General features: G+C 44.4%; 4 protein-coding genes and 4 non-coding genes across 18 annotated transcripts in view; 7 read left to right on the top strand and 1 right to left on the bottom strand.

Moving 5' to 3' along the window:
• The window catches only part of LOC132432682 (butyrophilin subfamily 3 member A1-like), a 12654-nt gene extending 7955 nt beyond the window's left edge, over positions 1–4699 (top strand). For 3 of the 5 annotated variants that reach the window (XM_060023403.1, XM_060023401.2, XM_060023402.1), the window contains exons 5-10: positions 813–1013; positions 1197–1217; positions 1305–1331; positions 1734–1760; positions 2209–2235; positions 3737–4699. In XM_060023403.1, coding sequence (XP_059879386.1) covers positions 813–1013; positions 1197–1217; positions 1305–1331; positions 1734–1760; positions 2209–2235; positions 3737–4440 — 1007 coding nt within the window. In that variant the 3' untranslated portion in view covers positions 4441–4699. The remainder of the gene's footprint in view (positions 1–812; positions 1014–1196; positions 1218–1304; positions 1332–1733; positions 1761–2208; positions 2236–3736) is intronic. The other 2 variants (XM_069541090.1, XM_069541089.1) reach the window with 2 other exon arrangements.
• Positions 4700–7481: 2782 nt separating this feature from the next.
• Positions 7482–20811, top strand: LOC132432687 (butyrophilin subfamily 2 member A2-like). Of its 5 annotated transcripts, none has more exons than XM_060023409.2 (8): positions 7482–7674; positions 8173–8287; positions 9039–9386; positions 14073–14354; positions 15772–15993; positions 16403–16423; positions 16518–16544; positions 18031–20811. In XM_060023409.2, exons 2-8 carry the CDS (start codon positions 8203–8205, stop codon positions 18651–18653), a joined length of 1608 nt encoding a protein of 535 aa, XP_059879392.1. In that variant the 5' UTR covers positions 7482–7674; positions 8173–8202; the 3' UTR covers positions 18654–20811. The 5 variants fall into 5 exon arrangements, with proteins under 5 accessions (XP_059879392.1, XP_059879395.1, XP_059879394.1 ...); XM_060023412.2 differs by having other exon boundaries at positions 15772–15939; XM_060023411.1 differs by lacking the exon at positions 7482–7674 and adding an exon at positions 7865–8026.
• A 10895-nt stretch (positions 20812–31706) lies between these two features.
• Positions 31707–37320, top strand: BTN1A1 (butyrophilin subfamily 1 member A1). The gene is made up of 7 exons (XM_060023416.1): positions 31707–31908; positions 32181–32528; positions 34327–34608; positions 35436–35585; positions 36077–36097; positions 36196–36222; positions 36647–37320. The coding sequence occupies exons 1-7, from the start codon at positions 31830–31832 to the stop codon at positions 37318–37320; spliced, it is 1581 nt and encodes a 526-aa protein (XP_059879399.1). The 5' UTR covers positions 31707–31829.
• A 3834-nt stretch (positions 37321–41154) lies between these two features.
• Positions 41155–41237, top strand: TRNAL-CAG (transfer RNA leucine (anticodon CAG)). The gene has a single exon. It is a non-coding gene; the product is annotated as a tRNA-Leu (tRNA).
• A 5112-nt stretch (positions 41238–46349) lies between these two features.
• Positions 46350–46423, bottom strand: TRNAT-AGU (transfer RNA threonine (anticodon AGU)). The gene has a single exon. It is a non-coding gene; the product is annotated as a tRNA-Thr (tRNA).
• A 4606-nt stretch (positions 46424–51029) lies between these two features.
• TRNAR-ACG (transfer RNA arginine (anticodon ACG)) lies at positions 51030–51102 on the top strand. The gene has a single exon. It is a non-coding gene; the product is annotated as a tRNA-Arg (tRNA).
• A 621-nt stretch (positions 51103–51723) lies between these two features.
• TRNAV-CAC (transfer RNA valine (anticodon CAC)) lies at positions 51724–51796 on the top strand. The gene has a single exon. It is a non-coding gene; the product is annotated as a tRNA-Val (tRNA).
• A 134-nt stretch (positions 51797–51930) lies between these two features.
• HMGN4 (high mobility group nucleosomal binding domain 4) lies at positions 51931–60635 on the top strand. 3 transcript variants are annotated; one of them, XM_060023510.2, is made up of 3 exons: positions 51932–52195; positions 58178–58270; positions 58805–60635. In XM_060023510.2, exon 3 carries the CDS (start codon positions 58883–58885, stop codon positions 59153–59155), a length of 273 nt encoding a protein of 90 aa, XP_059879493.1. In that variant the 5' UTR covers positions 51932–52195; positions 58178–58270; positions 58805–58882; the 3' UTR covers positions 59156–60635. The 3 variants fall into 3 exon arrangements, with proteins under 3 accessions (XP_059879495.1, XP_059879493.1, XP_059879494.1); XM_060023511.2 differs by lacking the exon at positions 51932–52195 and adding an exon at positions 56075–56236; XM_060023512.2 differs by lacking the exon at positions 58178–58270 and having other exon boundaries at positions 51931–52195.
• The last annotated feature ends 3204 nt before the right edge of the window (positions 60636–63839 follow it).

The raw sequence follows: 63839 nt of genomic DNA on the forward strand, positions 1-63839 counted from the left end.
TTAATGGGGAATTTTTATGCAATGGAATATTGCCCAGCTCTGAGAGGAAACACAGGCATTCTGCCTGTACTAATATGGAAAGATTTGCAAGATACAATGTGAACAGAACAAGCAAGACACAGAGCAGTTTATACAGAATGTTATCTTTGGAGTAAACAAGAAAAAATAAGAATACGTTTATATCTTTAAATTTAATATACTCTTGCATAGCACTCACTATGTGTTTATAATGCTTTATAAACATTAATTTAATGCTTTAACCTTATGAGTTAGGTTTTATTATTCTATTATTATTATTAATTTTATTATCACCCCCGTTTTACAGATGAGGACACCTGGAATAGAATGGTTAACTAATTAGTCCAAGGTCACACTGCTAGTCAGGTGGAGGAATCAGAATTTGAACCCAGGCCCCCCCAGCTCCCAAGTGCACATTCTTAGTCACCATACTAGGCTGATTAAATGAGTCTAATTAAAGGAGGCGGGCAGAGGAAGTGAAAAGGAGACTTGGGTGATGTTTTATGTTTTTTTAATTTGATATTTGAACCAAGTGAATATAACCTATTGTAAATTTTAATTAGAAAAAACTTGATTGCGATACTCAAGTATCACATTTACATGTGAGAGGCAGACCTTTCGAGACAAGTAATGGTATTTGCTATTGCTATAACTACAAACCCTTAGTAGGGTTTACTGCAGTCTTCCCTAAAGTTCTCTGAGAACTTAGGAAGAGGAAGATCATTTGACGGCAGGAGATAAACTCCATGAACCCTGTCCTGAGGGTGAGAGGCTAAGACTGGATCCCATTGCAGATCCCTTCTTCAAAAGGGCCCAGCTCTGGATCGCTGTCTTCGCGGGGACGCTGCCTGTCTGTCTGCTGCTCCTCGCAGGGGCTGGTTACTTCCTGTGGCTACAGAGGAAAGAAAAGGCGGCTCTATTCATGGAGAAAGAGAGAGCAGAAGAGGAAAAAGAAACAGCACGGGCAGAAAAAGAGCAGGAACAAAGAATAAAAGGTAACTGACCCCGAGAGGGAATCTAAGGCCTGTGCCTACAGGAGGGAGCCGGACTACCTCTCTGCATCCCCATCCTGTGCACCCAACCCGGCACTAGGTCATTTTTAAGGTTTATATTCTAGAGATCCTCCTCCTTCCATCCCCATAACAGTACTTCTTTTTTTTTTTCTGCTTCTTTTCCAGAGACACTCGAGTATGAACTCAGTAAGTTCTGATGCCCCCAGGGACCCAAGCTCATCTTCCTATCCCCCGCTGGGCCTCTTAATAACTCATCACCTTCTTCCATTGCAGAGTGGAGAAAGATCCAGTACATGGCTCGTGAGTGGCTCTGACATTTTCTCCAAATTCTCATCCAAGACTGTCTCTGCCTGAGTATTTTCCAGCCAGTTTCCTCAGCCACTAACTCTGCCCTGGGCTGAAGGAATGTTCCGGATCCTTTTTCCCAAGAAAAGAAATATGGGAGGCTGATTGGGGGGAAATGGTTGTTGGGGAGAAAGGAGGAGAGAATCATGAGTGTTTTGTTTGGTTTTTTAATGGAGAAAGGGGCCTTCATTCCCCCTCCCTCCCGCCCCCATTAGGAAGAGAGGGGAGGAGAGAGTTGAACGGCAGAGGGAGGAAGTAGGAAGGGTAGGTGGTCAGAAAGAAGGAGAGATGGGTGCAAAAGGAGGAGAAAGGAAATGACAGAGTTCAGTTGACGTGTCTGCCTTTCTTCCCTTGTAGGTGGGAAGAAGTCTCAGGCCTATCCTGGTGAGTGACCTGGATGTCCTCTGAGTTTCCTGGCTCATGTGTATAAGCATTCAAACCTTTTCCCTGCTGTGTGACGCATTGGCATTCCCAGTAGGAATACTCGGATCTAACCAAGAGGCTCATTTTCTGTGAGGAATACCACCCCTGCTTTTCTGCAGCCTCAGAGAGGCCCTTCAGATACAGCATCTGGGCACTTTCAGCCACTCCCCACCCAGCTGGCACACAAGCACGCAGCCTACTATAGCCTGGCCATGTCACCTGCAGCCCCAGCGTGATGAGGAAGTCCACCATCTTTGAGACCTTTTATGCCTAACCTGTCAGAGCTGTAGAGGAAGGAAGCTGGCTACTGGAAGAGACTGAAGGGACACAGAAAAGGCTTATTGAGGAGAATGGGTAAGGGAAAGATCAGAATTAATGACCTTTCCTTATTGTGTCTCCTTTCTTTCAGAGTGGAAGAAGGCCCTCTTCCAAGCTGGTGAGTGAATCACTATGTCCCCTAGGACAACAACCCGAGGGACCATATTCCCTTTTTCTTCTCCAAGTCTTGAGATTCTGGGACAAGTCCCCATGACTGGGAGAGTTCCGGGCAGATGACTTGAGGTCTCGATCTCAAGGCCGTGCCCATCTCCCATGCCCTGCCACTGAGAGCCCAGAGAACCAGGGAGAATTGCTCTCCTGGGCTTCTGTAGACCTTTATGGGAAGGAAGAGGCATCAGAGGTGGAGCTGAGGGGAAGGACAGGCAGAGCAAACTAATACTACAGGGAGAGCGAGGATGCAACGTGACCAAGGAGAGAGAGCAATGCTCAGAGATCTTGTCCTTTCCCAAGCTCCGTATGCCACCTCCTGTCGCTGTGTGTCCTCAGGTCACTTGATGTTTTGAGCTTCACTCTCCTCAATTTTAGACGATGATTGTAATTCCTATTTATGTGAGATGAGGTAAAGACTAAATGAGCTCATGAATGTGTATTTTGTCAAAAAAACAGCAAGAAAGAGATGGTATATTCAAAATGGGTGGTTGAAGAGGGTTTAAAGAAGGAACTATTTACAAAGGCAAAAAAGAGAGTAAAGGGAAACCGACAAAGGAACATTCTGTCCCCCAGGACTCACAACAGTGGGGAGCTGTCACCACCCCTGGGCCTGAAGAGATAGGGAGAGGGTGCAGCCCAGAGGAAGCTATAGCTCAAGGAGAGGGCTGCCTGAGAAGAGTCATCCTTTTGTTAGAGCATCACCATCTGAAGCTGGCAGGGAAGAAAGGGGGAAGAGTAAATGCTGTGCCTCTCTTCTTTCTCCTTCCAGTCTTCAGCTAGTACCTCCCCTTGGCCAAATCCAGCAGGTGACCAGAGGCAAGAGAACCCAGTGACACTGTCCATAGAGGACAGATTCCCGGGGCCCAGAAGAGGGTGGAGCAAGATGGAGAGTGGGTCTGGGAGCACATAAAGCCCCCAACATGGCCCTTAGCACAGAAAAGGCCTGGCAGCTTTTATAAGATCAGGCCACTTCCTCCATGCCCAGCCCTGAGCCAAATACACAACATGTATTTTTATCCCCATTTTTCAGTTAAGAAAGTTGAGGCTTAAAGATATTATATAGCTTAAGTCTATGGGAAAAGAGAAAAGGAAAAGACATTCAGTTCATGAGCAGTAGTGCAAGGATTGAAATTTAAACCTATGTGCCTATGAAGCACAGGTGGGCAGAGTCATTTCGGGGAGGGAAACAGGAAAAAGGTAGAAGGAAAGAGCCAGCTCCAGGTGTCAGTTAAGAAGACCCTGACCCTCATCACCCTCCTCTTTCCCACTGAACTTAAGACCCCTGATGGCTTTCTTTTGGTATTGCTAAGGGGGTCACATTCAGGGCAGGTTGGGGACACCCAGCTCTGGACTTGGGCTTCTTCAACCAGACCCAGGCCTTGAGGGCTGAGGCTCTGAGATCTAGGGACAATGACTGACCCATGACCCCATCCCCAAACTTTCTGCAGCAGATGTGATATTGGATCCGAACACAGCAAACCCCATCCTGCTTGTTTCTGATGACCAGAGGAGCTTGCAGCGAGCAGACAAACGACAGAATCTGCCAGACAACCCCAAGAGATTTGATTGGCATTACTGTGTGCTTGGCTGCAAGAGCTTCACGTCAGGGAGACACTACTGGGAGGTAGAGGTTGGGGACAGGAAAGAGTGGCACATCGGGGTGTGCAGGGAGAACGTGGAGAGAAAATGTTGGATTAAAATGACACCCGAGAATGGCTTCTGGACTATGGGGCTGTCTGATGGGAATTACTATCGGGCTCTCACTGACCCCTGGACCAAACTGAAAATTGCCAACCCTCCTCAAAAAGTGGGGATTTTCCTGGACTACGAGACTGGTGAGGTCTCCTTCTACAACGCCGCAGATGGATCTCATGTGTACACCTTCCCGCACACCTCCTTCTCTGGGCCTCTGTGGCCCGTTTTCAGGATTTTGACCTTGGAGCCCACTGCCTTGACCATTTGCCCAGCATTGACAGGAGTGGGGCGTTCCAGTGTTCCTGACCTAGAGCCTGACCTTTCTCTGGAGACCCCCGTGGCCCTGGACTCAGCTGATGAGAATGGGGAGCCTCAGGCTGAAGTAACGTCCTTGCTTCTCCCTGCCCAGCCTGAAGCCGAGGGCCTCTTCCCTACCAGCAACAAATCACAACCGTAAAATACCAAAGACACACACTGTGTGAAGCACTTCACTAGTATTCATACAATTATTTATTCCATATGGACAGTTGAGTTTGATACTGCTTTATTGTCTCCTTTATATGGAGAAAGAAACCAGGGTGCAGAAAAGTGAATTCACTTCCCAAAGGTCACTCAGCTAGTAAATGACAGCTGTGATTTGAATATAAAACGTTTACGGATGACGTAAGTGTACTGGGGGTTGTGTCAAAGCTTTAAATAAATGTTCTCCTTTAATCCTCACAGCAACCCTGTGATAGAGCCTCATTGCGCAAGTGTGGAAACTGAGGTAGGGCCGAGTTAAGCGACTTATATAATTCATCAGTTTGTGCTGCCGGGGGATGTTTGGCCCCTGCCCCCCACCTCCACCCACCCTCTACCCGCTGGCCTGTTTTCCAGCCCGACTGCCCCTCTGGGGAAGGGACCATGAGCAGCCCTGAGTGTCCCTTCCCAGGGCCCCCCAGGGTAAGGATCACTGTAGGTGTCTATGGAGGCCACACCCCACTGGGTTCCTTCAAGGTCAACAGTCAGAGCCATAGGTCCAGCGCTTCCGTGGATTGGCTCTGCCGGGTGAGTTGGTCCAGAGAATGAATTCACAGTGACTGCATCACACAGGACTGCAAAGGGACTAAAGGCCAAAATCTTAACTACTAAAGGGCATGAGTACCACCACCGCCCCACCCCCTCTCCACCTCCCCACCCCCCCACCCCCACACCCCGGCCAATGTGGTAAGTAATCCTGGAGCAGAAGCAGTCCTCCTAAGTTTAAGGTCTCTAGAAAGCCTAACTTAATACCTAAAGACTGCCTGTGGAACAAGAATTTGGGAGGAATGAAGCTAGATGAACTTTAGCAGTATTTTGATCACACTGTAGAGTCCATCTCCAGGAAAGGGATATTTCCACGCCTGATCAGTTACTGATGTTAACGAATGTTCCTTGCAGCTGACGGGTACCCGGCAGAAGTTACTCTTCATTATCATCACTATTTTGTTCACCAGTGTATCCCCTCTACCGGGCAGTTGAGGTCTTGCACACACCTGCGAACTTCCCTCGGGGAGGAATCAGAACCAAGACAGAACACCCATATCCAGTGCAAATCAAAAGTAGATTAGTGATAGACGTTTATTAAGCACAAAAGCACAAACCGATCGGGGCTTCACCCAAAGAAGGGTGAGACCCCGAGTCTTGTACAGGTGTGGTTTTTAAATCCCAGGGTAACAGGATGTTCGTTCTAATTTTGAACTATTGGGTCGGCCATCTGGAACCCAGTGTCTTCCTGTTCACATTATGCTGGGAAGCAAAGCTCAATTTCACAGCAGCCGAGTCAAGCGGTTAGCAATAAAAGCCGTTACAGTACAAACAGTTTTAAACCAAAACATTTCATCATTAATTCCAAGTATTACAATCGAAACTGTACGTTCTGGGACAGCGTGTCCCGTCACAGGGCGTGTGGTTGTCAAGTTACCTTTGTTAAATAAATGTGTTAATAATCTTCACTCTTCAACTGAGCATTTTCTAGATTTTAAGCCCCTACAGTTTACTCACCACAGTTTCACAATTTACCTCACTGCAACATTTTCACAAAGTCCTTATTGTATTAGTTTTCTATTGCTGCCATAATAAATTACCATAAATTTTGTGACCTAAAACAAAATAAATGTACTATCTCACAGCTTTGTAGGTCAGGAGTCCAACATGGGTCTCAGCGGACTAAAATCAAGGTGTCTGCAGGCTGCATTCCTTTCTGGAGGCTCTCGGGAAGAATCTGTTTCCTTGCTCATTCAGACTGTTGGCAGAATTTAGTTTCTTGCAGTTGTAGGACTGAGGCTGTCATTTCCTGCTGGCTGTCAGCTGAGGGCTATTGCCGGTTTCTGGAGGCTGCCACGTTCCTCAGCTCGTGGTCCTCTTCCTCCAGCTTCAAAGCAGTAATGGCAGATTGAATCCCTCTCAGCCTTTGAATCACCCTGTTTCTTCTTCCACTGAATCTCTTTGACTCTCCTGCCTTTTTCCACTTTTAAGAATTTATGTAATTAGATATGTCCAACCAGATAATCCAGGATAATCTTCCTATGAATCCAGGATAATCTCTCTACATTAAGATCCATAACCTTAAGGTCTCTTTTGCCATGTAATGTGTCATAATCACAGGTTGTAAAGACTCTGGTGTGAACTCTTCAGGCTAGCACACGTAGTCACAGCCTCACTCACTCTGGAGGAGGCCTCTGTCCTGTATACACTAAGGGCCTCCACGATTGGAGATTCCCGTGAATCTCAATGAGTGACTCTTTGGAAATTTTATCTGTAGCCCTTCGTTCACTTACTAAACCCAGGTATACATGTCAGAGTGTCCTTTTGCAGAAAAGATAATTCTCACTGTTGATGATGTCTGGTGAACTTTCTACTGAATCCATCTCTTAGTTTGGGTTCCCCAAAAGCTGACTCTGAGTCAAGGACTCAGAGTCACGTTGTCTACTTGAGAACTGATCCCAGAAAACTCAAGTTCGAAAATAAATAAAAAGAGAAAAGCCAACTGAGAGAAAAATTACATAAAGGGTACATTAATCAGTTGGTTATCATGTGGGCAACTGGGCTCCATCCCACCCAAGACTAAGAAACATGTGAAGCTGTGAGATATGCTTATGCTTACGTCATCACACCCCCAACCCCAAACACTACACACACACACACACACACACACACACACACACACACACACACACACACACACAGACTTCTACACACGGCAGGCCTCTCCTGGTGATTAGCAGCAACGCCAAAATCCTCGGGGAATCTCAAGGATTTTCAATAAAAAAATGAAAAGTATCTCGCTTCTGAAGAAAGAAAAAGGAAAGTTTTTTAAAGGCTCCGTGCAGCTGTGCGTTTTTAAGTCCTAAGCTGTTTCTGTGTATTCTACCCAGTAACTGGTGAGAAAGCAGGTTCAGGGATGCCATTGGCTGGCTGACCCACGGCCTGCTCTAAATCATTCATTGGAGATCTTGTGACTTTGTGGTCCCCGAGTGGACCGGGTCCCAGGGACCGCAGCCCCCAGGCCGCGACTAACAGGAGGTGAAGAAAAGTTCCTTCTCCGCTTTCGGGAAGGTTTGGTCTGGTTGTGCCTGTGCCCATGGGCGGGTTTAGGGGGAAGACGGACAACCGGAAAATCATCATTTGAGCGTCAGAGGAGAAAAGAAAACGCAGAAGTTAATTCTAGAAGGTAAGAAAGGGAGGGGACGCGCTACCGCTCGGGGGTGGGGCGGGGCGTGGGGGGCGGTAGGCGGGAGGAACAGAACCTGATAAGGGGAAAGTCGGGGTCCCGGGTAGGGGATGCTTCCGGGGGCGGGGGTGAGGGGAGGGAGGCTCTCCACCCCTGGCTTGACTTGGTGCCGAGCCAGATTCGCGGCGAGGAGGAAGGGACGGGAGGGAGGATGGGTTTGGAAGAATATCAAGTGACGTCTGAAGAAACTCAACTCTGGCCGGAGAAGTGAGCCGAGGAGGGCGGAAAACTGTAGTCCCGATCGTTGTATTGTTGGCTTATTCCCTGGAATGTTTAATGAAGCCATCTATCGGTAAATACCTGAACCGGGAGAGGAAGGGGGCTGCCCAAGACAGCAGTTGGGGCGCTGATGATAACCAACACGGGTTACAGGAAAGTTTGACCTAGATCAGAACCGTAGTGCCGAGTCTCCCTGGCTGATTCTCCACGTCTCTCTAGGCTTCCCGTCCCTGCCTCTCGTGGGTGCTTATGGAGCGAGCTGCTTCTCTGCATTTCTCCCTGCCAGGCTCCCTTCTCTTCTTCCACCTCCTCAGCTTGTTTGCAGCGGTCTCAGGTAGGGATGCATGCCACTAACTCCTATCAACTTCTCAGAAAGGAAAATCAGCACTTCAGTCTGCAAAGAGGAAGGGTAAAGAAGGGCTGCAGTTGTGTTCGCTCACCTTTTCGTTCTGCACACGGTCTTCGAACGGATCCCAGCGCCCTCCATTTAGCAATCCAGTGAGAGCCACAAAAGGCGAGCTGCATATATAACTTAAAATTCTTAGTAGCTACGTTTAAAAAAGTAAAAAGAAACAGATCAAACAACCTTTCATAATCTATTTTAACTCCACATAACCAAAATATTATTATTTAAACTTTTAATTAATGTAAAATATGAACAGTGAGATACTTAACATTTTTTTCTAAATTTTCAAAATTGTGTGTATTGTACATTTACAGCACACTCCAATTGGGACTAGCTAGTGGCTATCATATTGAACAGCTCAAGGTTATAGTATACTCCAGGCACTGTGCTGGTTTGGGAAATAGAAAAAGATCTGTGTAAGCTCAGGGTCCATGGGGGGTATCAGGGTATGCTTCTCCATGTGTTGTTCAAGAAGCATTAGCATCCTCAATAGACACCCCTCCTACCCCTGCTAGGTGTCTGTTACTATCGACCAGCCACATCTCTTGGCCCCCAGAATCCTGAGCCCAGGAAGCTCCTTAGAAAGAACATGTCTGTGCCCTGGCATATCCACTTCTTTTCCCACCTTAGAGAGTTGATGACTGGTGCCCTTGTCTGACTCTACCGCTTTGTTGAACAGTCCAATTTACTGTCCTGGGACCAGCTGATCCAATTCAGGCCATGGTGGGAGAAGACACCAAGTTACACTGCCACCTGTCACCTGAGAAAAACGCTGAGGGCATGGAGGTGCGGTGGTTCCGGACGCAGTTCTCCCCTGCAGTGTTCGTGTACAAGGGCCATCGAGAGAGGACGGAGGAGCAGATGGAGGAGTACAGGGGAAGAACAACCTTTGTGAGCGAAGCTATCAGCAAAGGGAGCGTGGGGCTGATCATACACAACGTCACAGCCCACGATAACGGCATCTATCGCTGTTATTTCCAAGAAGGCAGATCCTACGACGAGGCCATCATGTACCTGATAGTGGCAGGTACGACCTTCCATTTTGCTCCATTGCTTTTTCACAGCCTGACTCTTAGGGAAAGTTTTTCTCCTCACCTCAGGCCCCCTGCAGACCAGCAGATTTTTGCCTAGAATCCCCTTTAAACAGGGAGGGTGGCTTTCCCCTGCTCAAGGACCCAGTGAGTGGGTTTGCTCTGCTAAACGGTGGGCATCAACTCTTGAGACGCACACACGGAACTCAGCTGTCACCTTGAGTAGGGGCGAATGCTTAATCCCTACAAATTATTCTTATGCCTACTTGTGAGAGATCTCTAAGCATCTTCCTCAGTAACATGTTTTAGAATTAGACATCTTTATTGTGAAGTATTATACAGAAAAACTCATAGAACATTAATGTACAGATTACTGAATTATTATGAGCTATAACCCATGTAACCACTACTCATGTCAAGAACTAGAACACTGCCTTCTACTGACCGAGTTAGTTTGCTAGGGCTGCCATAACAAAAGGACCACAGACTGGGTGGCTTAAACAACAGAAATGTATTTTCTCACAGTTCTGGAGGCTGGAAGTCCAAGATCAAGCTGTCAGCAGGTTTGGTTTCTTCTGAGGCCTCTCTCCCTGGCCTGCAGATGGCCACCTTCTCACTGGGTCCTCATGTGGTCTTCTCTCTGTGTCTTCATGTGGCCTTTCCTCTGTGGGTCCACGTTCCTGGTGTCTTTCCCTGTGTGTCCTAATCTCCTCTTCTTATAAGGACACCAGTCAGATTGGATTAGGGCCCACCCTAACAGCCTCATTTTAACTTAATTACCTCTTCAAAGGCCCTCTCTCCAAATACATGCACGTTCTAAGGGCCCAGAGGTTAGGGCTTCAACATACGAATTTTGCGGGGGCACAGTTCAGTCCACCACATGCCACTTCTCAAAATCCCCAACTTAAACAGGTTCCTAGGAAGAGACATGCTGTGTAATGAGAAATATACATCCTTAATAGGCACTACACATTAGTTTTCCAAAGTGTTTGTACCAATATACACTCTCGCCAGTCATATATGATGCTCCATACCATTTTCATTAAGTCCAAAGAGAAGTTTTTCACATGTGATTTCAATCTATTTTTTTCTTTTTCATAAGTTATTTTCCATGCGTGTGAGGATCAAACACCATCCTTGACCCTTTTTACCCTCCTTCCCTACTGTCTTCCTCAGCACCTCTCACCTTCTTACGTATATGCATTTTACGTATTTATCCAGATTATTATGGCTCTTCCACTAGAATGTAGATTTCATAAGGGATTGTTTTCTATTTTTCTCCTGCTATATCCACACCTTTAGAACAGACCCTGGAGCATAACAGGTGCTCAACAAATATTATTGAAGGATTAAATGAATCTGCTCCATAAAGCTGTAAGTGGTCATCACATCGTGCCTGAGCTATCTCTGTTCTAAGCCTGAGATCTGCTTTTTTTTAACCTTTTTCCATGAGCCTCTTACCAGTCCATGCTTTTAATCATCTTTGAAGTATGCATTAGTCAGGATTGTCAAGGTTATGCTCTGGTCACAAGCAGCCCTCAAATCTCAGTACGTTAAATCAACAAGGGTCTGTTTCTAACACATGAAATATATCCTTCCTGAGTCTGGTGGGGCTCTACTTCATACAGATCTGCCTGGAGCTTTGTGGTTCACCTGAGCAGAGGGAAAGAGAGCCCGGCAAATTACTCACTGGTTTGTAAAGCTTCTGCCTGAGAGGTGCTACATGTTATTTATACTCACATTTCATTGACCAAAGCAAGTCACACGGTTATGCCTAACTATACAGGAGAGGGAAGTAAAAGCCTAACCATGGGCCCAGGTGAACTGAAAATTTTTGTAGACAGCACTAAAAAGTACTCTTTCAGGTTTTTGTTACTAGACATTCTTTTAAAGCGTTAATAGTCCACATCACAATCAAAACCAGCAATTATTCACAACTATGTCTCCAGCATCTAGCAAATTGCCTGGCACCTAGCAGGTACTTAATAAGTAGTTGTAAAATGAAGGAGTGAAAAAGATGAATGGCTGATATCAAAATCAGAGTGGAAAAATTTACCCTTGCGCACCCCTCATTGCGGACATTCATAAATTCATTCCACAAATACTTAACAAGCATCTCATGTTCAAGTCACTGTTTCAGAAACTGAGGATAAATCAGTGAACAAAGCACATGAAGATCCCTACCCTCGTGGAACTCACATTCTGGAGGGTGCTCAGAGAAATAAATGAAATAATTAAACTGGATTTTATATCAGATGGCGATGAGTACTATAGAAAATAATAAAGCAGGGAAGAGATGGAAAGTTCTAGGAGGCAAGGAGGTAAGATAATTAGAAATAGAATGGTCAGGAAAAGCTTCACGGAAAAGATGGCGATCGAACAAAACGAGAATGAAGTGAGGAAGTGAGCCATGCACGTCTAGGGCTACTGAGAGCATCCAGTGTGAAGTCCCATCTAGCACAACACAGGGCGTGTGGGCTCCTGATAGGGGACCATATAGTTTATCACTCAAACTGCACACTTTTGAGAGTGAGAGGAGGCACTGTCAATAATTGCACAGGGACAAGTGGAATCAACAAGGACTGCCCAGGAAACTACAGCATATATGGACATCTCATTTCTTGATAAACATTAAGTTTACCTTCTTTCCCTTTCCTCAAATACTAGTTGTCGTGTGAGTGACTGACATGTAAATTATATATTAAGCCTAGTGGTCCCGCAGAGAAAATGAGTGAGAATTCGGCCAGGCTTCAGGATAGAAGTGGCGTTTAAACTGGGATTTCTACAAGTTTATTGGCTTTAAGGTATGACCTCACTTCCGGTGTCAGAGTATTATACTTTAAAAGAAATGTTTGAAGAACGGAAAAGCTTTTAAGACACACATAAATCAATGGCATTTCAGTCCACCAGACCAATGGAGGTTTGTGGACAGTGCGACCTGCCCAGTGGGCCTCAAACGTGACTGGCAGGAGATCCCATCTTCGTTACTCAGAAGGGCAGTTTTGTATCTGATTAATATAGAATATCATGGAAGAAGGGTTTCTCCACCCTTGTGTCCTGACTCTGTTCACAGCAGCACTACAGAGCTGACCACCATGTGTTTGTATGTGGCAGGAATTTTCCATTCTTCCCCTGTAAACAAGACCCTGACCTGCCCCACTCTGAAGCGAGTTGGTGTACACCTGTTTGCTTGTTTGCTTACTGTTTTTCAGTTTGGTTAATCGGCTGGCTGGTTCTGTCCTTAAGTCTATTGTCTCCTGCTTGCCCTTATCGAACCCCTCCGGAACATTCTGTAGGATTTCTTTCCATCTGGCCAAGTTCTTTTGAATCTTATCCCACTTCAAAGTTTCTGTGTGAGCCTTTCAATATGCCACTAGTTGTTTTTTATTTTCCATCTTGAAAAGATCAAATTGAGCAAGAAGCAGTAAGGCTTAAGTGACTGCTTTAATTTTGTCTTTGGTATAATTGGTTGGACAGGCTTAACAAAGGAACTCCTTAAAAGAAGTCTGGATGATTGCTGGACACCTGGCTAAAGGGGCAGAAGTCTCCCAGGACCATGCATTTGCAGCTCTCTCCTACCCAGTATTCTCTTTTATTGAGGATTCTCTGAAAGATAGAATAAGTTAGGAAGAGTCTAGATTCTTAGGACTTTTGACGATGATCTGCTGACATTAAGGAGGTGATTTTTTTCTTTTTTTTTTTTTGCGGTATGCGGGCCTCTCACTGTTGTGGCCTCCCCCGCCGCGGAGCACAGGCTCCGGATGCGCAGGCCCAGCGGCCAGGGCTCACGGGCCCAGCCGCTCCGCGGCATGTGGGATCCTCCCGGACCGGGGCACGAACCTGTGTCCCCTGCACTGGCAGGTGGACTCCCAACCACTGCGCCACCAGGGAAGCCCAAGGAGGTGATGTTTTTATCTTAAGGATCCCGGGAGCATCCAGATCTAATAGGGGAATGTTGTCAAGGGACTGTAAGAAAATTACCTAATTGACTGAGCCCAATTGAGTGGAAGGTAAACATCTCTGAACTGGGGTAAGGGTTGGCTTTGCACACTGGCTCTGTCAATTTTCCTAAAAACCAACAGCTGCTTATGATTATCAGATAGCTGTGGCGATGTGAAGTCCTAAACCAGGAGAAGAGGGTCAGTGCCTTGAACTCAAAAAGTTTCTTAAGATTCTGCCAGCCTGGCAGGTTTCTGTCCTTATTGTATTGACCTAGAACTTCAGGAAGCCAGAGCTACTGAGAAGTCCTCTCAGGGCAGAAAGTGAAAGCCTGCTTCTTTCTGGTCACGGTGGATACAGCCACCCGGAAGTGAGAAAATTAAAATCTCTAGCTGAATGAATCAATCAACCAGTATCTATTAGGAGGCAGATAAATGCTTGCTCCTGTGATGGGGTCCGTAGGTGGAGCACAAAGAAAAGTACAATGTAATCCTTTCCCCACTTAGAGATCTCACAATTTTTTTGACATGTTGGTTACCTGGTGTTCTCCAACATCAAGGTTTTCTTCCCTCCTTTCCTTCCTTCCTTTCTCCCTTCACAGAATGGAATGTGCGTCATCAGTTTCTCTGGACACCAACCTCTTGCTCTCTCGTGGCTTCCCTTGGCTCTCATCACTAACAGCTGATCTGCTAAGACACTTCGGCTAAGACACCATTACCTCTTTAGCTGGTCTCTCTCCCCAGGCCTGGGTTCTAAGCCCGTTATTGAAATGAAGGGCCACGAGGATGGAGGCCTCCGGCTGGAATGCACATCTGTAGGGTGGTACCCAGAGCCCCATGCCGTGTGGAGGGACCCTTATGGTGAGATCATGCCCCCGCTGGAGGAGGCTTACACTACGAACGAAGACGGCCTCTTCATGGTCACCACGGCTGTGATCATCATGGACGAGTCTGTGAGGAACATGACCTGCTCCGTCAACAACACCCTGCTCAACCAGGAGAAGGAAACTGTGATTTTCATTCCAGGTTAGTTCCCCGCTCTCTGGAGGCTCATCTCATGGAGGCGGGATCCTCAGCAGACAGACCGGAGCCCAGCATGGGGATGGGAGTAGGGGCACGGAGTGGAAGGGTCCTGGGCCCTGAAGAACTAGAGGCTACAGCTGAGCTGAGGCCTCTCCCCTTGTCACAAGAGGAAAATCAAATCACCTCAAAACACAGGAGTAGGAAGCCTCTTCTCTGAGGGTAAATCTGATAGTTTTGTTTTGCTTTGTTTTTCTCTGTTATGGTCCTTATCCTGCAGCAATTTTCAAACATGTAGAACAATCATAAATCTATGGGCAGGTAGTATCTGCTGAAGGCCTTCCTTCCTGCCCAAGAGATTTCCCAAAGGACAGAGCTGGAGAAATTCTCTGTCTGTAGACATTCATAAATTCATTAAATACTGAACAAGCGTCTCATACGTTCAAGACACTGTTCTAGAAACCGAAGGTAAATCAGTGAACAAAATACATGAAGATACCTGCCGTCATGGGGCTCACATTCTAGAAGAGCAGAAGGCAGTAAATGAAATCATGAATTAAAACAAGGAGTGAAATAATTAATTAAACTGTGGATTATATCAGATGGTGATAAGTACCGTAGAAAAAAATTAGTGAGGCGGGGATAGAGAGTGTCAGGGGCATGAGGCAGTTGTAATTGTAAATAGGACGATCGGGGAAAGCTTCACGGAAAAGATGGCAGTTGGGGAAGTGAGGAGTGAGCCATGCAGATGTTTGAGGACTGAGCAAGCCAGGTAGCAGGAACGGCATATGCAAAGGGCTGAGGCAGGAGCATATCTGGCAGTTTCAAGGACCCCCCCAAGACACAGGTATGACTGGAATGGATTGAGGGCAGGGAGAGTTGGAGGAGATGAATTCAGAGAGACAGTAGATCTGGATCATATGAGGCAGTGTAGGCCACAAATGGACTTTGGCTGTTAGTCTCAGTGAGGTAGGAAACACTGCAGGGTTTTGAGCAGAGAAACAACATGATCTCACTTAGGCTGCTGTGCTGAGGACAGACCGCAGAGGATATGGACAGAAGCAGGGAGAAGGCATTGCAAAATTCCAGGCAAGAAGGGATGATGGCTTATACCATGTGGTGGCCGTGCTGATTCAGTGTGGCTGGTTAGCTTTTAGTCACCCTGGTCTTACCCATGGTGACTCCAGATGTTACTGCTTTTTTGTCTTCTGGGGCCCCAACCCTGGCAATCACTGTGGGGCGAGCCAGTGCAGAGCCAAAGTCTCTTTCCCTAGCTGGGGTTTCTGAGAGAGAAGCTGACGGAGCAGGGACCTGGTGGGGGCCAGGGGTGCAGGGGAGGTGCTCTTCAGATCTGCGCCCGGAAGGGCTCTAATCCCAGGGCTCCTTTTTCTCACTAAATGGGACTTTGGGGCTCCCTTTTCAGAATCCTTTATTCCCAGCACATCTCCCTGGCTGGTGGCCCTGACTGTCATCCTGCCTTCTCTGCTCCTCATCATCGCTGGAAGCATCTGTATCGTCAAGAAACTCCAAATGGAAAAAAAGCTTCTGTCCATGCAAATAGAGATTGAAAATGAAGAGAAAGAAATTGCACGTAAGGAACTGGGGAAAGAACGTGTGGAAAAAGAGAAAGAACGTCAAATAAAAGGTAAAAGAGTAGGAACACAGTTCACTGTCTTACAAAAGGACACAGCTCGGGCAGCTAAAAGCCTGCGAAAGAGAGAGAGGACGTGAATAAAGGCAGCGGCAAGGGCTTAGAACTCTTCGTGTCCTAGTAATGAATCCCTCAGACCTCGCTTTCTTCCATTCTGCAAATGTTGCATCCATTCACCTGGCTACGTATAGCCCTATATTGTTGGACAAGAGCAAACCCAAATAAGTACTGATAATATCCAGCCACCTGATCATATGTTATTTCTGGTATCTTGACAATTCCCAAGGCAGCCGGGGAGGGGGACAGTGGTCAAATAGAAGACCAGCCATCATCATTTAAGACAAACTCTATTTCTCTTAGTTCTTCTCTTGAGGACATTCATTTGTTTCTGTTTCTTTTTCAGAGCAACTTCATGAAGAACTGCGTAAGTTGAGCATTTCCTGAACTACTCCCTGCATGATTTGCATTCTGCCCTGCATTATCTCCTGAAGCTCACCTCTCTGCCTGTCCCATTGCAGGATGGAGAAGAAGCCTCTTACATGCGGGTGAGCGCCTCTGACATTCCCTCAGATCCCGAGCTTTCTCCCCACCAGGCAGCGAACAGGACACATTAGAGGAGATGAACAAGGAGACCCAAGGCTGGCTAGCGGGGGCAGGAGCCTGGGGTCGATTCACCAGCAGTATCCTACCCAATGCCGGAGCCTACCTCTGCTGTCAGGGAAGCCCTGCAGCTCTTAACCAACTCTATAGCTTACTTCCCACCATCCTTTCTTTTTTAGAATAATTTCATCCATGATTACCAAAGGTCTACCATACATAACAGATGTCCCGAAAGCTTACCTTTTAGTAGCTGTTGCTCTTTGGATCCTGGCTTAATTTGAAAGAAGACAATACTGGCTTAGCTATTTATAACCTGGGCGGTGGTATAGACTGCACAGTGGAAGAGCCACGTGTGGGAAAAGCAATAAGCTTCCCAGGCCTGGCTGAGGGGTGTACAAATAGGGACCAGAAATGCCTTCCTGCTCCAAGAGAATGCTGATAACCCTGTGTGTAGCCTGCCAGTGGAGAGGACCTGGGCAGGTGGGAGAACACAGGGTCCAATTGCCTGGTCCTAATGAGCACTTTGAGTTTTATGACTTGTCACGTTCTGCTCACAAGCATCAAAGAATGCAGGCTTTACTAGATCCCACAGCACGTGGACCTTTCCTCTTTCGAATTTCAAAATTATCACCGTCAGACATAACAACTTGGAGAAAGAAGCAAATCATTTTAACACAGTGATTTTGTGTTCGATGTAGACTGACTAAGTAATAGTAACTGCAGATGGGAGAGGGCTGCAGAAAGTCGGGGGTCTGAGGCATTTCCTGTATGCAGAGAGGTCATAGCTATAGATGTCACACCAATGTTATTAAGGCAAAACTACCTTTTGCCATACTCACCTCTCAGGCAAGTATGGCAGGTAGACTTTGGGGGACATTATCCTTCTTTTTTACCCTTTGAGGGATACACTTATTAGTCATTTAAATCAGTTGTCACCTGGTTAAACTGGTAGAACACAGAGGACCAGTGTAGGGACACTTTATCACCCTTATCTGTGTAGGGAAAAATTGGCCTTAATGGCTTAACTGGGGGAGGGGGAGGGGATAGGTCCTCTTTGCTGGTTTAAGCCATGTGGGAAACTTTTTGACTAAAGAGAGTCCCAGAGATCATATATTTTGAATAGAAAAGGGGGCGGATCTAAGAACATTGAGAGAAAGCGGGAGCCATTAATTTCAGCTCATTTGCTGAACTTTCTATATTTCTTAGAGCCCCAGTTCTCCTCGACCTGAGGCAGTGCTCCTGCCACTTAAGAGATAGAAGTGCAGCCTCAGGAATTTTCTGTGAGCTGCCTGGGATCTGGGATCGAGGGGCCTTCACGGAAAAGGCGGTCACATGGGGGAATCTCCCACCAGCTTTCTGGGATCTCTCTGGGGACCAGGAATCTCACAATCTCCTGAGATCCTAGGCCTAAACCTGAGACTTCCTCTGCAGCTGATGTGGTACTGGACCCAGACACCGCTCATCCCGAGCTCTTCCTGTCAGAGGACCGGAGAAGTGTGAGACGGGGTCCCTCCAGGCAGAGCTTGCCTGACAACCCAGAGAGATTTGACTGTCAGCCTTGTGTCCTGGGCCTAGAGAACTACACCTCAGGGAGACATTACTGGGAGGTGGAGGTCGAAAACGTGATGGTTTGGGCTGTGGGTGTTTGTAGAGACAGTGTTAAGAGGAAAGGGGAAACCCTACTGGTTCCTCAGAATGGCTTCTGGACCCTGGAGATGTTTGAGAACAAGTACCGCGTCCTGTCCTCCCCGAAGAAGATTCTCCCCGTGAAAGAGCGCCTTCGCCGGGTGGGCATCTTCCTGGATTATGAAGCTGGAGATGTGTCCTTCTATAACATGAGGGACAGGTCGCACATCTACACGTGTCCCCGTTCGCCCTTCTCTGGGCCCCTGAGGCCCTTCTTCAGGCTGGGGTCTGATGACAGCCCCCTCTTTATCTGTCCAGCGTTTACAGGGGCCCAGGGGGTCACAGTGCCTGCGGGCGGCCTGGTCCTTCACAGGGCAGAGACCCACCGCAGCCTCCAGGACCAATTCCCCGGTCTCAGAGCCAAGTAGAGAGCCCAGGCCACCTCTACTACCACGGCACAGCACCCCCTGGAGGAAAACCACCCTCCTTCCTTCTGGTCACGGAAGAAAATCTCCTCCAGAGGTCCCCTGGACACCTCCTCAAGCCCCAGCCCCATCTCTCCCTCATTAGGCCGTTGCTTTAGTAACTCATTTGCACATAACGATGGGGCAGGGGCCAGTCTCAGGAACACAAGTGCTGCCACATAGCTCCCAACCAAGAAATGTGAGAACGTGACAGGCAGAAAACCGGTTGCTTTAACATCAGAGTGACACATTCAGCCTGAGACTGGAGTTGACGTCAGATACTGTGGACTGGGGCGAGAATGCACTAGGATGTAAGAGGGGAGCGGGAACCACAAATGGAAGTCAGAGATAGAGGAAGTGAGACCTGAGAGGTGGGCCGAGGCTATGGATGTGGTTAAGCCCCACCATTACAGCTAAGGGGTCCCAGGAGCTGACGGTCCATTTCCCACCCACCCCCAAGATTTCCAGGGCATACAGTAAAGCTCCCCAGGCCTAGATCCATATGAGGAAGGATGAAGGATGAGGATACTTCTGGACGTGGCCTGGCTCAGGTGTCCCTACAATAAACAAGGTGTCAGTACTTAGTTATTGAGAGTGGCCTAAGGTTTAAGGTCCCAGCTGAGCAGGTAAGCATTGGACCAAGTGGATCTCAAGGTTCAGGTTCAGTGGGGAGAGCAGTGCTTTTCTGCTTTTTGGCCTCAGGTTGCCTTTAGACACTTAAAAATTACTGAGGACCCTAAAGAGCTTTTGCTCATTTGGGTTATATATCTATCAATATTTGTGGCATTAGAGATTGGAACTGAGAAATGTTTAAAATGTATTTATTTATTAATTTATATTAAAAATAGCAACAAGCCAATTATAGGTTAACATAAAAAATTTTTCATGAAAAATAACTGTTGTTTCCAATGCAAAATAAAGTTTATTGAGAAGTGTGGTATTCTTTAACGTTTTTGCAAATCTAACGTCTGGCTTCTCGAAGGTGGCTGGATCCTCACATCTGCCTCTGTATTCAGTGCTGGGATATCACAGGTCATGTAGGCTCTAAAAAATGTAACTGTACACTAGTGAGAGAGTGAGAGCAAAAATGAAAAATAATATCTTAGTATCATTATTATGGAATAGTATTAATCTTGTACACTGTTTGCAAGTATTACAGGGACCACCCAGAAATCTGCAAAACATCTTTTAAGAACCAGGATAGAGGATCCTGGAATTGAGTCAGTCATCTAAAATGATGACATAAATGGCAGTATTTTGGACTTCACATAATTCAGCCATCCAATTGTAAAACTTGGCTGAAAACTTTAAAAGGTATTTCAAAAGTTCAAAATTGTTTTACTGCAGTTTCAAATGGAGACATTCTGGAAAAAATCAGGAACATTGAAGTAAGTGATTTGTTGAGATGGAAGACTGGCTTATTAATGTGTATGTGCGTGTGTTGTTTTTATTTTTGGTATTGTTGTTATAATAATATTTGAACAGTTTTAACTAAAAGCACCAGACTGCGAGTCAGGAAACAAGTACTACTAATAACTGCCTATATTAATCTTAGGCAAGTTAGAGCTTTTCGGTGTTTTGGTATTCTGTAAAATAAGGCTTTGAGTGGGTTTGCATATCTTTTATTATAGTTTACAAAACACTTTCACTTATGCAGTATCCTTGCTTTCTCATAGCAAATATACTGATCCCCATTTCACAGTGAAATAGTGAGGTCTAGCAAGTTAAAGCAATTTTTTTGTTTGTTTGTTCAAGGAAAACAGAGTTTTCATTCATACTTTTTTTTTGATAAATCATGCCTCATCCTTAAGGTGCCTTATAAACATAAATTTCAAATGTTTTAAGTATTTATTGAAACTAAGCATGAACCCAATGCTCTGCTAGTCACTGTATAAAATATGTAAATAGTGTAAAACTCGGCTCCTATCCTTTACTGTCTTCCTTCATATCTTTGCTTATTCATTCACTCTCAACAAATTTATCACCTTTAATGTGTCGACAATGTACGGTCTGTTGTGTCACGAAGGAAATAAACAGGGTGATATTATGGAGAGGAATGGGTGGGGGCTGAGGGGGACCACTTTAGATGGCAAAGTTAAGGAGGCCTTCCTGGAGGAAGTGATGGTTTTTCTGAGACTTGAGGACTAAGAAAGATTCCCGAGCATTGGGAATCTTGTGCATTACGAGCCCCAAAGCAGAAATAAACTAACTAGTTAAAGGAACATAAACCCCTACAGTCAGAGCAAAGATTGAGAATGGGACGGGCAGGAAACAAGTAGAAAGCAGACGATCTGGAGGCTCCCAGCAAAGTGCTGAGAATCAAACAGAGTCTTACTGAAAACCAGAGCTCAAATGAACAGATGTCTGGAGTCACCCGAGAATTATTTTTATTTCCTTTTCCCAGCAGGCAGCAGGATTACCTTTTTTTTTTTTTGGCTGCTCTGCATATCTTGCTGGATCCCCGATCTGGGACTGAACCCAGGCTCCGCCCCGGCAGTGAAAGCACTGAGCCCTAACCGCCGGACCGCCAGGCAATTCCTGGGTTACTCGTTCTTAGCAGCATGAGTAATTTAATTTTCCAGAATTTCCTTTTTCCTGGGTTTGGGGGCTGGGAGTGAAGTGGAGTAGAGTATGGAGAAAAGGGGAACGCCCCCCAGGGACTCTTCCCCTTCTTTGGGTGTCACGGCTCAGGCCTGGCGTAGTGATCCCAGCACCCTCAGTGGCTGAGATCCACGGCATCTGTGATCCCACCTGCCCTCTTGGCTCTGTAACTTAGATCAACCCCAAGAGGAGAGGGAAAAAAAAAGAATTCTGAATCAAGACCTTCCAGTGGAAGTTTTTCAGATTTTGGCATGTTGGATTAAAGAGAGACTTTAATCTTTTACCTAGGATGGGCTGGGAGTTATCGTCAGCGGTTATTACTGGGCAACGGTTAATCTTATTACCCTTTGATCCCCGTGTGGGAGAGAGTAGGCTGGGCCAAGGAGGGAGATGGGGTGGGGATATTGGAAGTTAGGTCTTCTCGGCATATCCTACCATAATTAGAAGTTTTCCCAACTTCTGGGAAAGTGAAACTTACATATCCCTGGACTCATGAAGAGCTTTCCTTAATCATATATGAAACAGCCTGGCACATTGCTGCCAGGCTGGTTCACAGGATCATTTCATTTTCTCCCCAGCCTCCCCCATGCTTGGCCCCAAACCAACCCTTTTGTACCACAAGGCACATGTATAATTATCCCAGACCTTTCAATTACGGTTACTAATCAAACTTAGAGGACTTTGGTATCAGAGACAGAAGTAATCTGACACAGATAAGGTACATGTAAAATAATCAGTAAATAAGCTAACATTTGTATCCATTTATATCCGCAGTTTCTGGTGTGTATGAGTCAACACACCTGCAGCTTATTCTTACATCCATGCAACAATCGCTGGCTGTTGGCCATGAGCCAAGCACTGTCTAGGCACTGAGGAAAATAACAGTGACTAGGACAGGTGACATGCATGGACTATTGCCAACCCAGGAAGTACACTCACGCTTCGATGGCCACACTTTCTATTGAGCCTTCATTATGTAGGCTTGATTGATTGAATCATTGACCACATAGTGATTGAAGTCCATCTCCAGCCCCTCTCTCTTGCTGAGTCAAGCTGACAGCACATAGCCCAAAGCCCCAACCCCGTAATCACATGATTGGACTTTCTGGCTTGGTGATTGCCCATGAGTCATCTCATTAGAGTAAACGATCAGGTACAATCCAGAGAGCTCACCAGGAATGACACAACACTCGGGAAATTCCAAGGGTTTAGGTTATTTCCCAGGAGCTGGACAAAGGCCAGACCTCTTACTACACAGTTTGAGAAAGAATGTCAAGGGCAAAGGACTAGGGTGCGATTGGATCTGGGGTACCACCTGAACAAAAAGGTGAGAGCAGCCAAAGGATGGTAGGAGAAAGAGTGGGCAGACCAGAGAAACAGGGAGAGCCAGATCAGTGGAGACTCGGGGCAGCGAAAGAAGTTTGTGTTTTCTTTTAAATATAATGGGAAGCCACTGTATGATTTTAAACAAGGAAGAAACATAATGATTTCCGGCAATTCCCTGGTGGTCCAGTGGTTAGAACTCTGCGCTTTCACTGCCGAGGGAGCGGGTTCAATTCCTGGTTGTGCTGCAGCCAAAAACAAGAAAACAAAACAAAACAAAAAAACACCTAATGATTTCCTTCTAAGAGAGAGAGGAGACAGACAACAGAAGCAGAGGATAGAGATAGAAAGATTTGAAGATGCTATGCCACTAGACTTGAAGTTGGAGAAATGGGTAGCCTCTAGAAGCTGGTATTGGGCACGCTCCTCCAAAAAGTCTGAGAAAACTGCAGGAGAAAGGCTTCCCGCTCTCGCCTTTTTTCCCTGAAAGCAGGAAATAAATCTCGCATATGAAAGGTACCCTCCCTGTACCAGGAGGAAGGGAGATATCCTTATCACCAGAGAGAAGGCTATATAAACAAACCTTGCTACTTCTTCACCATTTACTACCCCTAGCCCAAGCCCCTTTGCCATGTCAATTTTTCACAAATTTATTGTTTCTTTGCCTAAAATGTATTAAAGCTTCCTGCTCTGGTCATTTCTTCAGGTCTTCATCCTCTTGTGAGGGCTCTCATGTACATGTAAAAATTCAATAAAATGTGGATGCTTTTCTCCTGTTCATCTGTCTTTATCAGTTTAATTTTCACACCCAGCCAAAGACCCTCAGAGGGTTGTTTTTTTATTTTTTATTAAAAAAATTTTTTGTTGAAGTATAGTTGCTGTACAATATTATATAAGTTACAGGTGTACAATATAGTGATTCACAACTTTTGAAGGTTATACTCCATTTATAGTTATTATAAAACATTGGCCATATCCCTCATGTTGTACAATATATCCTTGTAGTTCATTTTATACCTAACAGCATACCCCAACCTCTATATTGCTCCTCTCCCCTAGAAGGTTGTTTTTTAATATGATAGCAATTCAGTAATTCAATCTTTCACACCGTTGTTCAAGATCATATTAAGATGTAACCAAATTTCTATGTCCTCCTCAAAGCCTTCTCTTAGTATTTCCATCCACAGGACTCCTCCCATCTGTAGACATGTGCTGGGATGCCATACCCTCTGAGATGACTTCCACTCAAAAGTCATCCTAGTTTAGAAATTTAGAAATATGATTCTAGATTTTTCGAAGTTGGAAGGGACTCTAAAGTTATAAAGCCCCAAATACCTTTAGATCTGAAGGAAAAGGCAGCCTCTGACTGAGGAAGAAAGAAACAAGCCTGGCAGTGGCTCCAGCGTTCTCCACTTAAACATTTCACCATTCTGTGATTGTGATGGAGTGAGACAAAAACAAATCCACTCTGCAGTCATGTCAGAGCACAGACCAAAAAACAAGAACACCGTGCAAGCTACAAAAATGACCATACACCTCTCTCTCTCTCTCTCTCTCTCTCTCTCCTGACTGCAGTAATTGCTGTTTGTTTACCACTTAAATCTTTTTTTTTTTTTTTTTTTTTTGGCCATGCCCTGCGGCTTGTGGGATCTTATTTCCCCGACCAGGGATTGAACCCCGCCCCCTGCAGTGGAAGCATGGAGTCATAACCATTGGACCACCAGGAAATTCCAGCCCACTCTTTTCCTCCACTTCCTAATAAAAATTGGAATATTCAATCATACATCAGTCCACTGCTTTCTTACAGCAGTCATCCAGAGCAAACCCTTCATTCTTTGAACCTCCCGCAAATCACCCAACACAAACCTAAATCCTGTTAAGTTCTCCCACACCCTCTCACTGAGACACACCCCCCCAAGCCCCCATGGTGTGTTGAATCCACACTGCTGTAACAAGTAGCAACAAATCCAATTTCATTCAACTGCAGTTGGGCTTTGGCTGGTGGCCTTCAACATGGTCATAGGCAAGCAGAACCCCACTATCAGCCTCCAGTGTTCACTCCCATCCACCCCAAATTTGGCCCCAGACTTTCAGTTCTCCAGATACAGCAAAATCTCTCAGTATCTAAAGCCAAGAGGAACTTCCTGCAGATTTCTCAGAACAAAAATTGAAACAAAAAGTATTCTTTGTTCATGATTTATTGATAATTTTTCAATAATCAAGTATTCACAGAAGGGAACAGTCACTCCATTGTGTGTTTCATGCTCACATTCCATCCTCCTTCCCCCATCTTTAACTCAAATCTTAACTGGTTTAGTTCTGTTTATTTTCCAAAGAAACTCATAAAAGAGCTTAGAAAATTCTGGTGTTCCCTCCATTGTTCTATAAAGAGGCTTTGTATCTCTTATAAAACCTCTCTGTTACTACAGAATAGAAAAAAGTACAATCGTGTGCAGGTCAATGGCTCTTCATTTCTCTGGGACTCAGAGCTCATATCTCCCAGGGATTCAAAGCCTCAGGGCACACAAAATGAAAAATACTGACAGCATTTCACTGATGAGGGTGGAGAGAACAGAGATAGTGGTAAATTACCTCAACATTCTCCTTAGGAGACATACAGATCCCTTGGAATATGACCAGAAGATTAGCTAACCCAAGAAACTTGAAGTTCAGGCACTCTAATCGGTAGTTGATAATCAGGAAAGAAGTCGGTGTGGGGCTAGGGCGGGGAAGGCTGGGAATGGAGACCAGGGGCCAGGCGGAAAAATGTCTCCTGGGGATACCTGACAATTCCTACCACGGTGTCTCATTTCTTTGGAGAGAAAGAGATGCCCCCTGAATCTCTCACATTCACTGATTCTCAGTCCCCCCTCTCTCTGTCTGTCTCTCTCTCTCCCCTTGGTGGTCACCGGCATACCCTTCCTACTGGTGTTTACCTAGAAAATCCTCAGCCAATGAGGGGCTGGATTATGGATAAATCCTTCTGCTTTCTCATCCCTCGGTGACAACTCTGAATTGGGTAGTTTCCAGTTCCACACAATCTCTCAGAGAGTCCCTAGCAAGATTGAGTCCCAGGGACCCATAACAGTAATCCGGGTGTTATCACACTCTTTATTAGCTCTTCCCTGTCTCATTTCTTCCCTTCCCCACCATGTTTTCTAGGATCACCTCCCAAATAAATTACTTGCATCCATATCTGTGTCTGAGGGCCTGTTTCAGGGAGAACTCAAACTAAGACAAGGTCTGATCAGGGAACATGGAGTGACATCTGTGATAAGAGGAAAACAAGGTGAAGTCAAACCAATAATGAATTCATGGCCTGCTTCTAAAATACTGAACTCTGTATTTTCATGTTTTCTATAGCCTGTCCTCCAGAGGGTAGATAGAGCCCTGCTTTGGAGGAATTTGCCCCACCAGGTAATGGGAAGAGAGGGGGCAATGGGGTAGATTCTAAGAAGGACTCAGAGGGGTCCATACAACTGCTCCCTTCCCTAAATCTTCTAATTTTTCCCTTGCACAATCCAAACTCATTTTATTGACTCCCATACGTTCCTTTCCTAACCCTCTTCTTTGTTCTAGGAACTCTCCATTTCAAAAGCGTTTCCCGGAATATGACTCAGAGATGTCACCACTCAACCGGACCTCAGCCTCTTGCTCCCAGGGAACACATTTAACCTCACTCCACCCCCACGGACCCCCCTTCTACACAGAATCCCATCACATCTTCTTCAGACCTCTTCAATTTCTTTCCAGCCCCCATTCACATATGCAAACTCTGTTGGGCTACAATGCGCATAATTTCTTTTCTTCCAGTTTTATTGAGACATAATTCACATACAGCACTGTATATGTTTAAGGTGTACAGCATAATGATTTCATTTATGTATATCATAAGATGATTACCACGATAAGTTTAGTGAACACCCACCATCGTATATAGATACAAAAGAAAAAAGAAAAATTTTTTCCTTGTGTGGAGAACTCAGGATTTATTCTCTTAACAACGTTCATATATATTATACAAGTGTTAATTATATTTATCCTGTTGTACATTACATCCCTAGTACTTATTTATCTTATAACTGGAAGTTTGTACATTTTGACCACCTTCATCCAATTCCCCCTCTCCCCACCCTCCACTTCTGATAACCACAAATTTGATCTCTTTTTCTATGAGCTTGTTTGTTTGTTTGTTTTGAAGTATAGTTGACCTACAGCACTGTGTTAGTCCATGCTGCACAACACAGTGATTCAATATCTCTATACATTACAAAGCGATCGCTACACGATGCACATAAATTCAATACAGGCTTGGTAAATAGGGGGGTTATGTCAGTATTATAATGTCAACATACCATGAGGTCACATCTAGTTATTACCAGTACGCCAATAGTGTGTGCCCTGAGACACAGCAGCTGACCACAAAACTCACTACAAGCGACAGGATACGGTGTTATGCGTGATGTGCCCATTCGCACCCAGCCCTTTGTCTTAGCTCGGTTTAACCACGTGCAAAAGAAATAAGCCCGAGACTCAGCCAGAACCATCCCCCAGGGTCATCTCCACAATTCGTGTAGAGCCAGCAGCTGCCTCTTCAGCTGCGGATTCTGAATAAGGAAGAGGAAAAAGCTCCTGTGGACCGGCAGCAGCCAGCAGGGAGAATCCTGGTAGCAGTCCAGACCTAAATCAGAACGTATTTTTAGTAAGACCCTCCAGTGAAGCATATGCTCATTTAAGTTAGAGAAGTGCTGCTCTGGGAGGGATGGGAATGGGGCTAGGGAGGGATTGTAATAGCACTAATAAATTACATGAGATGTTTGACTACGGAGACTGTACTTAGAGACTGTTAAGGGCTGGGAAAAATCTGTGATGGGAACACAGAAAACTAAACAAAGGAAATAAGGTGAATCATTTAACTCCCTCCCTCCCCCATCCCCCTCAAACACAAAAAGTTGTACAGGAAAGTAAATGTAATCATATATGATCCTCAGCTCCATAAAAATATAGCCACAAAACCATGGTATTGGAAACACTGAACAAAAATGATATATTTCTATTGGTGATATAAAAGAATGGTATTAGTCAGAGTTCTCCAGAGAGACAGGACCAATAGGATATACGGTATACAGATATATAGAAAGAGATTTATTATGAGGGATAGGCGCACGTGATTATAGAGGCAAAGAAATCCCACCATCTGCCCTCTGTAACCTGGAGGCCCGGGAAAACCGTTGGTGTAGTTCCAGTCCAAACTCGAAGAACGGTGAACCAGGGGAGCCGATGATGTAAGTCCAGGTCAGAGTCCAAATGCCAGAGAACAAGAAGTGCTAATGTCTGAGGGCAGGAGCTGGAAGTCCCAGCTCAAGCACAGAGCAAATTCGCCCTCCCTGCATCTTTTTATTCTATTCAGGCCCTCAAAGGATTGGATGATTCCCACCTGCATTGGTGAGGACGGTCTCTTCACTTACGGATTCAAATGCTTCTCTCTTCTGGAAACAGCCTCACAAACACACCCAGAAATGACCTTTTCCCAGTTACCTGGGTAGTCCTTAGCCCAGTCAAGTTGACACATAAACTCAGCCACCACAAGAACGAAATCATCACTGCTCATGATAGAGCATCGAAAAGTAATATCTAAAAATGGATTCATCAAGGAATAGCAAGAGGGTTTCCCTGGTGGCGCAGTGGTTGAGAGTCCGCCTGCCGATGCAGGGGACATGGGTTCGTGCCCCGGTCCGGGAAGATCCCACATGCCGCGTAGCGGCTGGGCCCGTGGCCCGTCGGCCATGGCCGCTGAGCCTGCGCGTCCGGAGCCTGTGCTCCACAGCGGGAGAGGTCACAACAGTGAGAGGCCCGCTTACCGCAAAAAAAATAAAAATGCTTTGCATGAATTACTTTGACAGAATAAAAACTACTTCTTAAAAAAAAGGAGTAAGCGGTTGCCTCAGTCAAATGCTGTTGGATGTCAAGTAAAACGAGGAAGAGAATAATCATTGGATCTGACTAATTTATAATATTAGGAAATTTGAATCGTGTGTGGTGAAAAGGGGAGTGTAGGGGGAGAAGCCCTGACATCTTGTCATCGGAGGAGTACATCACACTCCTCAGCCCAAATGGTTTCATGTCTAAGAGGAAACAGTTTATGTTTCTAGGACCCCAGAATAACAGGAACTTGCTCATAGTAGCCCCACATCACAAAGGCACCTAAAAAACAATGCGAGCCATGAAAACCGGGGGCATCTAGAATGTCTGTTCCCTGATTGAGCCTGGACAATTCAGAGATCCTGCCACTGATTGTCCAAAACTGCTAGTTTCTGTCAAAATGACTCAGATATTATCCATCAGAACCTTGGCTGCCACATAATACCTTGAATACCATTTGCTCTCTATTTCCCCAGCTCCTTTCTTTCAGTCTAGCTCTCTTGGGTGCAAGTAAAACTCTTCCTCCTGCCCCAAATTTTCCTCTAAGATATTTTGACAATGTAGAGCGAGGGACAGAAGTCTAATCAGAATGGGTTGAGGAGAGGAAACTCATTATCGGTGATATTTTTGAAAGTTAAGCACAGATGGGAGCTGAGAATGAGGCAGGCACATTTCAAACTAGGAAAGCCAAGGACTGGTGGGTGTGATTGAAGCTGCAAATTCTACTTCGGTCTATGTGCTGATAAGAGGTCAGAGACCTCAAAGAGCTCAGTTTAGGAGGGGAAGAAAGACTTGGAAACAAAAGACAAAAATAAACATATCTAAACATATCTAAAATAAACAAAAATAAACGGTAGGATTCAAGTCAGATTTGTGCCAGCAAAGAGGGACCAGGAAGTTGTCCATGTCACAGGATAAACCTGGCCCATCTTCCTGGAGAGCTGATTTCACTTGGAGGGGGCAAAGTCTAGCCAGAGTCATATTTTTTTTAAATTTCATGTGTAATGCAGCAAAATGTTTAATTTACTTTAAACATTATAGATAAGACCAAAGACTTCAAAAGTGTTTCTCATGTGAGTTGGACAGACTGAGAGGCTCTGGTGAGAAGAGGCTGAGAGGAAGGAAAGAGGGAGGCCACTAGATCTTACAGCATTTTCTTGACCAGATTAAGGTGCCTGAACTGGGTGTTGGGGTCACTAAGGAGACATGTAGGGATTTTTAAGCAAAAAGTGACAAGATCAGATTTGTATTTGAGAAAATTCATTCTCCTAGCACTCAGGTGGGTCCACTGGAGGAATTATTTTTTGTTGGTCTTAATCATAGTCCCAATTAAAAGGCAAAGAACAAACGGGTGGTGAAGGGTTTTTGCCACACATATAATACAGGGTTGATGTCTTTAATTTCTAAAAAGTTCATGCATTTTGATTAAAAAAGAAAAAAAAAGAGCTCCAGAATCTATCTAGAAAAAAAAAAGGCAATTAGCGCGAAAAATTCACTTCCGGAATATATTAAAGTATATAAACATGAAAAACGACCAGCCTCATTATATAAACGCATTGTGAAGTAATAATTTGGTCAACATTATCCATTCCATTAGTGATGATGAGGAATAATAGCCCTCAATGCTGGCAGGAATTAGGTGAGAAGGACATCTCGGTTGATGGTGTGATAGGCTTGACGTTTCAGGAGGAAACTTTGACAATATGTTCATACCATTTGACCTGATGACAATATTTCTGGGAATTCATCAGAAAGTTTATCAGGAAACTATAAAAGATGTGGACAAAGACTTGTGTATAAAGCACACTATTTATAATAGGCAAAAAACTCAAGATGTCCCACAGTCTTGGGAATTATAGGAACCTTCAATATGATATTATGTAGCTATTAACAATGTTTCAAATTATATTTACAAAAGTATCAACAATTCTGCCAGAGGCTGTCATTATTTGCTGACATTATGAGTGATTTCTACTTTCAAAAATATACATATTTTTAAATTTTCCATAACGATAAGGGGTTTAACCCAAAACAAGAAATTGCAGGCCTCATGAATTGCTTTTAGGGAAGTAGCTTTGGTAGAGAGACAACTTTGGGGCCCTGAAAACTGAAACACACAAATGTATTCCTAGCCTATCTTTAATTTTCAACTCACATAAATAATAATAGAATAACAACTTTCTCTCTTCTAAATCCCTATTATATGCTAAGCACTTAACATGCTTAATCTCATTTAATCCTTGCAACACCACTCCAAAGAAGGTATTATTAACAATACTCCCATTTTACAGATAAAAGAACTGAGGCTTGGAGAGGTGAATTAACGGCCCAAGGCTTTACATTTTCTTTTAGTGTTTTCTTGAATCCTCTTTCTTTTTTGCCCTGTCCCCTTCTGTTTAGCCCAGGTCATCAATGCATATCCTGATTTCTCAGCTGAAGACCACAAATCCACAGACCTTTTCCTCTCTAGAAAACTTTTTTTTTTTCCCCAAAGTAAATACATCAGGGACCTGGGGGCAGGCTTTCCTGAGAGCACTTCCCCCTTCCTCCTCCTTTAACTTTTGCCCCTGGGGCCACAACCAACTTTCTCATTTGGTAGCAGAAGCTTGTTGGTGCCTTTTCCTCCAACATCAGAGGTCAGTATCTGGGATTACTCTCACCCCTTGAGAGAGCCAGCAGCCAGGAGGCATTTTCTCTCCCCCTGGCTCCTTCCTCCCTAGTCCTAGGCCCTCTACTCTTCAAGCCCTTTAGCTCTCTTCAGCTCCCCTTTCTTGTTCTATCTGCTCCCAATCTTTCTTCCTTTCTCCTCCAACTTATTCCCCTGGTCTCCATCTCTACCTCCATCACTGTATCTTGACTATCATTGCTAAAAGCAAATGCCAAATTATTGTGTTTGAAAGAAGAGGTTTTTTAGGGCAGTGGTTCCAAGGTTCTTCTATTTATATGAAACCCATTAATGGGTACTATGCCTCACAATTCCCTTATCCTAAGTCTCTCTTGGGGATTCAGGGCCCATTTTGTTGTTTTATACAGACAAGATTGACCAGACTTAGGGTGGTCGGTGAGAGCGTGCTGAGGGCCGCCTGGACTGAAAGTCTGCCCTGTGGGGGGAGGTAAGGAGGAAGCTTCAGGTGCAAATGACTCTTTCCAAGTTGGAAAGAAGTGCTGGGAGGACGCTGGGAGAACAGTGTCTCAACAACCCATAGCTATCTCCTATCCGTTCATCTGTCTCCTAGGTTGAAGCTCCTGACAAACTCCAGTCCACCAGCATCTTGCTGCCCACAAAGGCTGGAGATGGCAGTCTTCCCAAACTCCTGTCTCCCTGGGTGTCTGCTCGTCTTCATTCTCCTCCAGGTGCCCGAGCTGGATTCTGGTAGGTCTCCCCTGTCTCTCTCTCTCTCTCTCTCCCTCTCTCTCTCTCTCTCTCTCTCTCTGGCCTACAAGGTTGAAATTTCTCAGTAATTGTAAACAATCCCATTTGGTTCTCCTTAGCGACTTCCATAAGGGTCGAGATGGGCTCCCTTGGGCTGTCGTAGGAATAAGAGAAATGGTGGGAGAGTCTCCGCCCTTCGGCGGGATCCTGGTCTGTATCAGTCCTCATCTCCCACCTCCACATTCTGTCTGACCCTCCTGGTTTTTTGGCAGCTCCCTTTGACGTGATTGGACCCCCGGGGCCCATCCTGGCGGTGGTGGGTGAAGATGCCGAGTTGCCCTGTCACCTCTCCCCCAACGTGAGCGCCGAGCGCATGGAGTTGCGGTGGTTCCGAGAGAAGATCTCTCCCGCGGTGTTCGTGCGCCGGGAAGGGCGAGAGCAGCCCGGAGAGCAGATGGCCGAGTACCGGGGGAGAGTGACGCTGGTGGAGGACCGCATCGCGGAGGGGCGCGTCGCTGTGAGGATACAGGACGTCAAGGCCTCTGATGATGGGGAGTACCGATGCTTTTTCAGGCAGGACGAAAACTACGAAGAGGCCACCGTGCCTCTGAAGGTGGCTGGTGAGTAGACCGGTTTTGACTTTCTCCGGTGACTCCATGAGGGATATATTTTCCTATGGATCTGTTATTTGGAAGCCATCACATTCATTCCCCAAATCCCTTTTAGGCTGGAAGAGGTTGGCAGGCCTAGGGTAGGAGATGAGTAGGAAGGGGGTTTGAGTTGACAGTGGAAAGGGAGCAGCGGAATTACCTTTCTGGACGGAGCTTTATTTCAATGATGTCCTGCCCTTCTCTCTCAATTATAGCATAAGCATTTCCCCATGTTATTAATTAAAGAAGTGTAAGATGCAATGACTGTATAACATTCTCTTCTATTAATAGACCATAATTTGCTTGATCAAAGCCCAGAATGAACCATTTCAGTTGTGTCTATTTTTCACCATTACATTACGGCTGTGGTGAGCAAACCCAATGCATACTTTGACGCCGCTTCATGGATTAGAACCCAAAGGCCAATTTCCTAAAATCATGGAGCATGGCTGCTTGTTAAGGGTCTTGATCTACCTACAAAAGTTTTTGTTTTTGTTTCCTTTTTCCTCTCAAGCCAAATTTCAGAGTAAAACAACAAGGAAAATGGTAAACACTCAGGAGGAAAGTATACATTGAGGTCTGACTTCCCCACTTGGCATCAAACAGACCTCTTTCTGAGCTATATTTCCTACTGTAAAACTGGAAAGCACCACCTCTCAAGCAAGGTTTTGCAGAAATGAAATGAAATGAGACAATATATGAGAAACTGCTTGGTCAATTCTAAAACATTATGTACTTGTAAGATATTATTACTGTGCCTCGACTGCCCTACAATGTATAATATACAACTATATTGCTTTTCATGTATGTAGTCAAATAAATATAAAGTTTGAAAAATACCTGGGTGAAATCTGGGTCCCTGCCTCATAACAGAGTGCCCCACGTGGCAGCATCATATATAACTCATATTTCCTTTTTAGGGAAGTAGCTTAAAGGTTGGTTATAAAGCCCTAGAGATTTGATAGCATAAACTGTCATTGTTACCTTTTCTGAGTGATAGACACCTTTGAGAATCTGCTGAGGGTGGTGGCCCTTTTCATGAAAAGAATACACATTTTCACGTACACGCACAACTTGGTATATGGATTTCAACCAATAGTTGTGGATATGTGTTTAAGAACTCTTCTCTGAAGCTAGCTGTTTTTCTGTACTTTGTGGAATTGTAAGAAAATAATTAGGCTGAACAGAAAGGAAAAACAGCTTCCTGTTGATTTACGTCAATTTAATTGGGGGGTGGGGGTAGATGAGGTTGAAATCATTCAAGAAAATTCCTGAATCAGTATCACAGGTAAGTGAAACTTAAATTGTCAACTACAATCTCAGTGCAAAGAACCTCCAATCCCCCTTCTCCTCAAGGATACTCCTTCTCTGTTTATCCTTACGTTCTCAATCCTAGCCCTTTTCCTACCCAAAGCCTTCTCATGATACTTCCAACCACAGAGCTCTCTCCCATCTCTGGAGCTCCCAGCCTAGACTCACTAACCCACCCCTAAGCCACTGGGCTTGCTGTTCCCGCTGACCGGACCCCTTGTCTGTCCACCAAACTCCTGCCCACAATTCCAACACTAAATCCCAACACAGCACCCCTCTCTGATAAGATGTATTCTTTTATTGATACCTCTATTTCCTTGTGTAATAAACTATGGAGATGAGTCCCCCTCATCCCCAGTTCCCTTGGGTTTCTCTTTCTCAAACTACGTAGCCCTGTGGTTATAAGCCTCCCAGAAGGATGTCCGCTAAAGGAGTAAGTTGTCTCCTTTCTCCATAGCTCTGGGCTCTGATCCTCACATCCACATGGAAGTTCAAGAGAGTGGAGAGATCTGGCTGGAGTGTACCTCAGTGGGATGGTACCCAGAGCCCCGGGTACAGTGGCGAACTCCCAAGGGAGAGGAGTTTCCATCCGTGTCAGAGTCCAGGAACCCTGATGAAGAAGGTCTGTTCACCATGGCAGCTTCAGTGATCATCAGGGACACCTCCATGAAGAATGTGTCCTGCTGTATCCGGAACCTCCTTCTCGGCCAAGAGAAGGAAGTAGAGATTTCTATACCAGGTCAGTGAAATCAGTGCTGGGTTCCTTTTTGACACAGCTTCAGGGCCACATCACATGGGACACCTGCCCGGCTGTAACCTCATGGCAGACTTGTCTATTTTCCTCACCTTAAGCTTTCCCCCACCTAAACTCTTGCCCACCAAGTCCCACCAGCCTCACTAGAAGAGTAGAGATTCTGAAGGCATAAATTTTACCTAGATCTCATACAAATTCCAGATTTTCTATCTTGGGAGATATATCTTGGTAGAGAAGCTTTGTCTTTGGTGGGGGGGTCTTCTGGATCTAACTAAATTAGTTCTCCTGTTTCCACCCTTGCCTTGCCTTCCTCCCCATTTTATGCTAGAACTCTGTCTAAGTTTCCAGGGTCCTCAGGGAAGCAAATCTTCTCATTATTCCTTACACACTGTCTCTGGTTCAGGCAGGAACTTTTCCTTATTCTTTGGTCATTGAGTCCCATTCTGTTGCACTCAGATGTGACATTTCCCCTTCCTTATTTACTTCCCTCAACCCCTTGGCTCCCATCCTGCATTGATAGCTAAGGAGAAATTTCCATGAAAACAGGAATTGGTCCATTATATTTTTTATCTCACAGGTCCTGTCCCCAAATGACTCTTGTTCATCTTCATTCCTCTCTTTCTCTGCTCTCTGTTACGTAAGATCAAAATTTATCTGAAAAGCTCAGAGTGGCATTGGAGGGACTATTTTGCCATGGGAGGAATGTGAGAGGTCCAGGTCATCCTCTCTTCCACCCCCTTTTGGAGTCAGGAGAGGAGCTGGACTTGCTCTGAGCTTCTCAACAAATGTCCTTCTTGGGGATTTTGTTTTAGCTCCCTTCTTCCCAAGGCTGACTCCCTGGATGGTGGCTGTGGCTGTGGTCTTGATGGTCCTAGGACTTCTCACAATTGGGTCCATATTTTTCACTTGGAGACTATACAAGGAAAGATCCAGACAGAAGAGGCATGAATTCAGCTCTAAAGGTAAGACATAGAATCCCAGTCTTCTTTTTGGGAATGCTTCCAAGTGGGGTTGGATCCAAGTCCTTTAGGATGACTGCCAATGGGAAGATAACTGATTCTAGAATTCTGAAAGTCAGAGGGGATTATAAGGCTCCTGAAGTCAGTGGCACCCAATATGAAGAATAACAGAGGTTTGGGGTACAAGACGAGTCAAAACCAGTTCTGAGAGAATAGACCTGATGTTTATTCACTACTCACCTTCAGACTCTATCCTTACTTTTAACTTGGTTTCCCAGTAACGACTAAAGATCTGATCCCAAGCCAGTAGGAACTTCCTGCATATTTCTTAGAAAACAAAACATAATCCCTGTTCTTCATTTATTGATAATGCTTCAACAATCAGGTAGTCATGAAGTAAACAGTTACTCCTTTGTGCGTTTCTTACACCTGTTTTGTCCCCTCCCTCACGCCCACTCTAGAAGGTCACTAAGGTATTTCTGTTTGTTTTCCAGAGAAACTCCTGGAAGAGCTCAGTAAGTTCTATCTTCTTCTAATTATTTCATCCACAAGGTTTTCTCTCTCTTATTATAAAACGTGTCAATAACACTCTTTCCCCCCTCCCCCCTTGCAGAATGGAAAAAGGCTACACTGCATGCAGGTCAGTGACTCTAAATATCTCAAGGGCTCCGAGGAGCTACCTTTCAGGGATTCAAAGTCCTACAGTACTTGGAAATAAAAACCACTAACATATTTTAGTGATGGGGATATAGAGGGGACAGACGATGGCAAATGGCCTCAACATTTTCCTTGAGGCACACAGAGGGTCCTTGGAAGATGGCTAGAAGACAAGTCCCCTCTGACAGGGTCCTGTGGGGCACTGGGGACAGTCAGTTCATACATCAATCACCCTGTGGCTGTGGATGGAAGAGGGGACTAGAGACAGCTGAGCAGGCCAGGCAGCTCTCTTCCGGAGGAGACCTGTCAACTGTAGAGCAGTGTCCCACTTCTTTGGAGAAGAAAGGATAGTTCTTTCAACCTTTAACATTCACTGATATTCAGACTCACTTTCTCTCTGTCTCTAGTTGATGTGACTCTGGATCCAGATACCGCCCACCCCCACCTCTTTCTGTATGAGGATTCAAAATCTGTCCGACTGGAAGATTCACGTCAGAAACTGCCTGAGAAACCAGAGAGATTTGACTCCTGGCCTTGTGTGTTGGGTCGTGAGGCCTTCACCTCGGGGAGACATTACTGGGAGGTGGAGGTGGGAGACAGGACTGACTGGGCAATCGGGGTGTGTAGGGAGAACGTGATGAAGAAAGGATTTGACCCCATGACTCCCGAGAATGGGTTCTGGGCTGTGGAGTTGTATGGAAACGGGTACTGGGCTCTCACCCCCCTGCGGACCCCTCTCCCATTGGCGGGACCCCCCCGCCGAGTTGGGATCTTCCTGGACTGTGAGTCAGGAGACATCTGCTTCTACAACATGACTGATGGATCCCATATCTATACTTTCTCTAATGCCTCTTTCTCAGGCCCCCTCCGGCCCTTCTTCTGCCTGTGGTCCTGTGGTAAAAAGCCCCTGACCATCTGCCCAATCACTAATGGGCTTGAGGGAGTCACAGTAGTTGCTGATCCCAAGGACCTTTCTAAGGACATCCCACTCTCGCCCACAGGGCAGGACTCTGCCTCTGGGGATACAGACACCCTCCATTCTAAACTGATCCCTCCCCAGCCCAGCCAATGGGTACCTTAAGGAATACCCCAGCTCAACCGCTTCCCTTCGCTCTTACCCCCTTCTCTATCACCCCCTGGGGCTTCATCTGCCAGCTGTACCCAGCCCCTGTTTCTTCCTGTTGGGTAGGGATTAATTAATCTTGAGAAGGTTGTGTTGCTGCTGATAGAGTGTGGGGTGTAGGACCTTCCTAATCTGTTTCCGTTTCTGTTTCAATATTCAGGGGGCGGAGAGGGGACTCCAACTGCGTCTCGCGTTCTCCATGCCCTTGAGGCAAAGCCTATAGGAAGGCACTTGAAGCTCAGGGATCAAGATGGGCTTAGGCTGGCCTAGGGTTGTGACAGAAACATCTTGGTGTCCAGAATAGGAATATGTACAGGAACAGGTTTTAGGCAAGCAGAAAACCCAAAGGATCCTGGGAAGGGAAGATCTGAGGCTGAAATCCCATAAAGGAACTTGTGGGGGAAGTCATGATAGAAGAAAGTGAGGTGAACCCAGGCCATTGATGGACATCTGGCCTGCCCCTAGAGTTTTAGGGCCTATATGTCAAATTTTTTAAGTCATATCCCCTGGGGTGGATCTGAGCAATTGGCAAGGAGAGTAAAGAAGAGATGAAATGAGCAGGGCTAAGGGATCAGACAGAACGTTTGATAGAGGGGAGAATTTTAGATAAAATTCAAAGGTTGTGTTCACAGCCATGCCTCGGCCCTGTTCCCCTCTCTGCACCCGTGTTTCTCCCTTGCCTGGGGCTCATCTCAACCTCACTTTGTTGACTCCACAAGTCTCAGGTTCTCTTCTTCTTTTTGATCTAGAATCTCTCCATTTCAGAGGCATTTCCAGGCATCATCGTTCAGTAAGATCACCACTTTATCAGCCATTGTCTCAGCCTCAACCCAACATTTGGTTTAGACTCTCCACCATACCTTTAATTAGCTTCGACCACCACCCACTTCCACACTGCACCACCAGTCGCTCCCTCCCCACCCAGCTTTCCTACACGCTGCTTCTCCTCAGGGTTCCCTGAAGGCTGCACCATTGTGTCAGCACAGCTGGATTGATCGCAGTTGTCTGTATTTGCATTTTCCTATATATGTGTGTCTTGTCTTCCCAATAGACTGCATATTTACCCAGGCTCCAACCTTCCATTTCCACTGGGTTTTCCAGTTTCCAGGATAGATGTCGCCCATGGTCTTAACCTAATAAATAAGTCTGTCTGATTGCTGAAAACAGCATCTGCACCTTCCTTTCTTTATCCCAACAAGTGGAACTGAAACAAAAACAGAGGAAAGAAACCTGCGTGGGAATGCAGTGAGCCAAAGCAGTGTGGTTCTGTTTATCCAAGACCCATCCCCAGACCTGATGGCAGTGGGCTCACCAGGGAAGGGGCTATTGTCCCAGGACTGTCCAGCTATTTACAATAAGGCCACAGTGCCAATGGCTACCCGCCCTTAGCCTCTGGAGGAAATGTTTGGGAAATTTTAGTGGTGGTGCCTCATAATTGGAAAAACAAACAAACTTGGGCGATCTTTAAACCACCGTTCCAGAGGAAAGGCCCTTTGGATTCCTACTCTGAAGGCCCTGATAGTTCAGTGAGATGCCCACTTTTCCCTATTTGCCCCAAGCAAGGATCAGGAATAGTCCCCCTCACAGAGGGTCTGACCTTAATGCAAATCAAGTAGCTTACGGGCTTCCCTGGTGGCGCATTGGTTGAGAGTCCGCCTACCTATGCAGGAAACACAGGTTCGTGCCCCGGTCTGGGAAGATCCCACATCCCGCCGAGCGGCTGGGCTTGTGAGCCATAGCCGGTGAGCCTGCGCGTCCGAGCCTGTGCTCCGCAAGGGGAAAGGCTACAACAGTGAGAGGCCCACACACGGGAAAGAAAAAAAAGTATTCATTTGTGTTCAAATTGTACTTTTAGAAAGTAAAAAAGTTCAAAAAACAAAGAAACAAGTTCAAGAAACAAAGTCCGAAGTTCTTTAAAAATACTCGAGAACCTCAAGCAGCTGTTTTGCTAGTTTAATGTACAATGTGTGTCCTGAAATGTATATGTAAAATCTCACTCCGAATAGATGGGGCTGCCACAGGAACCCCTCTCTGAGAGTAGAAAGAGAACTCGTCATAGGTTTTAATTACTTCTGCGACTTCTCTCCCCTTCCTATTTCCTCATGATCTTCAAGGAAAATGGTTACCAAACACAGTACTGAGCTGGTAGTAGATTCTTAGGAAACATCTGTGTCCACCCCCCTCCCAGGTTTAGCCTCTTCACATGAGGCACTTATCTGATGAGCCCTGAGGCTTTCTTTCCAGCTGGCACCAGCTACCAGTGCCTGGAAGAAATGAACAGTCTTGGTCGTTCTGGCTTTATTTTCAAACCTTCCAAAAGAGAAGAAAGGTGGCCTTGCTGATGCTTTGCCAAAGCCCGTCTTAATCACCTGAAGCAGAATCGGTGACACTGTGATTTTAGAAGCACCAAAAAGGCGTCTCTTCCACCACTGCAAATAATTGTAGTATTTCCAAGGCCTGAGTTTCTTTTTTAACCAGAAACAAAAACCTCTCACCCCACAGCTAAAGATCAGCCCCAAAACGCAAATGCTACTGAAATGATAGTGATAGACTTCATTTCACACACCAAATGCCAACTCTGGTCATCACATGTTTGAAAGGGCCTGCCTCTCTTTAACAGAGATTCTGTGAGATAGTTGAGCTCAGACATTCAAATTAAGAGAAAAATAACTGTACAACTTCTATCATCCCTTATCAACAACAACTGTTCCGCGCCATCTCTCTGCATATCCCAATTTATCTATCTGTCCCTTCTGCCTCCAGACCCACTCAGGTCTCCTCCAAATTCCTTCTCAAAACCTCTGAGTCCACTCCCAACTACATGCACATTTACTCTCATTTTAAAATTTAAAATGGAAATAGCCTTTTTCCTTGAATACATATGGAAGTTCATTAAAAAAAATAATGATCAAAATCTCATCACTCAAATATAACCGATGTCAAAATTTGGGTTTATCCTCTCCTTAAAAAAAAAACAAAACAAAAAAACTATATCTCCATGGTTTAGTTCTAAGGATCTGAACTAAATTCTCTTTGAGGAGTGCTCCATACCAATTAGAAACTCTTTGTGGTACAGATCTGGTAGCTTTGCTGGACATAAACAGAGATTTAGGAAAGCCATAAGAATTAATGGAAGATAAAGCGATACACTTGTAGAAAGTGAAAGGCAGAACTGGTCTCAGTTTGAGGCCTCCTTTTGAGAACGGTATAACATCCATACAGAAAAGTCCACAAATCCTCAATGTACAGCTGGATAACTCGGAACAAGAAGCAAGACACCCGGACACCCTTACACCGGTCCCCAGGGTAACCCCAGCGGGGAGATTTACAACAGAAAGGACAGGAGGGAGGAATGAGCGAGTGCCCGAGAGGGCTGGGCCTCGGCGAGCAACAAACTGAATAAATAGCCTAAAACCTCCTGGGAGCAGGTGTCAATTTAAGTAAGGCAACTTCAGCAACGTGGGTGCCATTATTTGAACAAGAATTCTGTCGAGAATGGAGAAAAAGTTCCCTTACTCTTGGGTACCCAGGCCCGCGCCGCCACGCCCGCGGCAGCCTGGAATCGAATCCGCTTTCACGCAGAAGACGCCCCCCGACGGCCCCGGCAACCCGGCACTTATCCTGCGCTTCCACCCAGGGTCGGCGTCCGGGTCCGTTCGCAAACTTGTGGTTTCGCTTTTTAACCGAAGAATTTCCACATCCTCAGGGGAAAAAAAAAAAAAAAAAAAAAAAAGTTGACTAGCGTTGAGGTAGACACAGAAATGAAACCCGAGCGTCGTGTGCAAACGGCGAGTCAGGATGGCCGAGCGGTCTAAGGCGCTGCGTTCAGGTCGCAGTCTCCCCTGGAGGCGTGGGTTCGAATCCCACTCCTGACAGTTCGCTTTTCAAACTATTCAACGATTGTATGTGTATCACATTCTTCCATGTTCACCTCGTGGATTCATCCTTCTTTTTTTAAATAAATTATCCGAAATAAAAAAATTAAAATATTTTAAAAAAAGAATGAAAGCACTCTCTACCCAGAACACAATTTAAGATCTAGTCATTGTAATCTCATCTCCTTTCACTGTCTCTAGTTGTCTGTCCCTCTCTCTCTCCTTCACATTCAAGGAGTCGAATGAATGTTACTCCTCAATTATTTATCACTGATGTCCACAGGGCCCTTCATTTGTTTTATTTATTTATGGATTCCTTTTTAATTGCCTTTCAATTTCATTTTTCGTCTCCCACCCCCATAAGAAATCACTGGAAAGATCATCCTTTTCTTTCTTGCTATATGTTTTTGTAGAACATGTATTTTTGGTTTCGGTACATGCGTTTTTAATTTACATAAATGACACTGTGTCATATATCTCATTCTATTTTTACTTTGTCCCTTTCATGCCACGGTTTTTTGTGTGTGTGTGTGCCAGTTTTTCAATCTGTGTTGCTGTGCGTACCTCTAGACCCCATCTAGAACTATTATTTTTAATTATTGCACAGAGGTCTGCAGTGTGTGTCCTCACCCAGGGATGACTCCCAGATTAGGTCCAACACCCTCCCACCACAAATAAGGGTGCTATCAATGAACATCTTCCTATGTATTACATTATGAAGCTGTGTAAGATTTTCTGCAGGATTGACTTGCAGGTCATGAGGGTCTAACAGTTTACAAATTTTGCAGTTCAGAACAGCACCCAGGACCCAGGACCCAGGACCCAGGAAGGGAGATTTAGACACACACGAATTCATGTTTAGTGACATCTCCAGAAACATCCCTCAAATTCAATTTTCCTGACGTCCAGCCCGCTTATTTTGAGCATTAATACTACAGTTACAAATATTAACCTACAGTGTTTCTATTCTGAACTCAGAACTTGGATAGTGAATATTATTTTTACATAATTTATTGCAAAGCCCCCCAAAATCAAAAACCTCAGGTGACTGAAATTTTCTCCTCTCCATTCCTTTTTTAAAAAAGAAATCTAATCTAATAACAGGTTACAAAGGCAGAAAATAGGGTGAATCTCTTATGATTATTGATATTTAGAATTGTTCTGCCCTCTCTCTCCTCTAAATTCCTCAGAACTCACAGAAAGGTTCATACATACACTGAAAGAAAAGTGAATTGGTATGTCTTAGAAAGATGGTCATTAGCAAGGCTAGAAAAGAACAAACAAATGAAGTTTCCCTTTATTGCCTAGGTGACCACATATCGTCCATTTCTGCCCATTTAGGGTCCCCACGTGGGCCCTGGAAACATGAGAAAGGAGGAAACGGCAAATAGGCACAACTCCTAGGGTAATAGGAGAAGCACTCAGAAGTGCCTGGAGGGTCACTAGGTGGGTCCAACGCTATTCAGGCTACCTGGGCTCTGCCACTTACGAGCTGTATGACCTTCCAGGCAAATGACTTTGTATCCCTTGCCTTGGTGACTTCCTCTTTAAAATGGAGGAAATAATTGAAACTTACCCCATATGTATGCTGTGAGATTGCATGATTTGGTATATACAAAGTGCATGGCAAATAATAAAGGCCTGATAAATCCCAGGCATAAATGCCTAATAAATCTTTTTGTTGTTGTAATTGAGCACCCACTGTTTGCCAACACCTGTGAACAGGACAGGTGCAGCTCCTACCCCGAGGAATAGACATGTCGGCAGCAAAAACAGGTATGGAGCAAGTAGATGAGTGTTGCTACCCAGGAAGAAATGGGAAATAAAGACCCTTTTAGCTGTACATCTCCATAGGAGAATCTCAGCAGCCCAGCTAGAGGTTCCACTTAATCCACAACTTGTAAATTCAAGTTCCATCCATACTGCTTTGGTAATGTATGGTCTTTTCAAAAGAAAACATGAAACACTTGAGACTTATCAACTGTCAAACCAAGTCCAGCTGTGGTTCTCTTGATGCCATAAATCAGCAATTCCCAACCTTTTTGGCACCAGGGACTGGTTTCGTGGAAGACAGTTTTTCCAAGGAGGGGGGCGCGGGATGTTTTCGGGATGATTCGAGGGCATTACCTTTATTATGCACTTTATTTCTATTATTATTACATTGTAATATATAATGAAATAATGATACAACTCACCATAATGCAGAATCAGTGGGAGCCCTGAGCTTGTTTTCACTTGTCACTCACTGATAGGGTTTTGATATGAGTCTGCAAGCAATTGACTTATTATATGGTGTCTGTGCAGTCAGACCTCTCTGCTAATGATGATCTGTATTTGCAGCCGTTCCCCAGCGCTGGCATCACCGCCTCAGCTCCTCCTCAGACCAACAGGCGCTAGATTCTCATAAGGAGTGCTCAACCTAGATCCCTCACTTGTGCAGTTCACAGTAGGGTTCGCGCTCCTGTGAGAATCTAATGCCGCTGCTGATCTGACAGGAGGCGGAGCTCAGGCAGTAATGTGAGCGATGGGGAGCGGCTGCAAATACAGATGAAGCTTTACTTGCTCGCCCACCACTCACCTCTTGCTGTGCAGCCCAGTTCCTAACAGGCCACGACCGGTACTGGTCTGTGGCCCAGGGGTTGGGGACCCCTGCCACAAATTATGAGGATGCCTATGGGCCTATGGTCATCGCCAGGCAAAGAAGAATTTCAAGATCTGTACACCCCATTCTCTAGTTGCTTCCGCTTACCTGAACTGAGCGTCCTCTTTCTCACCTCTAGGCACACACTGTTCCCTTTGCTTGGAGCACCTCTTCCACTTCTCTCTCCAGCCCACTCTCTTGCCTCGATCTTGCCTACATCTCCTCCATGCTCAGTTTGGGTGTCACTTCTTCCATGACGTCTTCCCCACCTCCTTCTATCTCCACCCAGTCTGAGTTAAGTATCAAAGTGTGGCCTACAGTACCCTCCACTCCCAATGGTGTTATATCCCACTCTACTGTAATTGCTATTGAACTGTTTGACTCATCCTCCCGCCAGCCTCTTTAGAACGGAACTCATGAGCCACGTGAGATTAGCATGGTGCCTGCCACGTGATAGGCACTGGGTGGAAAAACAAGCATTTGACTGTAAACCATTTCCACTTGTACACATAAATCATTTTCACGATTGATACATGGAGAGTTCGGAAGATTTTTAGGTTTTTGGGAGAGATGGTTAGATTCCTCACCTGGAATATTCTATAACTTCAGTAGCCAGCAACACTACCTCACTGGTACAGATCAGGCAATCTACTGAGGGCCACTTGGCTGGAAGCATCCTTGTAAAGGTATTCCTAGAGCCTGATGGAGTAGAAGGGTAAAGGTTAAGGCAGGTTTGGTGACAGGATGAAGGATTGGTCTAGTGTTGACATCTATACTGGGACGCAGCTGGCCTCACCATTTGAGGGAGGTGTGTAATCCGGGCCTGGGAAAAAGACTTTTTTGAGCAGAAGATAGGAGAATGTGAAAAAGAGGGTCTGTCTTTTGATGAAATAAAATTTATATTTTAAGGCAGGGCAAGAAAAATTAAACATAATATTCTCTCTCTGTGTTTGTTTGGACCTCCTCCCTCATGTGCAGTGTGCATTTGCATTACACGTTAAACAGAGCACTTCAAAGATGGGAGTGACTGCTCCACCATAAAGATCATATTTTCCCCCTCTCTGCTGATGCTAGCGATGTAACTTCTTAAAAGAATAGCGTTCTTTACCAAATTTGTAGGGGGTCATGGTGACTTGCTGCTCCCTTTGTACATGCTTACATGGACTATATATAGCCTTGGTGAACTTTATGTAAAATGTCAGCAAACACATCCGTACCTTTTGATGTACTATCCTTTGTCTCGAAAATGTATATGACTGTGCATTCGACTTCGAACAGGTGGAACATTTCTCAGAGCTTTCTGAGAATCTGTTTCCTGGTTATAATCCTCAGTTTAGCTCAAATAAAATCCGCTTTTTTTTCTTCTCAGCTTGATTATTAATTGAATTTTCATTGGTACTCTCCACTGCTGTGATGCCTATAAAGAAAAGTGAGGAATCAAGCTTCATAGTGAGTAGAGAAAGTCTCCATAAAAGAAGAATTGTTTCCTGAACTATTCTTCAAAGTGTTGGGACATTGTGTTTCTGCAGACAGAACAGGAGATCACATTTCAACCCTTGACCATCTACATAAAATAATGTGCTCTGAAGGTAAAAGCCAGGTTGGTGGGACTTTCTGGGCCAGGTGGAGGGGAGCTTGGTCTTGGGAGATGAGTAAGAGGGTAACAGTTACAGTGAACTTCATTTCCCTGGTCTTGAGTTTCTATGTAAAGGGGCCCAGTAATGATTAAAACTCCAGACTTCTCTTCCACCTCTCATGTTTCCTTCCTCTCTCTTACAGAGAGTTTGGAAGAAGGCACCTCAGCCCTTCCTGGACTGCTCCTTCAAGTCAGCCTGCATGCTAACAGCTTCAGGTCTGTGTGTTCTAGTGGGCTATCCACTCCGTGGATATGCAATCAAAAGGATGCTTCTCCCTCACAGCTTCTTTTCTGAAATCACGGGGACAAATATTTTTCTCTTTGATTTTCCTTTCCAAAAAACTCTGACCACAAGACCACCTTTTAAAATACTTATTTACAACTTGCATTGTATAGTTGGATTTTAGTGGCTGCTATGAATTGAGATGCTGCAACCTTCTCAACAACGCATTTATCAGTCATTCATAATGCCTGTAGATTACGAAAGTGCATCCATTTGGGATTTCCCCAGGAAAAATAATAGAATGACCAGAGATTATGATGTTGCTTATAGTTTAAATCTGGCGACTTTGCCTTCTGCTTTCCCTGGTTCCCTTTTTGCTTGCTGAAAAAACACTACATAAAAATGCAAGAACGTCAAGAAAGATAGAAATTCTTCTGAAAGAAAAACAAATTCATCTTTGTTTCTTCTTTTTCTTTTTTGTAAACGATAAAACTGTCCCCACCCTCTGACTCATATAACACAGTTCCGTGAAACTCCGTAGGGAAAATTTACCCTTAAGATTGATTACATTTTAATCCCCCATACCCTTTTCCAAGGCAGGAAAACCACAAAAGGCCCCGCTGGGATTCGAACCCAGGATCTCCTGTTTACTAGACAGGCGCTTTAACCAGCTAAGCCACGGAGCCAACACGTCCGCGTCGTTGCAAATAGACATAGAAAAGGAATGATCTTAGCTTTTGTTCTGAGCATCTGTTTCTTCGTTATTGAGGTTCACGAGCCCCCCAAGATGGTCTCTCAGACACTAAAGATGAACCTCTGCTTCGCCCCCAAAGACCTAAGAGACCGCGCAGCCATAGGAAAACTGAGACCCTCCGCGCGGGGGTGGGGTGAGGGAAACTCTGGCGCGAGCCTGAACCCTCAGGCGACGCCAGAGGAGTCTTTCCGGAACTGCCAGGAAGGGCAAGAGTTCAGCAGCTGCAGCTTCCTTGGGTGAATTATGACCTGGGGCCCCTGGAGGAGAGGAAATTGGCCACATTTAGACCAGAACACTTCCAACATCAAGAACTGGTCCCTGCAGGAAGCAAGCTATGTGTTCTTTATTTCACGGATTTTAATTAAAATTCCAGCTCTTCCTTACCCTCATTTGTTTCCGTAAAATTGGGTTCCACCGCCTGCTTCTTGCTTAACTAAGTTGCATCTTTAAAAAATTCAAGACTTCATCATTAAAACCTTGTTTGGAAAGAGATAAAGGAGCAGTCTCCTCTCCTCTGAAGCTAGAGGAAGAGAGACGCTTTCTTGTCCGAAAACTTGTCCAAAGGATCTGCTTGACAAGCTGTCAAATTGAAAGCATTCACAAAAATTTCTATATTTTCATGGGGACTTGTGTATTTGTAACTGTTCCAAATTCATCCTCTTCTCTGTGAAATAGATCCGTCCTTAGGCAAAGGGCTTTAGTGGAATTCGGAAGAGTTTACAAGTTGTTGCCATAGCTGTGAAAGTAACTTCCCAAATGAAACCCGTAATTATGATTGGCTGCTTGCTTGAAATCTGTTGCCGTTCTGAAAATGTTGAAATTAACATTTCAGTATTTCTGAACTGTATCAATATTGAAGGATTTCTCTGTCTCACTTTAAACCAGCCATTGGCACTAATCTCTGCCTACAAACATGATTTGGGGGAGAGGTTAAAAAGCCCATGACTCTGCTAGATTTCTTTTTCATAAAACGATTGAAAGTCTATGAACTCAACACACAGTCTGATTCACTCCATGAAATAAGCACCGATTTCTTTAATAGTATAAGATTAACCATTGTATTATTAATGTGCTTGGAGCCAAGATAATCATAAACAGCAGAGTCACACCTAACGTGACTTTGACCAAACTGTGGTAGACATTCAGAAAGACAACAGAGCCAACAATATTTGGTCTGGGTTTTTCCTTAGACTGGCAGCTGTCAAAATTTGCACAGAAATTCTGGGAAGTCAAAGGAGTTTTTTAACAAGCCAGAGACAAGTCTTGGGAGAAAAATTAAGACTCAGAGCAATCACTTCCAGAAATCTGGGTGTGACCTGCAAAGACCATGGAAAGGCCCCTCACAATGGCTCTGTTCCACACAACTGAAATTGGAGAAGGTGCAGATCGTGGTGTCATAGACTGCTGACAGTGGAAATGGCTGGCAGTGCTACTATTTTCCAAATGCTTGGGAGAGAAACTGGAAGAATAGTGCACTGTGACCCAGAGGAGGAGGAGAGTCCACCGCAGTAATGGCTGGTTTTACATGTCAACTTGGCTAGTCTATAGAGCCCAGTTATTCAATTAAACATTAATCTAGATGTTGCTGTGAAGGTATTTTTGTACATGTGGTTAACGTCTACAATTAGTTGACTATAAGTAAGAGATTATCCTCAGTAATGTGAGTGGGCCTTATCCAACAAGTTAAAGACTTTAAGAGCAAAATGGAGGTTTTCCTAAGAAAGAAGAAATTCTGTCTCAAGACTGTAGCATCAGCTCCTGCCTGAGATTTTCTAGACTGCCAGCCTACACTACAGATTTCAGACTTCCCAGGCCCCACAATCACGTAAGCCAACTCCTAGAAATACACGTATATTTTCCTACTGGTTCTGTTTTTTCTGGACTCTGTTTCTCTTTCTCTGACTGGAACAACTACTGAAGAAAAGACTGGAAGCTGGAAACTGGAACTCTCAGAAAAGAAGTCCCAGTAGAAAGATATCTAAAAACAAAATGAAAGCATGCCTCAGCTCATGTCAGAGCATGAGCAGAGAAATCTGAGGCCGCCAAAAGAAGCTTTCAAGACCTTCAAGGCAAAACAAAAACAAAAAAAACCCTTCAAAACAAGGGGAGGTCTTTGCAGACATGAGGAGAGCAGATGTGAGCATGGCCTCCAGCTAGCTGGGTTGAAACCCATTTTAGAGGTGCGAGATGGGAGCTGTGACTTCCAGGGATGCCCTGGAATCTGGCCTTCCCATCCTGAGTATGTGATGAGGGTAAAATAGAATCAAGAGGTACCTCAGTTTGCTTCTGTTGAGCTGCGCCCCACAGGCCTGCAAGCCCTGTACCTGCCCCCCTTCAAGACCGGAGGAAAGAGCTCAGAGTCAGCTACAGAGACATCAGTGGTTTAATGGATGGGGGATCTTACACATCTGAAGCCAGGTCCTGGAGTGACACCCCACCGTGTTCGGTACTTGGCAGTAGCCTTCGCTCCCAGGGGAAGAGGGAGGTTACCAGTTATATGGGGAATTGACATCGGGTTGGCTCATCTGTTACCAGGGAAACCAGCTGAGGAGCATACCCCTCACCACCCCTTTGATAAGCTATCTTGGTGGAGATGTTCTGATCTAAAGATTAGAACAATCAGTAGCTGGGGCCCCGGGTGAGTATGTAGGCATTTACTGATTTGGCTCTACAATTAAGAGGGAAGGTCAGTCATGTAAGTAGGGTGTAGGTGAAGCAGGCACTGGTAGAGCAGGGGATGTACAGAGAGCAGAGAACAGCCAGCTTGAGTTGCCTAATCATACAGCTTCATTTCTGAAAATTCAGGCGCAATTGTTCATGTTTCCAAACTCCTCTTTAGAACAGAAATCTTTTTCTTCTGATGGGGAGGGGATAGTCTGTAAGCTCAGATGGGAAAATAAATTTTTATTTTGACTAACTTCTTACTGAAATTTTGTATTTTCTTCCATTATGAATGTAGGCAACAAAGCACAGTATATTTCAGTCCTTTTGACTTTATCACTATTGGCAATCACAAATATTTTCACAGAAAATTACAATTGTTGCAAATTTCTTAAAATATTATTTATGCTCATTACTGCTTTGAAATTATAGTATTTATTACAACTCCTGCTGGATATTATCATTTGGTGCATTAATAAAGGAGCATAAATATTATAAATTTTTAATAGTTTGATAACATATTTCAATATAATTGTTTTCCCCTTGAAATCTTATGTATTTATCTTTTTAATTTATATTTAAAAGTATTATTCTGTGATGGAGTCTATAACCACCAAAGTTCCTAGGGGTACATAATACCAAATCTGGTCAGAAGACCCCTATTTACTATCTAGGGAGAAATCCCTAACTAGATCTACCTTAATGTTTATGCAGAAACAGGAACATGTACATTTTTCTTAAGGGATGTTGCAACCTTATGAACGGCAAACAAAGATTTTCTAAACACAATGTGTACATTCTCAATGTCAGGCAGTTTTACTCTGTTTAGTAGCCCTCAACTTAGTTCTTTTTTGGGGGCGTGAATAGAAATGAATAGCTTTATTGCTTTGCCAGGCAAAGGGGGCCACAGAGGGCTAATGCTCTCAAAACTGTGTGTCCCCAGCCCTCAACTTATTTACGATGCTCACCAGGCATGGAGATAATGATTCCTTCTCAGAAATATAGACAGGCTGAAAGGCATATATAAGAGACGCTTCCTGAGAAAGCAAACAAATGCTCCTTTTAAAGGTGTCAAATTCTGAAATGTATGTCCTGAGGTAGGAGCAGCATGCGGTGAGGGTGCTTAGCATAGAGTCTTGCTTAAGTAAATATTGGAAATAAAATGTTTTCAACGACCCAAGGAGAGACAAGAAAGAATGTCAGATATATTGTCACCCTACAACGGCTTCCAATTTCCTACACAGTAATAGCCAAAGCCCATACAAGGGTGTACAAGGCCAGAGGTCATCTCCCGGAGGTCTCCTAGCCCTTTCCGCTCAGTACTGGCCTTCTCGACATTGCTGGAACATCCCATGCACGCTCCCACCTCCATGCCTTTGCCCTGGAGATTTCCCCAGTTCCAGGTCGCTCTTTTCCCTGATACCCGTATTTATTGTTCATAACCTTTCCTGCTGGGCTTTTCCATTCTCTTTCCCGTTTGTCTTTTTTCCTCTAAGTGCTTATCACCATTATTTTATTTATTTAGTGCTTTATTATCGTCTTCGCTACGTCCATGCAATCTTCTTGACAGCAAGGATCACCTCTGTTTTCTTCACAGTTGTATTTCCGGTGCCATATTGGTTGAATGAATGAATGCATGAACGAAGAGATGGTACTGGGGCAGAGAATGCCAGGGTCTGTACAGACAGACTGAGAAAGCAGCACAGACGCTAGGGCCCGTGCAGGCTAACTGGCCGCCTGGGGAGGCCACGCGCTGCAGTCTGAGTTAGCCAGGAGGACGGGGCTTTCAGGGCCAGGCGCAGACCCCACAAGGTGGACCGGCTGCCGCCGCCTGGTTTCTGATGAAGGCATGCCCGCCTGCTAGCTGCTCAGGTGCAGGGCCAGTGGCGCAATGGATAACGCGTCTGACTACGGATCAGAAGATTCCAGGTTCGACTCCTGGCTGGCTCGGAGTACACATCACCGTTTTACTTCTTTCCTCTGCCGACCACTGAGGAACCCAATGGAGTTAGAAAATCCATTACAAGGTGAAGTTTGCCTGGAAGTCTCAGGAGTGAGAAGGCCCCGCTTTTGACCACAGCCAGGGTCAACATTCCTTTGCAGAGCAAATTCCGCGTCCGGCCATGCGGTGGCACTAGCCAAAGCCAGACTGAGAAACGTGCGTGGGCCCCGTGTCACGCCCAGCCCCACCAGCTCATTCCTGCTGGAGGATGGGTTTGAGGTAACCTGGTAAGCAATGAGGAAGAAATTAAGATCCAGAAGTTCAGATTGAGAAGTAATAGTGAAGGGATTGAAGTCTCTTTTGTTCTCCGCCATCCGGTCATTTCCAGAATAAATTATTAAGAATTTCGCTTCAGATCTGTACGCTGCAGGGGCTTGGTTTGCGCATCTAATTGGCCTCTCTGATTTGGGAGAGTGGTACAAGACGCACGCGCATATTAACCACGCACATTTGCTGGGACGAAGCGGCGGGGGGGGGCGGGGCGGGGGGGAGGAAGTGAGGAAGTGGGAGGGAGGGAGGGGCGTGCTCTGTCGGGAGAACTATCAGCAGGGGTGAGCAGTTTCCACTGAGTTTCCGTAGTGTAGTGGTTATCACGTTCGCCTCACACGCGAAAGGTCCCCGGTTCGAAACCGGGCGGAAACAGCGTTGTTTTTTTTTTTTTTTCCCCCCCCCCTACCTGTGTGGATCCTTTAAAACTCCATTTATTTAAAAACTCTTCACGCCTCCTTTTCTTGTCTCTCTTGCCCCAGGCTGTGGTGCTGAAGCGACGCTGCTCGAGGTGGGTCCGGAGCCCGCGGCCCCGGAGGCGGACACAAGCATCGCGAGGGGGAGAACCGGGCTGTCCCCGGCTCTGCAAGGCGGCCCGACGCCCGCAGCCCCGGAAGCGCATCCTCGCCTTGCCTTCCTGTTCCCGGCAGCGCCCGGCTCCGGGCGTCTTTTCGCTGGCCCACTGTCCGCGCCGGCCCTGCCCCAGCCGAGAGCACCTGCGCGGCAGGCCCGCAGCTGGCAGCCTCGCGCCCCTCACACGGCCGCGAGACTCGGGTGAGTACCTTGGGGACCTTAGCGTGCGTCTCCGGGAAATGGGGGTAGTCCCGCCGCCCTCCATAGATTTGGGACCCTCCTGCAATCTGGCCCTCGTCGTGATTAGGTGACCTCGGGCCCCCGACATTTCCCCCTTGCTTTCCACTCTCCAGAACAGCTGCAGTGGCTCTCCTGGGCTTCGAGTGTGAATCTCTGGGAAAAGCGGAAGCCGGGAGGTGAAGATCGCAGGCCCTTCTGGGATAAGTCCCCACAGAGACTGAAGAGCAGAAAAAAGGGAGGCGAGGAGGGGATTTGAAAGCTTTGGGCCAGCAGGGCCGTGGCCTGGAAGAGGTCGTGGCGGGTGGGCTGGGCTGCCCTGGCCTGGGTTCTTTCTCGCCTCCCCTCCCCAGCTTACGAGGTGCCCCCTCCCGAGGGGACCCCGAAGGGCCGAGTCTTCCTCCGCTTTGGCCTTCTGCTCTTCCTGTCAAAAAGAAAAAAAAGATCCCAAAGTTAAGAAATGGGGCAACTGTGGATTTTGCGTATTGCCTTGAGGCTTGAGAAAGGTCACTGGCAGCACTTGTTTAAAATCAGGACTTGTGCCCTGGTGTCTGGCCTCTTACCGCTGTTTCTGACATGGCCTGCTTCCATGTTAATTGGATCTATCAAATGCTTTTCTGGGAAAGAACTCTTGATATAACACCAAACAGCCTCAGGTATATTCTCAGGATCTTCTTCTTAGATGTATTATTATTATTATTACTGTTTCTAAGAGATAGCCAAGGCCTAGTGTCTCAGATCGCATCGCTCCAGATTCCCTCAAATGACTGACAGGAATGTGATGTTTTTATGGCCATAAGACAAGAATAAACTGTTTACTCTTCCTCCCTCCCTCCCTCCCTTCCTTTTTTTTTTTTTTTTTACAGGCAACTTGTATAGGCATCCCTTCCCCAGCCCTATTATTCCTCCATTTTCATAGCTTCTCTGAAACACCAATGCTTTTATCATCTTGTAGTTTCCCTTGTTAGCAAGACAATAAGTTTGGCAGGTGCTCAGTGCAAATTTGTCTAATACATTTTCATTTAAAATTCCCTCTATAGGGAGACGCAAGAGGGAGGAGATATGGAGACATATGTATATGTCTAGCTGATTCACTTTGTTATAAAGCAGAAACTAACACACCATTGTAAAGCAATTATACTCCAATAAAGATGTTAAAAATTTTTTAAAAAATAATAAAATTCCCTCTATACCACTCAGAAATACAGGTGAGTTAATGTGGTGCCCTGCGAGGAGCAAGGGTCTTGGGCCTAGGAGGTGATGGGGATTTGTCCTCTCCATCTTTCTATGATGCCAAGGGGCAGGAATACTTTAGCTGGGAAGCTGAGTGTGCCCCACGCCAACCTGTTGCAGATGGGTGACTGTTTGAAGCTTATGGCTCTCTCCTTCTCTTTAAACCAGGTGTGTTCTGGCAAGATGAAGCAGCAGCCCTACCATTTTAGACACTCTGCCCTTTCTCACCTTCTCCCACTATCCCTCCCTTCCTCCCCCAGTCTCCCTCATTTAACCTCAAATGGAAGCTCCTGGGCTGCTCACCTTGTCTGATACTTCCTTTGAAAGGTGGAGAACAAATAGGCCCTGGGGAGTGGCTGATGCTGTGTGACCTCTTGCTCCTGTATAGCGCTGCACCTTGAATAGGGTCTTTTATTTATTTTATTTTTTTTACTATATCCTCTATTCTCTCCTTCCTAAGCTTGATGTTGTAATCTTCTTCCAAGTCTTCTCTCCAGCCCCAAGGCTAACTATCTTGCCATAAATAAGAGGCAGAGAGAAGAGGGTGGCCTTCTGGCTTTGGGGTGGGATTGAGACTAGACCCCAAGTTAGAACAAACTCCTTGGAACCCAGCTCAGTAACGGTCAAGGGAGCGAAAGGACGTTGCTAAAATGTGCCTCTGCTGGGGATGGCGTGGGAGTGTGTATTGGATGAGGTGGGATTTGGTCCTTGGATACTGGAGAGAGACTCATGATGAAAGAGAAAAAAAAAAACATGGAAAAAATATTCTGAGAGCTGGGCAAAACATCAAAATTAATCTAATCCGAGATGCATCATAGGTCATTGAGATCTTTATACTCTTTCCTTCTGTATTAGTTTGCTAGGACTGCCATAACAAAATGTCACAGACTGAATATCATAAATAACAGAAATTTATATTCTCACAGTCCTGGAGGCTGGAAGTCCAAGATCAAGGTGGTGGCAGGTTTGGTTTTCTTGCTGTATCCTTACATGGTCCTCTCTCTCTTTGTATTGTCTGTGTCCTAATCTCCAGTATGACATTAGTCATATTGGATTAAGACCTACCCATAAGACCTCATTTTACATTAATCACCTCTTTAAAGGCCCCATCTCCCAGTACAGTCACAGTCTGAGGTACTGAGGGTTAGGACTTAAACTTATGAATTTGTGGGGGGGGCGGGCACGGACACAAATTCAGCCCATTTCTGGGAACAGAGATTGGTGTGTTTTGTATATTATTGAAACAGTTTGGGGAATTCCCAGAAGTTAACTTTGCAGAAGATTTTAGCATACCTGCATCTCCTCATCTTACTAATCATTTGCATATTTTTATTGCAGAAGAAATACATCGTTTGCTTTTTATTTCTCTATTAGTCTTTTTTTTTAGGCTATTTCTGTCAGTACATTTAAGTATATAGGTCTTTTTCTAAAATTAAAAAAATTCAAGTCTTCATAGGTAAGAAAAGGATTCTAAGAAATGGATGTTCCCTCTCCCCTTGAGGCTGTTAAGAGGGATACCTTTCCACATCCTAAAACCAGCAAGTTCATTAAATGAAGAGTTAAACTGAGACTTTCACAAGAATTTCAGTCCAGTTCTTTACAATATGAAGACATGTTATTCAAAAATTGCACTAACTTGTTATGTTGTCTGTTAATATAATTTTGCCCTGGAAAGTGTTATTTTAACAAAAAGGAATTGTTAGATTCCTACAACTTTTAAAATTGTTGCCATGTCTTGGGAAAATAACCTCAGTATCTGTCTTGATAATTTCTTGCCTCATTGATAAATCTCTGTATTCCCAAAAGTTATATTACTTAAAAGATTTATCTGCCACTCCTGAAACTAAAATAATATTGCACATCAACTATATTTCAACTTAAAAAACTATAAAATTTTTAAAGTAAAAAAAAGTCTTTAAAAATAAGATTTATCTGCCAGTTAATAATTTTTCTTTTTATTCACATGCATGATGGAATATTTGTAATCCTATGACTTATATATTTTATTACCTAACATTATTTTTTCTTTTTTTAATTCTTAAAATGTATTTATTTGTTTTTAGTTAGTAGACTTTATTTTTTTAGAACAATTTCAGGTTTACAGAAAAATTGAGCAGAAAGTACAGAGTTCTCATATATTTCTCCTCCCTCTACCTCATTTTCTCCATTATTAACTACTTGCATTGGTGTGGTAGTTTTGTTACAATAGATGAGCCAATATTTATACATTATTATTAACAAATTATTATTGTTAACTGATTCTTATTATTATTTACATTAGGGTTCCATGCTCTGTATACAGTTCTATGGGTTTTGTCCAGTGCATAATGTCATGTATCCACCATTACAGTCAGTAGCATACAGAATAATTTCATTGCCCTAAAAATCTTCCCTGTTCTCCATCTCAAATAATTTCTTTTAAATTAACACCACTGTGTGGTGAGAGCCTCTCCCTCCCTGACCTCCTTGGCCTTCATGAAAATGAAATAACCTTTTATCCCACCAGCCCTTTTTCATTATTTGTGCATCTGTCTCCTATATTTGTAAGGTCAGCCACCTGTTCTCCTGATAAGCTTCCTAAATGTGAGTTTCAAGGAACTAATCTATATTCATATACTCAGATCCAGAATCCAGCTAGTGGCCTCTTTTCCTTGAGTTTATCTTTATTGTCACCTGCTGTGTTTGGGCCTTTGACACGTGCCGATCGTGGTTCCCCTGCTTGGGATGGACTGCAAGGGATCCAACATGAAGACTGAGCCTAGGAAACAGACTGTGAGCATTCCCAGGACAGGACATGGGCTAAGAAACACAATTTTGGAGTGAGATGGAAGGAGAATGGTATGGAGTGTCCATTGTTTAGGGAGGTGTGTCGTAGAACAGAAGCTCTCACTTTGGTTTCCTCTCTCATTCTCTGGTAACAAAAAGACCTTTAAGAATATATGCAGAGTATTTAGGGTGACCTTATTTATTGTCCAAGTTGGCACACTTTTGAGAGTAAAAGGGAGCATTATTAATAATATACTAGGGCAACAGGCGCAAAACAAGTCACCCAATATTAGACCAAATGATTTTCATGCCGTAAAAAATCTCTCAATATTGCTTTCTTCATGGTAAGAACAGCTGTCTTTTCCTCCCTGTTCCTTTCTGGGCACACCATTACCATACCCAGAGTTGACCTTTGTGATCTCTGGCATCCTTCTCAATTATTTTCTTTGCACATTTTTTTCTTCATTGTGTTCGATTTTGGATAAAACAACAACAACAACAACACAACACTTTTGTTCTTTAAGAATTGTCCAAACATTTCTTTAGTGGTGCATTTGGGAGAAAGTAAACTAGGCATAAATTCATGTGATGTCTAGGGAAAGATGTCCTTGGGAGCGAGCAGGTTGGGTCTGGCTGGGTCAGCAGAATTGCAGGGTGTCTCTGTGGCAACCGGGACTTTTGGACCCACCAGTAATTTAGAATATTTAGAGGCAAGGCAAGAGCACAGTAAGGGAAGAGAAGGGCCCAGCTAATTCCTTATTAGCTTTTCAGTGAACTGCTGTTCAACGTGAGATTAGAACTGTTTCTCCTCTCAATTTTTAATCTCTGTTCCCGAAGTTCCTTACAAGGTACCAAGGGAAATAATGACTGATTCAAGGCGCACTCCCACTTTGGCTTCTTCCCTCTTCTTTATACTAACTCTCACATCTCCCTCTGTTCCATGAGAAGAAAGGAAAACTGCAAAATTTCCAGAAATTCTAGTCATAGTGGAAAAATGGGGGAAGAATAGATAATGAAAGTAGATAGAAAATAGAAAAATAGATAACGAAATTATCATATAATCAAATTACCAAGTGATAATTTGATGTTTTCGCACCATTTACAGGTGGTTGCCTTTGTTATCCAAAGAACATAAAAATCAAATCTTTAAGTTTGCTCAAAAAAAAAAAAATCTAAGTTTGCTCAAGGACCATGTTTGCCCATTCTATCTAGATGGTGAGGTCGAGCAAAAACACAAAACAAAACTCTGGAGCAATTTAGAGAAAAGATAATAATTTTTTTTTCTTAAAATAAAACATTGTGGAGTAGGGCAGGGCATAGGGTTACAGAATTCCCTAGGAAACATTTTCAGGGGTGGGGCAGAAGGTGTGAGTGGCTAGTTTTGTCCCAGAGCTTTAAAAAAGTCCCACAGTGTTTGAATGCCAGCCATGGACCTGGGTCCTAATTGCCCAAAATCGAAATAAATCACGTCTATTTGTGTGGCCTTGACTCTGTGCTCGGGGCTGCGCACCTTCTTAAAGTGGCTTTTATTCTTGAGCAGACACATAAAATCACTCTCTGTAAAATATAGAGAATAATGGTGTATTACCCCTGTGTTGTTCCCCACCCGCCTCCAGTTTAAGGAAGAGAACTCCCATGCCCTGTCCAACCACCATCCTTTTCTTAACTCCCTGAGGTGACTACTGTCCTGATTTTTAAATTTATTTCTTGCTTTTATGACTACCTACTTGTAGCCTAAACAAGTCATTTAGTTTTACATTTATAAATGGATCCATACTGTGGATCCATACTGTAGATCCATCTTGTAACTCGCTCTTTTTTGCTCAACATTATGTTCTTGAGATTCGTCCATGGTTTTGCATATAGCTGTAATCTATTCATTTCTGCTGCTGCATAGTATTCCCTTGCATAGATATTACCAAAATGTATTTATCTATTCTATTGCAGGACACTGAATGGTTTCCAGGTTTTTGAAATTACAGGGTTGCTAGAAACATTCTTGTAGGGGTCTCCTGTGCACAGCCCCAAGAATTCCTCCAGGTAAACACCTAGAAGTGAAATTGCTTTAAATAATGCCACACACTAATTTACACACATATAAACACACACCCTAGCAGTGTATGTGTTTTAATTGTTCCACATCTGCTGAGCCCTTAATATTGTCAGACAATATAGTTTTCACCAATTTGATGGATGTGAAATGTTATATCCTGTGATTTTTATATTCATTCCCATATTACTAATGAAGTTGACCTTTTTTTTTTTTTTTGCTTATTCACCATTCATGCTTTTTCTAAGAAGTACGTATTAACACTTTTGCCCATTGTTTTTAAATTTTCATTTTGTCCTTTTCTCATAGATCTGTAGGAATTCTTTACATATTCTGGACTCTAATCCTTTGTCAGTTATATGTGTTATGAATATCTTTTCCCCAGCTTATAACTTATCTTCCTTTTATGCATCTTTTTGCTATATAAAAATTACTAATTTTAATATAGTCAAATTTGAATTTTAATGTAGTTAAATTTGTCAGACTTTTCCTTTACGGTTTACACTTTTTGTGTCTTGTTAAAGAAATCTTTCTAGGAGCAGTGAGAAAGACAGAAGAACCACTTGGGCTGGTAAAGCCATCTGCCAGGCACTACTGCCACCATGCCCAAGAGAAAGGCAAAAGGAGATGCTAAAGGTGACAAAGCAAAGGTGAAGGATGAGCCACAGAGGAGATCGGCACGGTTGTCTGCTAAACCTGCCCCTCCAAAACCAGAGCCCAGGGCAAAAAAGGCCCCTGCAAAGAAGGGAGAGAAGCTGGCCAAAGGGAGAAAGGGGAAAGCAGAAGGCAACAAAGATGGGAACAACCCTGCAAAAAACCGAGACGCCTCCACAGTCCAGTCACAGAAAGCAGAAGGCACCGGGGATGCCAAGTGAAGTATACATTTTTGATAGCTCTGTACTTCTAGTGACTCTACTGTTTGAAATACTATTTTTTTTAAATCAAATTTTGTAAAAACGTAGATTTTTTTTTTTTAAGTTATGTTGTTAGCACACAAGACGCTTTGTTGTTATCTTTTGTGGAAAGGGCAAAATAACCACTAGTAGAATGTTTCAGAAGCTGGATTGAAATGGGGGAAAACAGAATTTTCTATCGTATTTGAAGATTGTTCTTGGTTCCCAGGAGAGATTCTCCGACATTCACACATGACAGCCACTATGGCTCAGAAGCCTTACCGTGTGGGGAAGCAAAACTTCATGTCTTCTCCTTTCCTGATGCCATCAAAAACACATCCTTGACTTCCTGAAACCAAGAGTCATGATGCGGCCTTGGCACCCCTACAATCAGCTGCGTCAGGTAACAACACTCAGGATTTCTAGTGATGACATCAAGATGGTATTGCTCAAAAGAGCCAGGATTCCTGTTTGTAGTTTGTGGATCATCTCATTAATAGTCCTGGAGTTTTTAGTTCCTTTCCTCCATGTCAGAGGTGACCTGTGAAAAGCTCTTATATGCCTCACGTGAAATATTCACCCTTTCTGAAAACCTTTCCTGTTCATTGCAGCAACAGACTTTGCTGACTTTTTGGAGAGGGGAGTTTGAAAGTTGTAAGATGTTACGGATTGTCACCCATGTCCTGCTGGAAGTAACTATTTTTGAAAAGTATCTTATAAAGCTGGATACAAGTTGGCTTCATGGGAGGGGAGGGATCATTTCCTACTCCAAGTCATAAAGATATCCTTTACTGCCTTGTAAAAGTTTTATAGTTTTGCTTTTCACATTTGTCTTTAGTCTTCCCTGAACTGATTTTTGCAAAAATATGAGATAGTAATTCAATATAATATTTTTTCCATATGGTAAGTGGTTGTCCCAACCACTTGGTTGTCCCAACTTTTCTGAAAAGTTCATCCTTTCCCCACTGATCTGTAATAGTGGCTTTTTTCATAAATCAAGTTTCTTTCGCACGGGGCGGGGGTGGGGGGAGCTGGGAGAGGTCTGTTGATGGTTTCGATTCTGACTCACTGGTCAGTTTGTCCAACCTTGTGGCAATACTATACAATCCTGAGTACTACAACTTTAGAAAAAGGTCTTGATATCTCAGGACAAATACCACCTCCACCTTTAACATCACCACCAAACTTTTCTTCGTTCGAGTATCTTGGCTATATTCTTAGCCAACTGCTTTTCCATATAACTTCTAGAATTAGATTGACAAGTTCCAAATCAAACTAACAAAAGGTGGAATTTTTATTGGATTTGTATTAAATTTATAGATTAATTATAATATTGAGTCTTCCAATCCATGAACATGGTATAATTCTCCATTTATTTAGGCTTTCTAAATGTCTTTCAATAAAGTTTTATAATTTTCTCCATAAACGTTTTCTTTTGTTAATATTTCTTAGGGACTGTACACTTTTGGATGCTACTTTATATGGTATGTTTTTAGTTGCTACATTTTCTGTTTTCAGCTAATTTTTATATTCAACAACCTTGCTAAAACTCATTAATTCTTATGTCTGTGTATTCTTTGGGGCTTTCTACATAGATAACTATATTCTTTTTGTTTTGTTTCTTCACAGTCATTGTACCTTCTTTTCCTTTTTCTAGGTCTAGGCATTGTCTAAGTGCTGGAGGTACAACAGTGAACAAAACAAAGTCTCTGCTTTCACCAAGCTTATACTCTAGTGGGGGAGGGTGCAGAAGATGCACAAATGTATGTGACAGGGTGCTTTAAATAAACAAGTGTAAGTGGGTGCTATTTAGATAGGGTGATTAGAGAAGTCCTCTCTGATGAGATGACATTTGAGCAGAGCTCTTAATGAAGTAAAAGAATAAGCTCTTAATGAAGTAAAGGAATAAGAGACTGACTCTGAGGGGAAAACATTCCAGCAGAGGAAAAAGCAAATGCACAGATGAGGTAAAAATATGTTTGGCAGGGCTTCCCTGGTGGCGCAGTGGTTGAGAGGCCGCCTGCCGATGCAGGGGATACGGGTTCGTGCCCCGGTCCGGGAGGATCCCACGTGCCACGGAGCGGCTGGGCCCGTGAGCCGTGGCCGCTGAGCCTGCGCGTCCGGAGCCTGCGCGTCCGGAGCCTGTGCTCCGCAACGGGAGAGGCCGCAACAGTGAGAGGCCTGCGTACCGAAAAAAAAAAAAAAATGTTTGGCATACTGAGGAAGAACAAGGAGGCAGAATTGGCGTGAGGGAGAGTAAGAGTGATAGTTGATATGATTGCAGAGATAGCCAGGGGCCAGAAAATGGAAGATTCTCCACATTGTCACTTTTCTCTGAAAATGATGGGATGCCATTAGAGTTTTGAATAGAGAAACCACACAATCTAAGTTATCTGTGTGTGTGTGTGTGTGTGTGTGTGTGTGTGTGTGTGTGTGTGTGTGTATGGCTGATGCATGGGCAATAGGGTGTAAGGGGGGGAGGAGTTGAAGGAGAAAGACCAGTTAGATGGCTGTCACAACTGAACTGCTGGAAATTCTACTTTGTCCTGTTATGTTTCCATCCTTCCTCTGCTCAACTATTCCCACCTCATTTTAATTGGTAAATTACAAATATTATCTGTGGTTTCTCTTTGCCAAACAACAGAACAGGATCAAAGATAAACATTCCCTGTTGTCAAGAATCCAAAGTCAAATTCAGGAAAGTCAGCACTGTGTGCTTGGTGTTGTGATAATACTGCAGGAGGCCCTGACTCTGATGCCAGAGCATGAAAGGGTATTAGGAAGCACTTTCTGAGGCATAATTGACACCTAAGCAGCAAAATGAAAACAGAAGTTGGTCAAGCAAGGGGTGGGTAAAAGACTTCTAGTAAGAGTAGTAACATTTGCAAAGATGTTAAGAGAATATTGTGCATAGTAGGTGTTCCATAAAGTATTCTTGAATCAAAAAAAGTTTAAATGTGTAACCAAATAAGTTATATTGGGCTTTTTAAAATAATAAGGTATTTCTCATTAAGTGCTTATTTGCCAAACACTGTTCTGCTCAGTGATTTATAATACATGCATAATTTTATTTCCATGACCCTATGAATTGAATCATATTACTGTTCCTATTTTTATATTTAGTGAAACTGAGACAGAGATTAAATAATTTGCCCTGGGGTCATACAGTGAGAGTAAAATTCAGATTAAGACCCATGTCTAGAACTCCAAGGCCAAGAAGGCTCCTCATTGTTAAAAAGATCATTGGTATAACCTCAAAGGTAATCCATCCAAAAATATATATGGTGTTTCTGAGTAAATTAAGGAATTTCCCAAGATACCACTAGGAAACAGTCAAATGTAAGTAATAATATTCTACTAGCTAAACAGTTGTAATTTCCAGTGAAGAAGATTAGTAATGCAAGGAAAATGAATTCCAGGGGAAAAGTGGTCATATGGAATTTAGAATTTTAGTGTATCTCTGGCAACATAAAGCTAGAAGGGATATTATTTCTGTACAAGGATGATAATTTTTTAGACAAATACTTATGAAGTGGACAAGAACAAATTAGGAAATTATAAATTAGCCTTTAAATCTCTCTTGCCCACTCTTCTGATCCATTTGGCATTTACATTCCTATTTGTAAATTTATAAATTAACATTCCTGGTTTATTAATACTCTGAGAATTTGGGTGTCTGACATGAAACAGCCTGAGTGATCCAGAGATTTCAGTAATCAAATTTCTGACCATCAGAATTGAGGCATTGGTCCCCTAAGAGTTGGAAAGAAGAGGGAGGGAAACATTTTTCGTATCTGCCCTTGTCCCCTCTTCGTTGTAGTCTCAACAGTGGTCACTGTGCTCCTTGGGAAATGTACGTCATACCCTTGCAGACCCTGCGATAGCTTCCACCCGGGGTCATGCAAATAACCTACAAACTGTCAGCAGACGTGGCCAGACGCGCACCCCGACGCCCCGCCCCTGCGGCCGCACGGCGCCGGGACACACTTCCGAGCCCTTCTAGGTCGCCCCGAAGTCCGTGCTGCTAGGAGTCGCCTTGCGCCGGCCCGGCTGGAGGCTGGGACCATGAAGTTCTTTCCCTGGGTTGCTCCTCAGACCCTTCGCAGACCTTGCTCGGGCTTCCGGTCCCGGTCTCCAACCCCGAGTCCCCTTCAGTGAAGTCTGGGCCAAGGTCATTGCCAGCTCCCGGCGGTCGCTGCGGGCGCGGGGCTTCTTAACCTTTTCGGTGCCTGGGAGCCCTCTGGTTTCGTGACGAAGCCAATGGAGCCCTTCTCAAATTATATTTTGAAAAGCATTAAAATAGGATAACAAAGAAAACCAATTATACTACAGAAACAGTTATCAATTAAAATAATTTGCGGTATAGTAACACGTGTGCTTCTTCATTAATATATTAAATATTAAACATCAAGACCCGTCTTATAACTACTGTAACTTCGAAACAGTTAAGTATGAGATATTTGTAACATACCTCATATCTCAAATATGGGGTATGAAAATGTAACTTTTCTTAGTGACAAAGCCGCAGGTACTTATCTTCTGACTGTAATTTGTTGCCAACATTCATCCGTGAAGGACATGCTAAATTTCAGTTAGAGGTTAGAGATATTAAAGATGTAATTTCTTTTTCCTATCCAAGTTCACCAGTCCCCAAGTTAAGAAAACC

The sequence above is a fragment of the Delphinus delphis genome, chromosome 10 (assembly GCF_949987515.2).
Source record: "Delphinus delphis chromosome 10, mDelDel1.2, whole genome shotgun sequence".
In the NCBI taxonomy this organism is placed as follows: domain Eukaryota; kingdom Metazoa; phylum Chordata; class Mammalia; order Artiodactyla; family Delphinidae; genus Delphinus; species Delphinus delphis.

Coding starts and splice junctions, on each gene's coding strand:
- LOC132432687 (XM_060023409.2), top strand. CDS start 8,203: ATGGAGCGAGCTGCTTCTCTGCATTTCTCCCTGCCAGGCTCCCTTCTC. Junction 15,994..16,402: donor GAAAGAACGTCAAATAAAAG/GTAAAAGAGTAG, acceptor TTTCTTTTTCAG/AGCAACTTCATGAAGAACTG. Junction 16,545..18,030: donor AAGAAGCCTCTTACATGCGG/GTGAGCGCCTCT, acceptor CTTCCTCTGCAG/CTGATGTGGTACTGGACCCA.
- BTN1A1 (XM_060023416.1), top strand. CDS start 31,830: ATGGCAGTCTTCCCAAACTCCTGTCTCCCTGGGTGTCTGCTCGTCTTC. Junction 31,909..32,180: donor GGTGCCCGAGCTGGATTCTG/GTAGGTCTCCCC, acceptor GTTTTTTGGCAG/CTCCCTTTGACGTGATTGGA. Junction 34,609..35,435: donor AGTAGAGATTTCTATACCAG/GTCAGTGAAATC, acceptor ATTTTGTTTTAG/CTCCCTTCTTCCCAAGGCTG.
- HMGN4 (XM_060023512.2), top strand. CDS start 58,883: ATGCCCAAGAGAAAGGCAAAAGGAGATGCTAAAGGTGACAAAGCAAAG.